The sequence below is a fragment of the Pinus tabuliformis genome, chromosome 4_2, assembly GCF_031772625.1.
Source record: "Pinus tabuliformis cultivar Carrire ecotype Pingquan chromosome 4_2, CPIR1, whole genome shotgun sequence".
Taxonomy (NCBI): Eukaryota; Viridiplantae; Streptophyta; class Pinopsida; order Pinales; family Pinaceae; genus Pinus; species Pinus tabuliformis.
Window position 1 is genome coordinate 979,402,833 of NC_142304.1, and position 72,089 is coordinate 979,474,921.

Consider the following 72,089-nt stretch of genomic DNA (forward strand, 5'->3'; position numbering starts at 1 on the left):
CTCACCGTCATTTGGAATAGCAGTCTGTTCTTCAGTGTCAATTGGAACAGCAGTTTGTTCCTCAACGTCATTTGGAACAACAGTCTGTTCTTCAGTGCCAATTGGAACAACAGTTTGTTCCTCAACGTCATTTGGAACAACAGTCTGTTCTTCAGTGACAATTGGAGCAACAGCAGGTCTTCCAGCCGGGTTTTGACCAATAGGGCGACTATAAGTCCTTCGTCTTCTTGTTCTATGGGATTTTGCTACAATGGTCCTCTTTCTTTTCCTTGTGGTCCTTCGTATCCTCAAACTGGCTTTCAGAATCCGAATTTGCTGTCAGAGCCGGGCTATAGTGTTCAACAGCCTCTGTTGTTTCCTCCTTAATTTCTTGATTTCCCTTGCCTCAGCAGAGGGTTTACGGCTGGCCCTTAAATATGCTCCTACTCTGTCTAGAATTTCTTCCGGTGCCTCGGAACAGATTGTTCCGGTTGGTGTACTCTGTCTAGAATTTATTTTGGTGCCTCGGGAACAGATTGTTCCCTGTTGGTGTCCCTTATTTCTTCCTCATGAACGGGCGGGTTTTCTTCTCCTTCCTTTTCTGCATGTGAATTCTCAGGTATGTCTTCCTCTGGAGGTCCATCGGGAGGACCTGCTGGGCTGGAGGGTTGGCCATATTCCCCCATATTGGCCAGGATTGCGGCCAATTCATCTTCCCCCACAGGGTCTCGCAGCGGGCTGCTTTCTGGCTGTACTACTTCTTCCTCCCGATTGTCCTGCTCAGTGACTGCCTTGGAGTGTTCAGCTTCTATTTCTGTTTCGGAGTGCACTTCTCCCTCCTCACCTCCTTCTCCGGCTTGCTCAGCCTCGCCCCCAGATTGTCCAGCATTTTCTTTGGAAGGTCCTCCTTCTGGTTCTGGAGGTTCGTCTATAATCTCAATTGGTTGGCTGGTGCTTTCCCGAATCTTTTCCAGCCTCCCTCGTATTCGAGCTAGCCGGGCTGATTTTCTTGGTTTCTCAGGTTGTTCAGGTGTACAAGCAACAGGTTTTTCTGCTATCACTTCTCTACGTTTTTCTGGTCGCTCCGGTGTACTTGAAGAATGCTTACGTTTTGGAGCAACATGTTTTCCTGCTGCCAATTCTCTGCGTTTCTCTGATCGTTCCGGTGTGCTAGAGGAATGTTTAGGTTTTGGGGATGGTGCAGCCAATCCCCCCTCAATCAATGCAATGAGCTCCTCCCAGCTACTCTGCTGTTGAGTGAGACTATGGCTCACTATCAATCGAATCAATCCATGGTGACTAACAACTGCTTCTACGTGCTGTGCCATTTTCAGGCTTCGGGCCGCATCATGCAATAGTGAATTTAAAAGTGCAGGCAGATTTATAGAAATTTTTTCTTTCAAAACAGCTAAGAGTTTAAGATGACGTGGTCTTACCACGTCTTTCCTTCCTTTGCAAGTTATGTAGCTCTGTACTATCTTTTCTAGTTCGGTCCAGGGTTCTCCTAACGTTGCTGGCAGAACTCCCTTCCCCTTCACTGTCAAGCTTTGGCCTTCATCCTGAAAAATCTCCATAATCTTTTGTAGTCTCTCTTTCCTCAGCGTCCATACAGGTCCGGTGGCTGGTAGTCCTGAGACTTCTGCAATTACATTGTCAGTGACCACTATCCGCCTTTCTCTTACTATGGAGTAGTCCTCCTGCAAGTTTTGCAGAAATTCCAACGCCACTGTCTCGTTTGATTCTTGTAGGCGACTGAAATAATTCAGCCATCCAGCCTTTTCCAGGATCTCCCGGGCAGCAGCAGAGACTGTCAATTCCTGAGGTTCGCTTCGGATTGCCTTTCCTCCCATGGTTCCACTAAGGATTTCCAATGGAACAGCAACTGTCTGTGCTGTTTTGAGACGCAGAGAAGGTGATCGTCGCGAAAAAAACAGAGTATGCAACAAAAATAGATTGTGGATGGAAACTTTGCGTAAAATAGAATTATCATACCGGTAAACCATGCCATACCTTCGTACACTATCTACCTCGAATGGTGTGCTGACACGTAACTCGTGGAGTAATGAGATTACCTTCCCCCCTGCGATGTGATAGGCTGCCCCAACCGTCAAATAGAGGAACAGAATATAAAATTACGCCATGTTTTAGATGGACAACGAAATACCGAAATCGAGGAAAACAGGTGGATCGCGTTTTACATAAGAGCCTGTGTAATATGATGCGAGGCCGGGGGATGGGACGTCTGTCAATCGTATGAAATCCCCAGAGGTCATTGTCAGTTCCTTTGCCATGATTGGTGGTAATGAGTGTTCATGCGGTATGTTCATCGGGAAATAAAATATGAATTATTCATAGGATAGAAGAGACAAAGAGGTATTAATATCATCCCTGTTGGTGTAACCATTATGACTTCGATACCATTAACAGAGCTCTGCTGCCGACAGGTGTTCATAACCTTGGCAGAGTTGTTTATTTCACCCCCGGAACCATGGTCGTTTGTGTGTATAAAAAGTATTTTGTCAAAATGCAGGCCATTATGCTCGCTTGGTAACGAGGTAGCCATAATTCCATTCACAAGGAAGGTGCGAAACGTGGACAGGCCGGATCGTGATGAGACCCCCTGTTCCAAGGTTTGTTTATTTAGTGTACCTTTTGGACCATATCCCTGGTGTGGTGGCCATACTGGGAATGCCACTTCGCTTCCAACTTGATGATCATGGTAGGTTGGCTCTTGATGAGACCCCCTATCCTGCATTTGACAATTAATAATCCATATTCATCATTTTTTTTCTCTTTGCAAAGCACTTTTTCTTATTTATTTACACATAAGGGTGGTTCAGCACTCCTTAAGAGTGGGAATGGTGGAAGAAGTCTTATCATCCCAACAGGAAGATATAAATCCTCTGTTCTTATTCCTGAGTAATAATCAGAGAAATTTTTTAGGGAAATCGCCATGATAAAGATAACCAACCAAAAAAATGGGAATAAGTCAATGACAATGGAGATGAGAAGTAAGTATGTCCCTCCTCTTGTCATCTTATCAATACTAGGCTCTATAAAGATAGCGCTCTTATGATCTGCTGACTTCGGTATGTCGTAATTTATGTTCATTGCATAAGTGCATAGCTGTATCTTAAAGACTGGAGAGAACATGGGCGAAAAGCATCCTCAATATGAATCATCACAGAGAGCAAAAACATGGCTATGGTGTTCCTTTTGAAAAAAAAGGAACAGCAGAGAAGAATCCATGCAAACAAATAGTTGAGATGTCGTTCTTTGAGAAGGAACAGCCGAAGATCATGAGTGCTGTCTCCTTTGAAAAAGGAACAACAAAAATTCTCAACTGCTGTTCCTTTTGAAAAGGAACAACAAAAACTCACAAATGTTGTTCCTTTTGAAAAGGAACAACAAAAACTCAAAAATGTTGTTCCTTTTGAAAAGGAACAGCAAAAACCCAAAAATGATGTTCCTTTTGAAAAGGAACAGCAAGGACTCACAAATGCTGTTCCTTTTGAAAAGGAACAGCAAAAACCCAAAAATGTTGTTTCTTTTAAAAAGGAACAACAAAAATTCACAAATGCTGTTCCTTTTGAAAAGGAATAGAAAAAACCCAGAAATGTTGTTCCTTTTTGAAAAGGAACAACAAAAACTCACAAATGCTGTTCCTTTTGAAAAGGAACAGAAAAAACTCACAAATGTTGTTCCTTTTGAAAAGGAACAACAAAAACCCAGAAATGTTGTTCCTTTTGAAAAGGAACAGCAAAAACTCACAAATGTTGTTCCTTTTGAAAAGGAATAGCAAAAACCAAGAAATGCTAGCAAAAACTCACAAATTCTGTTCCTTTTGAAAAGGAACAGCAAAAACTCAGAAATGTTGTTCCTTTTGAAAAGGAACAACAAAAACACAAAAACAAGAAAAAGATGTTCCTTTTGAAAAAGGAACAGCAAAGACACGCTGAATGTGAAAAGAAAAATTAAAAAAGAAAGATCAAAGAAATGTTAAGAAAACATATATACAAGAACTTATGTACAAGTCATAAAAGAAATGCGTTCCTTATTGAATTATAGGTGAGGAAAATTTTACTTCCTCTCCTAAAATTTCCATGTCAGTGTCTTGACGTAGCTGCTGACAGAAGGATTCCCGAGTGAGTGGCCTGCGATAGAGATGAACTCGGTGGCCATTTACCTTGAATGCATATCCAGAACCATCGATTGTGATCAGAGTAAGGGTCCCATTATCATGTACTTCCTGGATTTCGTATGGCCCCAACCAACGAGTCTGCAGTTTCCCAGGGAAATCCCGAAACCGAGAGTCATATAACAGAGCCCAGTCTCCTTCGTGAAAGACTTTGTTCTTGATAAGTGCATCATGCCATTTAGCTCACTGCTGTTGAATAAGTGTTGTATTCTGTAATGCAGAGAGCCTTATTTCGTCCAATTCATTAATCTGCTGTAGTCGATTGATTTGTGCCTCACTTAAATCTAGGCCAACTTCCTGTGCAGTTCGTAGTGTTTGGATTTCGAATTCTATGGGGAAAATAGGTTGTTTCCCAAACACTAATTGATAGGGTGAATAACCAGTGGTACTTCTCCATGTGGTTCTATAAGCCCAGAGTGCTTCAGGTAGTCGGGCGGCCCAATCACGCCTATGTGAAGCAATGGTTTTTGTTATAATTGATTCTATTACCTTATTACTACTTTCTACTTGCCCATTCGCCTGCGGGTGATATGGGGTAGTAATTTTATGCTGGACGTGATAATTGTTAAGTGTTGCAGCTAATTTGTTTCTGGAAAATTGTGGTCCTCCATCTGTAATTATTTCTCTCGGAAGGCCATAACGTACAAACAAATGGAATAGGAACTATATTACCGAATCTTCTGTAGCTCTAGGCAATGCTTCGGCCTCAACCCATTTGGTGACATATTCTGTGGCTACCAAGATATATGTTCTCTAATTTGATGAGGGGTTGATGGGTCCAACGAAATCAAGATCCCATCGTTCAAATGGTTCAATGACTAATTGTGGCCTCAGAGGCATTTCGTCGGCTTGACCAGGTCGTCCTGCTCGCTGGCAGCTGTCACAGGCTTGAATGAATTTCTTCGAATCCTTAAAAATTGTAGGCCAGTAGTATCCCGTCTGCAATACTTTATGTACTGTTCTTTTTTCAGCAAAGTGTCCCCCACATGGTCCATCATGACAAGATTTTAAGATGTTGAAAATTTCATCTTCTCGAATACATCTCCTAATTTGCATGTCTGCCCCTGTGTGGAACAAATAACCCCCAATCCACGAAAACCGAGTACTCTTCTGAACAATCTGCTTACGTTCATTAGGGGTTAAGTGTTTTGGTAGCCTACCTACTGCAAGGTAATTGGCAACATCAGCATACCAGGGTGTTTGAACAGCAACAACAAACAGGTGCTCATCCGGAAATTGATCTTCCACTGCTGCTGCCTCAATTGATTTTGGTATTCGTGAGAGAAAATCAGCTACAGGGTTTTCCTTGCCGGTTCTATCCTTGATTGTGATATCGAACTCCTGCAATAAGATCAACCATATCGTTATTCTAGCATTTGTAACAGGCTTATTCACTAAATATTTGATAACAGAATGATCTGTATATAAAACAACGGGATAGCCTGTAATATAATGTCTAAACTTATTGACAGCATGTATTACAACGATGAATTCTTTTTCGGTGACAGTGCAATTTAATTCAGAAGGGGATAAATTTTTGCTGATATAATAAATAGCATATGGTTTTTTATCCTCCTCCTACCCAAGGACTGCACCGATTGCTGTGTCTGAGGCATCGGATGAGATTTGGAATGGTAAATTCCATTTTGGTCCTCGAAGGATTGGAGCTATTGATACAAGCTTCTTTAATTCCTGGAAAGCGTGGTCGCATTTCTCTGTCCACATGAAATCAAAATTACCAGTTAGTGCATATAGAGGTGCAACAATGTGTGAATAATGTTCTATAAATCATCTATAATACCCAGAAAATCCAAGAAAGCTGCGTACCTCTGTCTGAGTAGTGGGGGTGGGGATAAGCAAAAGTATTTGAATTTTGGCCGGATCTACCTGAATGCCAGCTGCTATTACAAAATGTCCTAGAATAGGCCCTTCAGTCATCATCATATAACATTTTATTGGCTTAAACAAAGCTTGGTAGCAATGCAACGCTGTAGGACTTTTTCTAGAGTGTCCAAAGCTGGATCAAAATCATCTCCATATGGTGTAAAGTCATCCATGTATACTTCAAGTACATCATTTATTAAATCTGCAAAGATGCTAAGAATAGCCCTTTGGAATGTGGCAGGAGCATTACATAGGCCAAAGGGTAGAACTCTATAGGCGAACGTTCCCCAAGGAAAAGTAAAGGTAGTTTTATCCTGGTCTTCAGGGGCAATCTGAATCTGATTGTATCCACTGAAGCCATCCAAGAAAGAAAAGAATTTCTTTCCTGCTAAAGTGTCCAATACTTGGTCTATGAATGGGAGGGGAAAATGATCTTTTTGTGTGGCTTGTTTAACTCTCTATAATCCACACAAATCCTCCATTTCCCATTCTTCTTGGGTACAACCACAAGCGGAGAGACCCACTTACTATCAGAAATAGGATAGATAAAATTAACATCTAAAAGCTTCTGAAGTTCAGCTTTTACAACATCTTTTAGATGAGGGTTGAGTCTTCTTTGTGGTTGACGGACAGGTCTTGCATCTTTTTCTATATAAATATGGTGGGTGCACAATTGGGGGTCAATCCCTTTCATATCAGGGTAATCCCACGCAAATTCTTCTTGATGCTTCCGTAATAGATGGATGAGTTTTATTTCTTGGTCCGGTGTAAGGTTGGCATTGATGTTTAGAGTTTTTCCCGGTTCAATTTCCACTACTTTACTATTGGCAATAGAATTCACATGTATCGTTTGGTCATGTGCGTCTTTCAAGGGATCTTCTTCTAGTTCGCTATCGAATGCAACTTCTATCATGAAACACTATGTGTGAGGTCTAGATTTAGTTTGACTAATGAAATTATTGATAGCATCGTCTTCTGTTTGGTCTTTAAATTATAGGGCCTTCTGTATAGTCAATGGTGATCTGATATTGTCAGTAAGGTATGGTACAAGGTGTTGGTTAGTTTTTATCATTGTAAGACTTGGCTGTGCTGGAGGGTATAGAACTAGATTTTTAATATCTGGTCCTCTGGTTATGGTCATATTCTCCTGCCGGCAACCAATGTAAGCATCGGTGGTAGCAAGCCAAGGTCTACCTAAAATTAGCAGGTGTCCATTCAGTCGGTTTTTTGGATTAATTACCAGGAAATCAGTTGGGTATTCCCTAGAATCTATAGAGACCATGAAATCGTATAGAGTTTCTTCTGGTCAAACTACAGATCGGTCAACCAATTCTAACAAAGTAGAAGTGGGTTCTACCGATGTAATGCCGAGCTTTTGGCAAGTAGAAGTTGTCAAAATATTAATTGCAGCTCCTAAATCAACTAAAGCATTAGTCAGAGTTTGACCATAGATTTGAACAGTTACGACTGGATTTCCTGGATCTTCATATTTAATGGGTGTTCCTGATAACAGGTCAGATAAAGTACCGACTACTTGGATTCTTGGGTTAGTGGTTACATTCCTCCTTGGTTTTTTTATGCACAATTCTTTTATAGTTTTTGCATATATAGGGATGTCTTGAATGGCTTGGAGAAAAGAAATTCTTATGTACAGGTTTTGTAACTCTCCCAGAATGTCAAAGTCTGGATATTGTACAGGTCGTGGTATGACTAATCGTTCTGGGAAGGGAGGAGAGGGTGTATTCTCTTGATGATGAGTTTGCTCCTTATTTGCACCCTCTTGTTGTAACGACTGTTCTATTGGTAACTGATATTCAATGTGAACTGTTTTATCTCCCTTTGTTTCTATTATACGTCCAGATCTTAACTGAAGATCATTGCACTCCCTCAGTTCAGGTCTGATCTCTGATGATTCTATGATTTGGAGGGATTGGACCGGCCTATTATTAGGATTAGGATTGGGTTGGGCTGGGAGTTGCGGTCTCAGATTAGACTGGGGATTTTGTTGCAAAGCTGGCAGAGTCGGTTGAGGGAGTGGAATCGTTCCTGTTGGCTGATATGTCGATCTTGGCCAATTTTTCTTCCAGGGTGAACCTTGTGAAGTAGGGGGGGTCCATTGTGGAGGATATGAACTATTCTGCCAATATGGTGGGGCATAAGGAAAATTCGGCCAACCAAATTGGCTTGGCTGATTCATCCATGGATTTGGAGAAGGAAACGGTTGTGATGACCAGTTCGGAAATGGGGGTTGAGATTGGTTTTGCCACATACTATATTGCTGAGCATTATACTGTGGAGGCTGAAAAGAAGAAGTTGGGTCTGAAAACATACCCGATTGCCTTGGTTGCCATTGGTGACGCTGGTTAGCGAAGTATGCTGATTCTGGCTCTTCTTCTACTTCCTTATATACTGCCTTCAATCCAGGAAGTGAGGGGCAACTCTTAGTAAGGTGATCTTTTGTACAGATAGCACATGTTTGAACTGCATCCAGTGGACATTCCTTTTGGCTATGTTTTCTTCTACATCGGGGGGCAGAAGATCGCCAAATTCTGTTCTGCCTCTATCTACTTCTGTTTAGCCTGCACAATATCAAGTTGTGTAGTCAATGTCCCCAGGATATCAGTTTTAAAATTGTCTAATAAATTTCCAAGTTCTACACGTGTTACTCCTTCTGTTGATATTTTGTTATCTCTGACAAACCGATCATATTCTGCTGGTTTTATCCTTGTGCTACCTCTCGAGCTCCTGATACATAAATTGATGATGTCAGCAAAATTCTCTTGATAAATATCCCCTTTTCCCATGATATTTAATGTTTCAATCCATTGTTCCTTCATGCCTCTAATCAATGCTGTTTTTAACACATTATCAGGCAGAGGTAGTGATGCATATGGAGATCTTTGTAAATTATATTGAAAACGTTCTACATATTCTTCTAGTGTTTCATTTGGTCTAGCTATCATCTGAAATATTTCATCTTTCAGTTCTCTAGACCTACAATAATCTTGATATTTCTTTAGGAAAGATTCTTTCATTTGCTCCCAGTTATTTATAACTCCACCACCTAAACCCATAAACCATCTTAAAGCTTCCCCTTTCAAAGTGGAGGGGAACAACTTTAATTTCTGGGGGTCAGTGGTGTAATCATATCCCCTGCATAACACATCAAATTCAAATAAGAATGCATCGGTGTCCTCTGATGTAAGTCCGTGAAATGTAGGAATGTGTTGAAGGGGAATTGCTTTCATAGGAGCATTTGCTGCAGAATCCACTATAGGATATTGTAATGTAGAAGTTTGAGTGTTTGGCTGATTCTGTGCCATGGGATCGAATATGTGCCAGTAACCTTCTGGGATTTCTAAGAGGGTATTCCTAGGCGGAGAAGGAACGACCTTAACAGGGATTGTTTTAATAGCACTTCCTTCATCTGGAATAACAAGAGTCCCTGTTGCTTGAGGAGATTGAATCCCTTCAACAATGATTTTTGTAGCGCTTCATTTATCAGGGCTTTTTAATGGCTGAATTATCCTAGGAGGAGATCTTGGCTCCTCAACTTCTCCTGTTTCCCCTTCTCCTTCACAAATATTGCTTAGATTCCCTTCCTGCAGTCGTTCTGGAATAGAATTTTCAATTTCTTGAAAGCCCTGTTCATTAGTCTGACTATGCACCTCAGCGAAGGCTACAGATGGTGATCCTGTGGCCTGAAGGGAGCTAGTAGTTCAAAAAAGTGTTGTCCTCAATGCTTGAGTAGTTCTGGATACTTCTGCATAAAATTCTCATCCTCCCATGTGGAATCTTCAGCGGATAAGTTCTTCCACTTGATAAGGTACTCTGAAATTGATCGATTTCGTAGCTGTCGAGTTCTTGTTTCTATAATTTCTTTCGGTTCCAATATAATTTTTCCTTCCTTGTCAAGTTCTGGCAATATTGTTTGAACTGGGAGCTTGTCGCCTATAACCTTCTTTAAGCATGAAACATGGAAAACTGGGTGCAATCGAGAAGCTGCAGGAAGCTCCAATTTGTATGCCATAGTACCAATCTTTTGCAACACCTTGTACGGACCATAATACTTTGGTGATAATTTATTATCCTTCTTAGCTTGCTTGAGGGACATTTTCTTATATGGTTGTAGCCGTAGAATACCCAATCACCTACATCAAAACTTCTTTCACTGCGATGTTGATCTGCCTGTTGTTTCATTCTATTCTGTGCCAACACGAGGTTATCCTTTAAGAGTTGGAGGACTTGTTGTTGATGTTCGATGTGATGTTCCACTGCCTGAACCTTAGAATTTTCTCTTAAATATGATGTGATGGATGGTGGTTGATACCCATAAAGTGCCATAAATGGGGTCATTTTTGTTGCTGTATGAAAGGAAGTGTTATACCACCATTCAGCCAGAGGCAACCATTTGACCCATTGTGTCTGTTTATCAGATACAAAGCAACGAAGATATCCTTCCAAACATTTGTTTACTATCTCAGTTTGCCCATCAGATTGAGGATGATAAGATGAGCTATGAGCTAACTGAGTACCAAGACAAGAAAATAATTCTGTCCAAAAATTTCCAGTGAAAATGGGATCTCTGTCACTTACAATAATCTTTGGGTTTCCATGTAGCTTTTGAATTGTTTCCATAAATGCAGTAGAAACTGTACTGGCTTTAAATGGATGTGATAATGCACAAAAGTGTGCATACTTGGTAAGTCTGTCAACTACCACCATGATGACACTCTTTCCCTCAGACTTGGGTAAACCTGTGATAAAATCCATTGAAACCTCCTCCCAACGTTGGCTTGGAATGGATAAAGGTTGTAATAGACCCGATGTCTTAATTGTTTCAACTTTATTTTGTTGGCAAACCAAACATTCTGCCACAAACTTTTGAATATCTGATTTAAGGCCATCCCAAAAAAATTCCTTCTTAACCCTGTGGTAAGTTTTTAAAAATCCTGAGTGCCCTCCTAAGGGAGAAGTGTGCAATTCCATAAGAATCTTTTGTTTTAGCTGGGAATTCTTACAGAGGTATAAGCGATCTTTGTACCATAACGAATCATTTTTCCAGCTAAATGTATCAAACGTACTGGAATCTTGTTGTAGCTTTCGAATAAGTGCCCACACTTCTTCGTCATTCTTCCATTCCTCCCTTGCTTCATTTATCCAATCTGGTTGGATAATAGAAATAGCGCACAACAATGCTTCCACATCCTCATCCTTTCTTGAGAGTGCATCTGCCACCACATTTTGCTTCCCTTTTTTGTAGATGATTTCAAAGTCATAACCCAACATCTTTGTGACCCACTTTTGTTGCTCTTCAGAGGATAATCTTTGTTCTAAAAAGTATTTAAGGCTATCATGATCCGTTTTTACCTTGAAGTGTCTTCCCATTAGGTAGGGTCGCCATTTCTTAAGTGCATGGAGTATTGCCAACATTTCCTTCTCATAAATAGCTTTGCTTAAAAACTTTCCCTTGATTGGACGACTTTCAAAAGCAATGGGTCTTTCATCTTGCATTAGAACAGCACCAATTCCATTTCCTGAAGCATCACATTCCACAATAAAGGTTTTTGTGAAGTCCGGTGTAGCTAAGACCGGTGCTTGGCACATTGCCTCTTTAAGATGTTCAAAGGCCTTTGTTGCTTCCGGAGTCCATGAAAATGCATCTTTCTTCAATAATGTTGTTAGAGGTGCTGCTATTCTCCCATAATTCTTAACAAACTTGCGATAATACCCTGTCAACCCAAGAAATCCTCGCAGATGCTTTATGGATGTGGGGATTTTCCATTCCTTAATGGCTTTAATTTTGCTAGGGTCTACCTTAACTCCTTCATGAGATACAATATGACCCAAATATTCCACCTCCTGGACTCCAAAGAAACATTTGGATCTTTTTGCATATAATTGTTTCTCCTCCAATAGTTGTAGCACCCTGTCAACATGTTCAACATGATCCTTCCAAGACTTGCTGTAGATTAGTATATCATCAAAAAATACTAACACAAATTTTCTAAGGAATGGTTTGAAAATTGAATTCATCAAACCTTGAAATGTTGAAGGTGCATTGGTAAGGCCAAAAGGCATGACCAAAAATTCATAATGACCCTCATGAGTTCTAAATGCCGTTTTCGGAATGTCTTCAATCTTCATTCTGATTTGATGATATCCTGAACGAAGATCCAACTTGGTGAAGTAAATTGATCCATGCAATTCATCCAGTAATTCATCAATGACAGGAATGGGGAACTTATCTTTAATAGTGAGCTTGTTGAGCTCCCTATAATCCGGACACATGCGCCATGATCCATCCTTCTTGTGCACCAATACTACTGGAGCAGAGAAAGAACTTTGACTTGGTTGAATTATACCAGCCTCTAGCATTTCTGCAACCATACGTTCAATTTCACTTTTTTGGACATAGGGATATCTGTACGGCCTGATGTTTGGAGGAACACTTTCTGGAATCAGATGAATAGCATGATCATGATCACGCATAGGTGGGAGACCTTTGGGAGTCTCAAATACCTTGGAATGATTGTCCAGGACTTTTTGGAGATCTGGAGAAATAGATGATTCTAATGTGGAAACATCTAGCGAACATAATTGTGCAATTACACTCCTTTGCTCCTTTTTTAGAAGCTTTGTCATACCATTAGAGCTGATTATCTTTCCTGGTTTCCCTGCAATACCCCTTAATTCAACTTCCTTTCCTTCCGTAGAAAATTTGATGAAAAGTTCTTGAAAATTAAAAGCTATTGTACCCAAGGATTGTAGCCATTGGACTCCTAGTACAACATCAACACCTCCCATTGGAATGGAAAGCATTGGGCTAGTCAATACATATTCTCCCATGGATAGCTTGATATTATGGCACTTCCAGAGCAATTTATTGTTCCTCCATTTGCAATCATCACTTGACACTCTGATGCTAGATATAGGAAGAAATTCAATTCTTTTGCTACCCTACAATGAATAAAATTGTGGGTGCTTCCTGAATCAATCAACACTATCACCTTTTTCTTCTTGATTTATTCTTCATCTAGGCTTTGTTCCTGGAGCATATCCTGTTCTTTTGACCTTTCTTGCTCCTTTTCTTCTTCCTCTTCACAATCTATGTAGAATAATTTCTTCTCAGCACACTTATGACCTTTAGTGTATTTGCTATCACAACTATAACAAAGCCCTTTTGCTTTTTTTTCTTCCAATTGTTGTGGTGTCAACCTTATAGGTTGTGGAAGACTAGGGGCAACTATACTTCCGTCTTTATAGTTGTGAGTGGTATGCTTCCTGGTTGCCATAATTTTGCTTTCCACTTCCGTCTTTATAGTTGTGAGTGGTATGCTTCCTGGTTGCCATAATTTTGCTTTCCATTTTTCTTGCTAACCTGAATGCCTTCTCTAATGAATCAGGTTCCCAAAGTCGAACATCATGTTGGATATTATCTTTTAAAGACCCTATGAACACATCAATCCTATGCTGCTCTGGAATATCTTTTACCCTTATGTTCAATTTTTGGAACTCCTCAATGTGCTCCATTATTGAACCCTTTTGTTTGAGACTTATCAATTGGCTAAAAAAAGTGTTGCTTTTTGTATCCTCATAATGTGCTATCAATTCTTTCGTAAAAATTGCCCAAGTGATAAATTGTTTACGAGAGCAAAGCCATTGATACCATACAAACTGATTTGGTTCCAAATATAAAGTTGCCATACGTACCTTTTGTGTGTTTTGCACATTATTGAGATCGAAGAACTGCTCCATCTGTAATATCCATGTGGCGGGATCCTTGCCATCAAACTTCCTCATATCGATTTTTGGAATATGGTGAGTCTTCGATCCAACATTAGAGTCTATGGAATCATGATTAACATTTCTTTTGTTCACATCATGAGTTTCCTTTACAACCTTTTCACCATTAGTAAGTATTTCTTGTAGAAAATTTGTCAAATCTGTCTTCAAATCTGCCATGTTTGTCTTCAAATCTGTCCTCAAATCTATCTTCAGATCATCCATCTTAGTTTCCATGCCCTTTATCTTAGATTCCACGCCATTTATCTTAGCATCTGTTAGCTTTTGTGAGCGTGACATTTGTTGCACTTGTTCTTGTAATTTTGATATATCATGTAGCATTTCTTCCTCTTCTTCATGAGTCATGCTAGAGCTTTCAGGTTCCTTACTAGGTGTTTGCATTTTCTTTCCTCGGGGCATCAGTTACCGATAATAATGCTTTACTATGCCCTTTGAATTCCTTCAAACCAAGCTTATGCAAAAATTAAAAAAAAAACTACACACCTTTTTTACTTTATAGAAGCCTGATATTGAATTTGATGTATCTTTGTAATTTCAAATCATCTAGTTCTGAAATTGTGATATTTAGTAGCCTTCTATGTACTCTTTCCAATGCCACTAGTCTGATCCAAATTGGATTCTCCAAGAAAGAGTTATGCACAAGCTCCCGTAGTGACGTGATTATAGACTAGTTAAGTAGAGCGAACTTGTATGAAGTGCAACGTGTCACTGTTTCAACCTTTGACTCTGAAAAATATATAAAAGAAAACTAAAGTCAATCCTCTTTTTGTACCTTCTTACGAAATTTCAATTCGATGCTCAGAAAGAAAGTTATGACGATTTTCTCCAGGTCACCTATTTTGAGTGTAATTCAGGAGTCTGCAAAAAGACCAACGTCCTCAGATCATATCTCCGAAAACATTGCGCGAAATGCTCTGAAATTTGGACCCAAGGTTCAGCGCGATTGCTTCTCAAATGGTTTTTTTTTTTTGACTTCTGAAACGTCACAGAAAAAAAGTTATAGTGAAAATGCCACGATGACCTGTTTGGAGCAGTGAAACCCTAGAATCCAAAGCTCTGATACCAAATGTTATGAAACCAGCTCAAGAAAAGATAGATCAACGCCTTAGAATTCAGCCTCTTCGAGGGGGAAACCTCCTTTACATTACATAAATGAATAATTCTTGGATGATACAAATGACAAAACCTCCTTTCTATATATAGGAGTCTAAGGAGTCACAATATAATCCAACCGACCTAACAATAATAATATAAAGCCACAAAAATAACAATAGAGGGATTCTATGGGCAAATTAATAACAATATGGGGGCAACGGGGGCACAACAATATAAATAAGGGGTATAACTACAATATTAATGGGGTAATCACTAGTATTATAGGGACCCAACAGAATCCATAAGATGCAGAGGCATGGTTGCTTGGAATGAAGAAATTATTCATATTGCATAGCTAATCAGAGAACATGAAAGCCAAGATAGCCACCTTCAGTCTTAAAGGGAAAGAAAATATCTGGTGGGAAGATGTGAAGAATGTCAAGGGAATTCGGGAATAAGACTTGATTTGGAATGATTTCAAGAAGATATTCAAGAAGAACTACCTATCGAAGAGTTACTATGATGATAGAGCTAAGGTGTTTTATGAGCTACAAATGGGTTCTATGAGAGATGATGAGTACACTGGCAGGTTCTTGGAGCTGTTGAGGTATGTGCCATATCTCAAGGAGGAGAAGGCTAAGATTTAGAGATTCATTAGTGGTGGATTTCTATCATCATATAGAGACCATATTAAGTGTGATGAACCTAAATCATTAGAGGAAGCCATCCATAAATTGAATCATTTTTATGAGTAGTCAAAGTGAAAAGTTGAGCCTAAATGTGACTTGAAGGGAAATGAGAAATTAAAAGGAAAATGGCCACTGAAGCAGGGAAGACATCAAGATTTAGGTGAGAAATAAAATGTTGCTCCTTACAAGAAGTTTAGTGCAGTTGTGAAGGGACATGTGTCGCAGCCTGGATAGAAACATACTAGAGATGATAGTAAAGCAATGTTGGAGTGTTGGATATGTGGAAAATATCATCGTAAGAAGGATTGTCCATTGTACTAGGGAAGTAGGCCTTAGATCTATAGTACTCAGGAATCACAGATAGCTGGGGATGTTGGTCATATTATTCCTGGATTGATGCAGCTATGGAAAATGTTGGAAAATTATATATTACAGAGCAATGGAACACATAAAATATTGCAGAAATATAAACATAGAAAATGCATAAAACAAGAGAGACACAAATATACATGGTTCACCCAATTTGGGCTACGTCCATGGAGAAACAACCAGTCCTTCTTTTTATATTATCCAACAAAATGAAGCTATACAACCTACAACAGATCCACAGTAATTCCCTCTTCGCTCTCACACAATCTCCTCTCTCTTTCTTGCTCAAAATACACACCTACATAGACGCAATACAAATCCCTCATATATAGCGAGGGGTTACCTTCTAGGGAAAAAACCCTAAATTAAACATAACTTCTACCATCAGATTTCTGCCTAATGAATGACCCATATTGACTACGAAATTACAAAATTTTACAAGGAAATTTTACATCTATTTTTAGCTTTGGTGGAGCTTCCCCCAACCCCCCTGTGAACCCCCCTAGTGGCACACATAAACGGGTAGCGCTGCCACCATATTACGAACTGGGGTCCAATGCGGTGATACCTTTGAATAAATAAGATAATCAGGCTCCACACCCAACAATCTCCCACTTGGAGATTTATTATAGCAACTCCACTGCTGCTTCATTTGCAGGACAAAGACTCCACTTTGGACCTGACTGTTTCTCATCTTCATATCATACTTGAAGACCAAGTTAAACTGAGCAGAATCTTAGTTTCTCCTTGGTTATAACTTTTGTTAACATATCTTTAGGATTCTGTCTAGCGTGTATCTTTTCCAGCTTCCACTGTCCATCTTCCAACACTGACCGTATGAAATGGTACTTGAGTTGTATATGTTTAGCCTTAGAATGAAATGCTGAGTTCTTTGCAAGATGTATGGCACTCTGGCTATCACTGTATAACCTACCCAACTCCTGCTTCTTACCCAATTCATCCAGAAACCTTTGTAACTAAACCATTTCTTTACTAGCCTTTGTAGCAACAACATACTTTGCTTCTGTCGTTGAGAGTGCAACAACACTTTGCAGTTTTGAAACCCAACTGGCAGTTGTTCCACCTATAGTAAACACATATCATGAGGTGCTCCTCCTGTTATTTCTATCACCCACCATATCTGCATCAACATATCCCTATAGAGGAATGTTTTAACCACCAAAGCATAATGCTTTATTTTTGGTACCTCTCAAATACCCGAGAATCCACTTCACAGCCATCCAATGTTACTTTCCTAGATTGTTCATTACCTTCTTACAAATCCCACTGCATGTGCAATATTAGGCCTTGTGCAGACCATTGCATACGTGAAGCTTCCAACTGTTGATGCATATGGAAATTTTTACATATAAGCTATTTCTTCTTGAGTCTTAGGAAACACCTCCTTACTTAGTTTGAAATGGCTAGCCAATGGCATACTAACTGGTTTTGCATTCTGCATATTAAATATTTTCAATACTTTTGTATGTAATCACTTTACAATGTTAATTTGCAATTGTTCTTGTCTCTAGTTATTCTCACACAAAGGATTTGTTTTGCAGCACCCAAATCCCTCATTGCAAATGAGTTTTCCAATTTTCTTTTGAGCACATTTATTTCTTGCATGTTAGAACATGCAACAAGCATGTCATCTACATACAATAACAATATAACATAGCTGCCATCATGTTACCTTTTGAGATAAACACAATGATTAGAGTGACATCTGGTATAACTTTGATTTGACTTAAACTTGTCAAATTTTAGATACCACTACCTTGGAGCCCGTTTTAAGCCATACAAGCTCTTCTTCAACCTGCACACTAGTTTCTTCTTCCCTTTTACCTCATATCCTAGTGGTTGTTGGATATATATCTCTTCTTCAAAATCCCCATGGAGAAAGGTTGTCTTTACATCTAACTGTTCAAGATGCAAGTCTTCAGCTGCTACTAGACTTAAAATAGTTCTGATTGAAGTCATTTTAACAACATGAAAGAATATCTCATCAAAGTTATATTTTTATGTGAGAACTCCTTCACCATAAACCTAGCTTTATACCTTTTTCTACCTCCATATTCTTCTTTCAACTTGTAAACCAATTTATTTTGCAATTTCGTTTTACCTGTAGGTAACCTGACTAAGTCCCAATTCTGGTTATGTACTAAGGAGTCTATCACTTCTTTCATGGCTTGCTCCCACTTATTCCTAGTTTCTACCTACACTGTGTCTTCATAACATTCTGGTTCACCATAATCAGTCAACAATACATAATATAATGAAGGAGAGTATCATTCATGGGGTCTACTTATCCTAGTAGATATTCTAACACCACTTTCAGTTTTTTGAGGTGCTTGTTGTTGTTGTCATTTTGACTATTGATCATTATGATTTTCAGGCACCTTCACGTTTGATGTGATCTCATCAAGCACTGTGTATTCCCTATTTTCTTTTTCTTGTTTCTTTTCTTGCATCTGATCCTTATACAAAACCTTTTCATTGAATATGACATCTCTAATCCTAATTATTTTTTGTTTTTCATAATCATAAAAGAAATAACCAAAATCATTAACAATATATCCAATAAAGGTACATTCCTTTGATTTGCCTCAAGATTTGTTCTATTTTCTTTATTAATGTGGATGTAGGCTTCACAACTAAAAGTCTTTAAAAATGAGTAGTTTACCTTTTTACTTGTCCATGCTTCCTCTGGAAGACCACCATCCAAGGAAATTGAAGGCCCTTTGTTTATTAGATACACAACAGTACCTACAACATCTGCCAAACATTGTAAAGGAAATCTTTCATGCAATCTCATGCACCTTGCATGCTCCATGATTGTCCTGTTCATCCTTTCTGACACACCATTTTCTTGTGGTGTTCCTGGAACTGTCTTCTCTTTTGGATTCCTTTCTCTGAACAATACCTATCAAAATATTTGCTGCAATATTCACCTCCATTGTCTGATATGAGACACTTAAACCATTTTCTTGTTTCATTTTCAACCAAAGCTTTCCATTTCTTGAAAGTATCAAATATGTCAGATTCATTTCGAATACAATAAATGCCGTTTTTCTCGTTACATCATCAATAAAAGTAAAATAATAATGAGATCCACTGAGAGATGATACCTGAGCAGGTCCCCATACATCTGTATGCACAAGTTCTAATTTTTCGCTCTTATTTTCTTTCCCAACCCTGAGGAATCTGACTCTCTTCTGTTTTTCCATAAACACAATTCTCACATAATTCCAAATCAACATGCTTCCGAATTGGCAACACATTTCTTGAGTGAAGAATCTAAATCCCCTTCTCACTCATGTGCCCGAGCATATGATGCCATAATGCCGTATCTTCTCCTGTAGAGGTTAAAGCATTAAAAAAATTAGAAATACCATTGCATAAGTACAATGTGCCAACCTTTTCTCATTTTTCTATTACCAGGGATCCTTTAGTGACCTTCTAGGTTTTATCTGTAAAAGTATTTACACAAAATTCACCTCCCATCTACCCTACTGAAGTTATATTTTTCTTCAGATCTGGAACATGCCTTACCTCCTTCAAAAACCATTGATTTCCATTTTGCTGTTTTATGAAAAATGTACCCATTCCAATGATTTTATAGGGTTTATCATCACCCAATCGAACCTGTCCAAAATCTCCTTGAGCATAATCATGAAAATTTTTCCTATCAGGTGTGTCATGAAATGAGGCCCTTGAATCTACCACCAAGGCATCAATAATCAAAGCATCTTGAAACACAACACCTATCACATTTTCTTCACGATTTTTTTCTTGTTGCTCTTCTCCTTCTTTTCCTTTCCGAGACTTGCAATCTTTCTTCAGGTGTCCTTTCTTCCTGCATTTCCAGCACACTATCCCCGATCTAGACTTGGATCTGCCTTTCCTAGACTTCCTGCGATATCCCAGGCTCTTTCTGCTTTTCATTTTTCTTCCCCTAGTCTTTGCAGTCAAAGCATTACCCAATGTCTCACCGAAGCTTTTCCGTCGCATTTCCTCGCTAAGGATTACAATGAAAACATCATCAAACTTTAAAGTACTAGATCTAGAGACAGAGTTACTAATGTCCATAAATAAACCATTCCAACTTTCTAGAAATAAGCACAAAAATAACAGAGCCCTAACTTCATCATCAAAAGTTACCCCTACAGAACTTAACTGAGTGGTAACTGTATTATATTCATTTAAATGATCAACAACAGATCCATGTTCTAACATCTTCATATTAAATGAATGCTTCATAAGAAATACCTTATTTGAGGCAGAGGGTTTTTCATATAGTTTGGCCAATGCTGACATTAAACCCTCTGTTATTGTTTCCTTTGAAATATTAAAGGCTACCGAAACCACTAGGCACAATTGTATTGTTCCAAGTGCCTCTCTGTCGAGAATATCCCATTCTGTGCCTGTCATACTCATCGGCTTCTTTGTCTTTATGCTCAATGGTAGGTACAAATATTTCTGATACATGTAATCTTCCATCTACATATTCCACAACTGGTAGTTTTGGCCATTAATTTTTTTGATCCTAAACCTACCATCCTCTGCCCTTGCTTCCACTCGAACCAGGAACCCTTCTCTCCTGTGACTTTATCAGCCAAATAGACCTTCGGCTTTGATACTAATTATTAGAAAATTATATATTACAAAGCAATCAAACACACAAAATATTGAAGAAATATAAACACATAAAACAAATAAAACAAGAGAGACAAAGATATACGTGGTTCACCCAATTTGGGGTACGTCCACAGAGAAACAACCAGTCCTTCCTTTTATTTTATCCAGCAAAATGAAGAGATACAACCTACAACATATCTGTTGTAATTCCCTCTTCGATCTCACACAATCTCCTCTCTCTTTCTCACTTAGAATACACACCTACATAGACGCAATACACTTCTGTCATATATAGCGAGGGGTTACCTTCTAGGGCAAAAAATCCTAAATTAAAAATAACTTCTACCGTCACATTTCCGCCTAATGAACAACTCAGATTGAATATGAAATTACAATATTTTACAAGGCAATTTTACATCTATTTTTAGCTTAAGGGACACTGCCCCTAATCCCCCTTGGACCCCCTTGGAGGCATGCATAAATGGCCCATGTTTGTGCTACATTGCAAACTGAGGTCAATGCGGCAATACCTCTGAATAAAGAAGATAATCAAGCTCCACACCTAGTATAAAAAAGGAAACTGGATCACCAGGCATCTATCACTGAGATGGACGGTAAGCTTTGTGATTAAGTTATTTATATTTTGATTAATCCTGGATCTAATTATAGTTATGTTAATCTTGACCTAGTGGATAAGTGTGGCCTGAGAAAAGAAGTGTATGCAAAGTATTGGTTGGTGCAGCTGGCTATAGGTATGAAGAATAGAGTTCATCACTAGGTAAGAGCTTGAGCATTTGAGTTGAATGGTATGCCTACAACGACACATTTGAATATATTGCCATAGGGATCATGTAATATGCTTTTGGGTATAGATTGGTTGTATCTTCATAGGAACAAGGTAGATTTCTATGACAATGCTATTGAGTGCCAAGATGATAATGGAGAGAAGAGAATCTTGTAGGGGAAGAAGAAGCCTACATCAGTGAGGATGGTCACACCTAGGCAGGCTAAGAGAAATTGCATAAAAGGGTGTGTGATGTTTGTAGTTCATATTTCCAATGACAAGGGTAAGGATTTTGAGGATGCAAAAATATTCAAGAGGTACACCGTATCATAGTAGTTTCAAGATGTGTTTCTAGTAGAGATTCCAGAGTTGCCTCTGAATAGGGAAGTGGAATTTTCTATTGATTTGGTACCAGGGACAACATCAATATCAAATGAAATTTATAGGATGAGCACTCTAGAATTAGTAGATTTAAAGTCATAGCTGAAGGAAATGATTGATAAGGGTACATTAGGCCAAGCACATTGCCTTGGGGTGCACCAGTATTATTCGTGAAGAAGAATGATGGTACTCTTATATTGTGCATTGATTACATTCAGTTGAATAAGGTGACGATCAAGAATAGGTACCCATTGTCGATGATTGATGACTTGTTTGATCAGTTGAAGGGAGAAACAATGTTCTCAAAGATTGATTTGCAATCATGATATCATCACGTACACATCAAAGAAGAGGACATCTACAAGACTTCCTTTAGGACCAAGTATAGGCATTATGATTTTGTTGTAGTTCCATTTGGTTTGACTAATGCCCCATATATGTTTATGTGTTTGATGAATAATATGTTACATCCTTACCAGGACAAGTTTTTTATTGTATTCATTGATGATATATTGATATATTCTAAGAATGAGTAAGAGCATGTCGAGCATTTAGCAACAATGTTGAGATTTCTAGGAGAGAATCTGTTGTATGATAATATTAACAAGTACAGTTTCTTTTAGACAAAAGTACACTACTTGGGACATGTTGTATCCAAGAATCCTATAGCAGTATAGAAGGAGAAGATAAAAGACTCATGGAGTGGGAAACTCCTAGAAATGTGGAGGAATTTAGATCATTCATGGGCTTATTAGGTTACTACAGAAGGTTCATTAGGATATTCTCACACATTGCATATCCTATTACATCATTGCATAGGAAAGGTAAGATTTTTGAATGGACAGAGGAGTGTGCAGAAAATTTTGAGCAGTTGAACCAGTTGTTGGCAAATGCTCCAGGGTTAAAGTTTATAGATTCATAAAAAGAGTTCATAGAATGTACATATGCTTGCAAGAGAGGGCTTGGTGGAGTCCTTATGCATGAGGGACAAGTGATATGCTATGAATCCAAGAAACAAAATGAGCACGAGTAGAACTATGTGACACATGATCATGAGTTGGCAGGTATTATTCATGCCTTGAAAATGTGGAGACATTATCTTCTTGGCAGGATGTTTGTGCTGATGAGAGATCAGAATGGACTAAGATATTTGTTTGACCAGCCAAATCTAAATGCCAAACAAGCTATATGGTTGGCTACCCTTAGTGAGTTTGAATTTGAGATTAGGTAGATTCGCAGAAAGGAGAATAGGGTTGCATATTCTCTCAGTAGGAAAGTCAACTTGAACCATTTTGTGATAGTGAGATCATATGGGACAAATCTACAGGATCAGACCTTACATGCATGACAATAGGATGACAGTTATAGGGAGTTTATGCTTAGGTTACAACAAGGTACATGTGATCAGATGTGGATTATCATCTTACAGTAGATGGATTGGAAAGATTTAGGGATAGGATCTATGTGTCAGATGAAAGTGAACTCGAGAATATTATCTTGATGGAGTTTCATGTAAAAAAATATTCAGATTACCTAGGATATCAGAAGAAGTTGACAATAGTAAATAAGTTCTACTATTGGAAAAATCCGAAGAAAGAAGTGGAAAAGTTCATGGCGATATTTTTGGACTGTCAGCAGGTCAAAGAAGAGTGTAAACATTCAGGTGGGTTGCTTCAACCTATTCCGATTATAGAGTGGAAGTGGGAGGTAATTTACATGGATTTCATTACAGGCCTTCTGAGGACATCGAGGCAACATGATTCTATCATGGTCATGGTCGACAGGTTGAGCAAGGTAGCTCACTTCATTCGTGTGACGACTACTTATTCAACTAGTGAGCTAGCACAGGTCTTCATCAGGGAGTTCGTGAGATCATTGCATGGTGTTTCGAAGAAGATTGTATCAAACAAGGATGTTGTTTCTGAGAAAACTAGTGTCTTTTTGATCTGCAAGTCCTCTAGGATTGGCAGCTATCCTAGAAACAAACAGTCAAAGCAATCTGCGATTTCCACTATGTATGATAGATAAGAGAGAGGCAAAGGAACCAACTTGGATCTTTCGCTTGACTCCTTGTTTGATCTCTCTCCTTCTTGACAAAGCTTGCAACTCCTCTCCGTACTTATCCCGCTTGGAGAGTACCTGAAGAAACACAGTAACAAATAACTATCAAAGCATCTCGATCTATTATATCATAAGCATTGCAAAATCAGAAATACAATGAACATACAATGGCATTCACAAATAACAACATGCACAAATACACGATTGTATGGAGGAAAACACATAGAACTTTATTAAAATAGAAGGGAGAATTACAACCTAGCTGTCTAATCTAGCATCATCCTCCCAGCATCAAAGCCCTCTTCACCTCATGAAAAGCAATATCACCCAACAATACAATGTTCTTTCTCAAAGACTAACTATCAACACATCCTTACAAATTACAAAATTCCAGCCTCTAGATCTCAGATGAGGGATCCATTTATAGATGTCTGCAAGGGTGTGAGTCATCTCTGGTTTTTTTATTAATGTCATTCCACTTGTTGTTCTTGGTTCCACTTGGAGATCTCTTGGATCTCTTACTCATCCCTAGGCGAATTCAGAGAGGCAAGTGTCATAGGAGAAGTTTCTAGAAGATTCCTTGAGTATCGACTTAGCAAACTGTCTCAGACATTTGTCCATTCTCACTCATCGCACACCACAGAAGGCCTCTTCAGTATGCATCACACCTGGCTAGTGTAGGAGTTAGTATGCATCGCACCTTGGTAGTGGAGCAGTCAGTATGGTCCATTTTTGGCCAGTTCTGAGTGTTTTTTCAGGTGGAACTTCTGGGGAATGATGTCATCAATTGACCATGATCTGTTAGGGTATGAAACAACAATTTTAGGGGTTAAAGAGCCCTTGGTTTATCAACATATAATATTGGGGTTGTAGTGCCCAAATATCTCCATAATAGTTGCCCCCTAAAGCATGAAGTCGTAAATCTTTTGATGTCGGGTGAAATGCTTTATCATGAGGATCTGAGGTATTCGAAGTGGAAGGTGACCTGTATAAGATACAATACAATACATCATCACAATATAATTTTCCATGATCTAGATGAGGTGGGCATTCCCATGCTCAGCTTTATAAATTCATTTTCATGTACATAAAACAGATAATCGTCTGCAATTGCAGATTGGTGATTCTTTATATGTAGAGTCATCATCCCTTAACTTGGATGATCATCTGTGCATCTTCTGTGTACATTTGATGTCTTTATATTTGTGAATATATCGCAGCCCGGATGGATGAAACTAGATCTAGGGTCTTCAATCTTGTTCAATCTTCGCTTGATGTACAAGTCGATCCATGTGAAAAGATGTCCTAAAGTCGAACATGGATAGACATTGCTTGATTACCAGTTGATAACGTAAGTTGTTAATACACATGAGAGGAATCACCGATCATGATAATGACCATCAAGGTAATACAGTACAATTCACGTGGTGTGAATACATGATCTGATGTCGAACACCACACAAAATCTTTCGGTCGAAGGCCATTGATGTAAACATGTCACCGGAAGTGAGAAAATTGCCATTGAGGTATGCAAGCTTTAAAGTACTAAAAGGGTTGTTTCTAAGTCAACTTCTTGGATAATGAGCTGATGTCGACAAGAGGTGACCCATCATAGGAGGGCCTTAATGTATCCCACATCAACAACATGAAACAAAGAAAATGATTTTCTGGAGGTGAAAAACAATCTGACGATACAAGGTTCAAGAATGGTGGCCATGAAAAACGTAGGGTGAAGGTATTGTAGTGGATGAGATATTAACTGGATGGTGAATTCTCTGAATGACTTCTCTTGAACATATCGATGACACTGAGATGGATTGGTAGCATTAACCCCAAAAGATGGATGGTATGGAGGACCAATGGAGATATGACTGGTGAATGGAATAACCCAACCCGACTCAATCAAGGTGATGGAGTGAAAATGTCATGTTCAAAAGCGACTTGCTACCAATAAAATTCTTTAAGTTGTCTTCCCTTTTTCTGCAGCCATTTCTGACTAGTACCTCTTTATTTTTGTCAATATTGAAGAGGATAACATATGCTTGTTCTATAATTTTCCCTTCGGGCAAACCTGTCGCTATGTTTTAGCGAGCCTAGCGACAGTGAAACTCGTTCTTGTCTGGGTGGACAAGTTTGTCACTATTGTTTTAACGAGTTTAACGACAAGGATAACTCAGTCTTTTTCATGTTGAGAGAGTTTGAAAAGGGACGAAAAGTAAACTATAGTAGTTATTTTTCTTAGCATAATCCCTTTAGTTCTAAAAAGGATAAAATAATACGAAATGGATGATTTTTCGATAACTTTAGCTAGCCGAAAAGACAAGCGCTCAAACTTTTTGATGAGATAATCCATTAGGTCTGAAAAAGATTAAAATATACAGGAGGGATGGCACTTCCAATCACTTTAACGAGCTGGAAAGGCCAATTGCTCGACAATATTTTCATATTTAATGAGTCTAAAAAGAGTTTAATGGGGACTTGATATTTCCAAGCACTTTAACAACCTGGAATGCTCGAAAATCTTTTCATACTTAACGAGTTTGAAAAGAGTTTAACGGGGACTTGATTTTTGAGGAATGAGTGGTGTATAAGGTAGAAACTGGTTTTGGGTAAGCTTGGAACTTCTCAAAACATGGTTGTTTTTGGGGAAAGGTTGGCTAATAAGACCACTCGTTGCATCTGTTCCTCAAAAAAGGTAAACAATCAAGTGGAAGTGTATGACCGACCAAAAGAATGGAGGTGATGGTAGGAACACAAGGCTCAAAAGGCTAATATAATGGCAATCACAAAGGTTATTTACCGACGGTGGGTTCATTTTTTAATGAGCTTGAACTCTGGGGGAACATATGCTTAGTGGCGGGTTTATTTTTTAATGAGCTTGAACCTTGCGTTAACATTGCTCATGGTGGTAGGTTTATTTTTTAATGAGCTTGAACCATACGAAAACATTTCTCATAGCCCGACTCATATTTTGATGAGCTTGAAGGTGGGTTCAATTTTTTACGAGCTTGAACTCTAGGAGAACATATGCTCAGTAGGTGGGTTCATTTTTTAATGAGCTTGAACTATGGGGGAACATATGCTCAATAGGTGGGTTCATTTTTTAACGAGCATGAACTCTAGGGGAACATATGCTCAATAGGTCAATTCATTTTTTAACGAGCTTGAACTCTGGGGGAACATATGCTCAATAGGTGGGTTAATTTTTTAACGAGCTTGAACTATCGGGGAACATATGCTCAAGGGTTGGTTCATTTTATAGTGAGCTTGAACTCTGGGGGAACATATGCTTAGTTTCTTTTTATGTGAGCTAGAAGCGACAAAACTAAAAATCTAGAAAAACTAGACAGCTAAGGAACTACTGAGGTTAGGTAGGATGGTTTTGTCCACATAGCAGACAACATACTTCGTTTGCTTCATCCGTAGTGCAGACAAAGATGAATGGTGTGTTAGACCAATCACCTAACCTAAGAAGTTAAAAACTACAAAACTAAAAAGCTAAAAGCTAAAAAATGAAATATGTCGTTTTTTGCTTGCATCAAAAAGGTTTGCATGCCCCCAGACAAAGAAAAGGAGAGTCTCCAGGTAACCATATGGAAATCACTGTAGTTAAGCTGGGTTGTTTTTGTCAGCGGAGTCGACAAAAACTTCCTTGGATTTGTCTATCAAATAGACAAAGGTGAATGGTGTGAGATAACACTTCCAATAACATAACCTATAGGGAAACCTATATTTTCAGCTGGGTTCATTTGCCTAAGCAGACCAGGGTGCATGGCCCCTAATCTTCGTTACATTCACCAGACTACTCGCGGTAATTTGGTGGATGGAATGAAGGTTGAAGAGATACTCTTGATGCAAAAGGGCCATTTAGGGATGACGTTTGACTTGGAGCTGTGTTTGAACAGGGAAATGATAGCTGGTCAACAACCTGGACAATTTTCCTTCATGTGGGAAACACATCACTGGAAAGAGTGTAGAAACAATAACCTCCATGTTATAAACAGAGTCACACCCAAGGAGTAGATTGTAATCTAACGGTCCTTGGAATACCATCACGTTCAAGCGAATGGTTTTCCTTCTCAAAGTAATTGGTAACTTAGGAAGGATCCCTAATGGTCGACTGGTTCCTTTCTTAAAGCTTGAAAAATTCTGCGTAACAGGCATAAGTGATGGTGAACCAAGCGCTTTCCAAGCAGTTGAGGAAAGGATACTCAATGAATCCCCTTCATCTATGATAGTGCCAGACACCATCATTTTCTGAACATGTACTATGATCTGGAATGGTACATTAGAAGGAAGGCGGGATCTTGCTAGTCGATTCCAATAAAAGGAAGTGACTAGACTGCTTAGAGGGGGTACCAAATAAACAATTGAATTAACCCCTTGAGTAGTGGGAACTGGGGGATTCTCTTCCTATTGTGAAGGAACGGGAAGATTACCCTCGAGTTCATTGGACTCTGAAGTAATAAAAAGAATTTGAATGGTATTGTTCTCATTCTCTTTGGGAATGATATCATCTGAAGGTGGACCTTCTAAAGGTAAAAATGGGTCAACTGCCATCTCGACCTGCTGATTTTGGTCCGATATGGACTCAGGAGATTCACCCTCAACAATAGGTGTTTCGACTGACAATTGAGTTATGTCAGTTGGATTTTCAGCTGGTAAAGGACTTGGTGAGAGTTTCTTGTATCCAGGTGGAATTCGTTGCGGTGAAGCAAGATGGTTATGCAAGATTCTCTTGGCCTCATCCAAAAAGGGACAACGGGGAAGGGTATGGTCCCCTTCACATAGTCTACATGGAGTTTTGACCTTTCCTTTCTGTCCATGAACTACACTATTTCTAGTTGATGGTGTGTTGTCAACATGATCACTAGAGGTTGATGACACTGGATGGTGTGAACGGGGGGACCGTTCTCTCAAGATCTGAGGAATGCACGGACATTCTCAATGAAATGGTCTCATTTGAAAATTATTCATGGATGTATGGGTTTGGAAAGCTCAGTGTGCAAATTTTCACTAGATGCTGCATGGTTTTCCCCTTGCTTAACTGACTTCTTCTTCTTCTCTTTCCCTTTCTTCTTCTTCTCAGTCACCCGGTTACTAGCATCACTATTTTCACCAAGCGAAGAGGAAGAAGGGGAAGGAGAAACAAATGAAGAAGAAGGCGAAGGGTCAAATTCAGTATTAACTGGTTGCTGATTCGATTGCTGAGAAATCACGGTATTTTGAATGACATAGGTTGAGAAAAGCCAGACCGACAGACCAATTGTGTTTCCTGGAAGGGACAATGTGGCCATATACGGACCACCAACATTTCCCTAAGAAGAAAATGGACTAGGATTCCTGAGGGATTCCATGATTGGTGGACTCCATTATCTCAACCTAAGATCAATGAAGGAACAGGGATGTTATTTCGAATTAAATAAATTTTAATGACGCTTTGACACAACTTTGATTTTTCAATTTTTAAGAGTCGAGAAAAAGCTAAAGATGACTCTAGTCCCTTTCGATTTTTAATGAGCTTGAGGTGACAAGTTCTCAAATGGACCTTTTCTTTTAAGGAGTCGAAAAGGAATGAAAGTGACTATTCTGGAAATCTAGACAGAGGGATTACCAAACCAATCGCAAAACTGCAATATACACCTTGGTGATAAATTAAAGAGAAATTACCAAGGACTTATGTACGGCAGTCAATCTTCCCGAATGTTGTGTTCAGTGCATTGCGATCGATAGGGCGACAGACACGGCTTCCTATGGATAAAGGATATAAGCCTATTGTGGTCTCCCAATATATACTCGATGGTACGGGGAGCACAAGTCTATGCTAGCACTTGTTGTATCAAAGAGGAGGAATCACCCAACCTTCGATGAAAACGATAGTTACTAGATTTTACAACGCCGGAACACGTCTCTAGCCTAGACCTCTAAATGTGTTGTGTTTGGTTCCAAAGCATTGTTAAGTTCATTGAAATTTATTTTAGAGTTGATCTTGCTTAGAATTTTGCCTTCCAATGTTTCACCACGTGATGTAGATGTAAAATTCCTAAATGCAATCTACAACAATAAACAATCATTGTTTATTTTTAGCAATAAAAATCCTAGCTACTAAGGAAAGACAATTACGATTATTTCAAACAAAGAGCAAAGAGCGCACACTAAATGAACTTTTCCTAAATCATCTTTTGCACACAGTGTAAATGCAAGTGCAAATGCATTTATTTGTTTTTTCGTTCCCTTAATGTGAGGAATGCCAAAAAAGAGAACTATGTATAGATCTGAAACATTTCACTCAAAGTGACATTTTGACAATTTATTTTCAAAATGGAAAGGAAGACTAAACGACTAACAACAAATCAAATCAAATACAAATAAAAAAGTTCAATCGACTACCTAGAGAAGGAAGACTCAACAACACTTCTCTTTTTGACAGTCATAACACTTTTTGCACCAAAATGATAGAACGATTTAAGTAACTTTTCGACAAAGGATTGTAAATGATGGACAAATACATAAAAAAAATTACTAATCCTTATCAATGGAGGCTTAACAATGTAATGCAAGCAGGCTTCAACAATGAAATACTATTCATAAGCAGTAAAAAACAACTAAACAAAGCTGAAAACAAAGACAAGAAAACCCCAAATTTCAAGGAGAGAAATAGGATTACTTAGTCATCGCACCTGTGCTTCACAAAAACAGGGATGCATTGCACCTGCTACACTCAGGAAGTGCGATTCATACTGGTTCATAGTGATAGACAGTGCGATGGGCCAGGGAGTGCAACTGAGATGGGTTTTGGCTTAAATTTACATCTGATTTCAGTTAGTTAAGCTGAGCTATGATGGAGAGTAAAGAGAAAAGTACAAGGGTATGATCATGAGAGGTGACTGAGCTACCAAAAGGCATCTAGAATGCTCGTAAGTCAAATGTTCAATTCATAAACTAAACTGGAGATTGACTGAAGCAACATTCATCTACTTTGCAATTGTAGAGAAAGAGCATTTGAAGGCTATCCGGCTAACTTCAAGCTCTGTCTATAGTTTATAAAGCAAAAAACAACAACAAACAAACAAACTATTCACTCCCCAACGGAGTTTCCATTTTGTTTCCAGGAAAACTAGTGTCTTTTCGATCTGCTAGCCCTCTAGGATTGGCAGCTATCCTAGAAACAAACAATCAAAGAAATTTGCGATTTCCTCTATGTATGATAGATAAGAGAGAGGCAAAGGAACCAACCTAGATATTTCGCTTGACTCCTTGCTTGATCTCTCTCCCCCTTGACAGAGCTTGCAACTCCTCTCCGTACTTATCCCACTTGGAGAGTACCTATAGAAGCATAGTAACAAAGAAATATCAAAGCATCTCGATCTATTATATCATAAGCATTGCAGAATCAGAAATACAATGAACATACAATGGCATTCACAAATAACAACATTCACAAATACACGATTGTACGGAGGAAAACTCAAAGAAATTTATTAAAATAGAAGGGAGAATTGCAACCTAGCTGTTTGATCCAGCATCATCCTCCCAGCATCAAAGCCCTCTTCACCTCATGAAAAGAAAGATCACCCAACAATACAATGTTCTTTCTCAAAGACTAACTATCAACACTTCCTTAGAAATTACAAAATTCTAGCCTCTAGATCTCTCAGATGAGGGATCCATTTATAGATGTTTGAAAGGGTGTGAGTCATCTCTGGTTTTTTGATTAGTGTCATTCCACTTGTTGTTCTTGGTTCCACTTGGAGATTTCTTGGATCTCTTACTCATCCCTAGGCGAATTCAAAGAGGCAAGTTTCATAGGAGAAGTTTCTAGAAGATTCCTTGAGTATCCACTTAGCAAACTGTCTCAGAAATTTGTCCATTCTCGCTCATCACACCCCATAGAAGGCCTCTTCAGTATGCATCGCACCTGGCTAGTGTAGGAGTTAGTATGCATCACACCCTGGCAGTGGAGCAGTAAGTATGGTCCAGTTTTGGCCATTTCTAAGTGGTTTCTTAGGTGGAACTTCTGGGGAATTATGTAATCAGTTGACCATGATCCTTTAGGGTATGAAACAACACTTTTAGGGGTTAAAGAGCCCTTTGTTTATTGACATATAATATTGGGGTTGCAGTGCCCAAATATGTCCATAACAGTTGCCCCCTAAAGCATGAAGTCGTAAATCTTTTGATTTCGGGTGAAATGCTTTATCATGAGGATTCGAGGTATTCGACCTGGAAGGTGACCTGTGTAAGATACAATACAATACATCATCACAATATAATTTTCCATCATCTAGCTGAGGCGAGCATTCCCATGCTCAGATTTATAAATTCACTTTCATGTACATAGAACAAATAATTGTCTGTAGTTGCAAACTGGTGATTCTTTATATGTAGAGTCATCATCCCTTAACTTGGATGATCATCTGTGCATCTTCTATGTAAATTTGATGTCTTTATATTCCTAAATATATCGCAGCCTGAATTGATGAAACTAGATTCGGAATCTTTAAGCTCGTTCAATCTTCGCCCAATGTACAAGTTGATCCATGTGAAAATATGTCCTAAAGTCGAACATGGATAAACATTGCCTGATTACCAGCCGATAATATAAGTCGTTAAAGGACGTGAGAGGAATCACCGATAATGATAATGACCCTCAAGGTACTACAATACAATTCACGTGGTGTGAATACATGATCCGATGTCGAACACCAAGAAAAATCTTTTGGTCGAAGGCCATTGATGTAAACCTGTCGCGGGAAGTGAGAAACTTGCCATTGAGGCATGCAAGCTTAAAAGTCTTGAAAGGGTTGTTTCTAAGTCAACTTCTTGGATAATGAGCTAATGTCGACAAGAGGTGACCCATCATAGGAGGGCCTTAATGTATCCCACATCAACGACACGAAATGAAGCAAATGATTTTCTGGAGGTGAAAAATGATCTGACGATACAAGGTTCATGAATGGCAACCATGAAAAATGGAGGGTGAAGGTATTGCAGTGGATGAAATATTAACTGGATGGTGAATTCTTTGAATGAATTCTCTTTAACATATCAGCAACACTAATATGGATTGGTAACATTAACCCCAAAAGATGGATGGTATGGAGGACCAATGGAGATATTACCGGTGAAAAGAATAACCCAAATCGACTCAATCATGGTGATGGAGTGAAAGTGTCATGTTCGAGAGAGACCTACTACCAATAAAATTCTTTAAGTTTTATTCCCTTTTTCCCCAGTCATTTCTGACTAGTACCTCTTTATTTTTGTCAAGCTTGAGGAGGATAACATATGCTTGTTCTATAATTTTCCCTTTGGGAAAGCTTGTTGCTATGTTTTAGTGAGCCTAGAGACTGTGAAACTCATTCTTGTCTAGGTTGACAAGTTTGTTGCTATTGTTTTAACGAGATTAATGACAAGGATAACTCAGTCCTTTTCATGTTTATAGAGTTTGAAAAGGGACGAAAAGGAAACTCCAGTAGTTCTTTTTTGTAGAATAATCCCTGAAGTCCAAAAAAGGATAAAATAATATGAAAGGGATGATTTTTCGATAACTTTAGTGAGCCGAAAAGACAAGCGCTCAAACTTTTTCATGAAATAATCCCTCAGGTCCGAAAAAGATTAAAATATACAGGAGGGATGGCACTTCCAATCACTTTAATGATCTGGAAAGGCCAATTGCTCAACAATATTTTCATATTTAACGAGTCTAAAAAGAGTTTAATGGGGACTCGATATTTCCAAGCACTTTAACGAGCTGGAATGCTCGACAATCTTTTCATATTTAATAAGTCTGAAAAGAGTTTAACAGGGACTCGATTTTTGAGGAACGAGTGGTGTATAAGGTAGCAACTGGTTCTGGGTAAGCTTGGAACTTCTCAAAACATGGTCATTTTTGGGAAAAGGTTGGCTAACAAGACCACTCGTCGCAGTTATTCCTCAAAAAAGGTAAACAATTAAGTGGAAGTGTATGACCGGCCAAAAGAATGGAGGTGATGGTAGGAACACAAGGCTCAAAAGGCTAATATAATGGCAATCACAAAGGTTATTTACCGAAGGTGGGTTCATTTTTTAAAGAGCTTGAACTCTGGGGGAACGTATGCTTAGTGGCGGGTTTATTTTTTAATGAGCTTGAACCTTGCGTTAACATTGCTCATGGTGGTAGGTTTATTTTTTGAAGAGCTTGAACCATACGAAAACATTGCTCATAGCCCGGCTCATTTTTTGATGAGCTTGAAGGTGGGTTCATTTTTTAACAAGCTTGAACTTTGGGGGAACATATGCTCAGTAGGTGGGTTCATTTTTTAACGAACTTGAATTCCAGGGGAACATATGCTCAATAGGTGGGTTCATTTTTTAATGAGCTTGAACTCTGGGGGAACATATGCTCAATAGGTGAGTTCATTTTCTAACGAGCTTGAGCTCTAGGGGAACATATGCTCAATAGGTGGGTTCATTTTTTAACGAGCTTGAACTCTGGGGGAACATATGCTCAAGGGTAGGTTCATTTTTTAACGAGCTTGAACTCTAGGGGAACATATGCTCAGTTTCTTTTTATGTGAGCTAGAAGTGACAAAACTAAAAAGCTAGAAAAAATAGACAGCTAAGGAACTACGGAGATTAGGTAGGATGGTTTTGTCCATGTAGTAGACAAAACACTTCCTTTGCTTCATCCGCAATGCAAAAAATGATGAATGGTGTGTTAGAACAATCACCTAACCTAAGAAGTTAAAAACTAAAAAACTAAAAAGCTAAAAGCTAAAAAGATAAAAAGCTAAAAAATGAAATATGTTGTTTTTTGCTTGCGTAAAAAGGGTTTGCATGCCCCCAAACATTGAGAAAAGGAGAGTCTCTAGGTAACCATATGGAAATCCTAGACCCACTTGAAAGGGACTGTGACTAGTCAAGCTATGAAGAGCTATATTATAACTTTGTTGCACATAGGGAAGACTCTCATCCTGGACTCATGGGTGTAACCGCCCTAGTACAAATTCCATGTAATAAAAGTTAGAAACAATAACCACGGTTGATGGGAGACATATTCCAAGCTGAGTGTTGGGAAGGACACCCTAGGGGAATTTATTTGGTTGTTTATGGCTAAGGAAATAGGCAAAGGAAATGGCTAAGGCATTGGAAAGGAAAAATGTAATTTTGGCACATTTATTTATGAAAATAATGGAAATTTGGAGAAAAAGGAGGTGAAAGGTCACATGTTGCATGTGAGGAGGAAAATGAAGGAAAATAATGGAAAATGAAGAAAATAAAGGCCTCATCCATAAAAAGGCTTCTAAGGATCAGTCGATGACCTTTTTTCAGTTCATCTTTGGAGCTATCTCATACTCTTGGACACTTAGAGTTTTCTTGGTGAATTTTGGAATTAGATCAAGAAACGTAAAGAAGGCGAGATGAAGCAAAGATCAAGGAGGGAAAGGAAGGATCAAGTAGCCACAATAGGCTTCATTGAAAGTATCAATTTGCATGTGTATTTTCCTTGGTATATTTGGCATGATTGGTATTGCATGTGGTCCTTTTGTTGTTGTAGCATGGGTTTCTCTAGGTGTAACCATGTTTTCATCCTAGCCTTACCATTTCTAGATAGCCATGGTGTGATGGGGTTCTCATGTTTTTGTTGAGCTGGATTGCTGGATGGATTCGAAGCTGAGTGGGGTGGACCTCCAAATGATAGAGCAAATGGTATAGTGGTATCTGAGCCAAACTTTGGAGCATGGTAAAGTGCATGGCCTAGTGACCCCTGGGCCAGAATCTGGCTTGCAGTAAAGCCAATATTGTGTTGCCTCAGTGGGTCTAGGAATGCTTGCTGGTGAATGGAAATATATATGGTAAAGCCTAGAGGTGGTTTTCTCTTCGTTAGGCCTAATAGTACTAGGTTTGGGATATGCGGTAAAGCTTGGAGAGTGGGTCTCATTTTAGGGCCTAGTGATCTTGGTTTGGATTGCAGTAAATCTTAAGAGACTAGGAGATAGGAAAATTCCTCACGGTGTATATGGAGAAATTCAGTGGCATCCATTCTTCTTTGGCCTAGTGATCGGGTGAAGATCATGGTAAATTTTGTTATGATGTGTTGATTGTGTTGGCCTAGTGATCTAGAATGGACTACGATAAAGCTTCGTTTCTATTGATGAGGGTAAGGTGGTTTAACCTCGATATGCCCTGGTTGAGTTCTTTTGGTTTGAGTCCCACATTCATGCTTGGAATATAGAACAGGGGTGATTGGCGGAAGAGAGACTTGGAGCAACTAATCTATGGTCAGGTGGAAAGTGGTAGTCTCCCATGATTGGTAGGTCTAATGCATCCATTTAATGAGAAATTCATTCCCTTGATTTTCATGTGTATATGTATTGATGTATATATGGATTTTGATGGTTGATATGTTTATGGTATTTCTGTTCCTATTATGTTGGTTATATGTATATTTTATGACAACAACTATGTGTGGATATCAACATGTTTTTACTTGTACATGAATGGATAATGTGTCTATGACCTAATAGATGAATATGCAATGAATGACATGAGGGAACAATGGTTTATAATTATTCTCAGATAATATTTATGATATCCCTACACTTAATTATGTTGTTTTCACCTGTAGGTTACATGTCGATGATATGTTTGATGAAATGCATGTCATGGCTAATAGGGGTCTTTTTAAGGTCTTGTTGAGCTTATTTCTTTTTATTCATTGTTTCCCTATATTTTTCCTAATTCTAAACTATCATTCCATTCTGGGTAGTGGCCTGGGCTCTCGGTTTGAAATAGTGGCTAATATCACGGGGTTGCTGGCAAAAATCTAGTAATTTTGGTCCATGGTCAATAGCAGAAAGGCCTATGAGAGTGACTTTAGGTTGCTGGTCACTCCCTTTCCCATAGCATGAGAGTGACTATGGCCTAAGAGGTCCAGAACAATAGTGGGACCCAGGGTTAAGCTGTCTGAGTAGTTGAATTATCTCTTGAGGGTTCTATTGATGATGTTGGATGAATGTGTGTGATATTTCGTCAATTCCAATTCCTTAAGGTCACATAGGAGGTAAAACTTGATCATAGTAGCCTCTCGTCTCATGTTTACCTAGTTGGCATGGTTACTTGGGTGGATGTGGGAGGAGGGTGTTATAGAGTGGTATCAGGGTTCAACTCTTAGACTGGATGGGTTGAATTTGTTAGTCATGCATGCATGTTAGTTGCATGTGTGTTTCATACACTTATATATTTGTTGCATTTTCTTGATGAATGGTTATGGTTATATTGTCGTTATCATAGAGAAGTTGATATTGATTCCATGAGGTGCATTCGTCATGAGAATGTGACTGGTTGCATATGGAGTATATGGTGCTTACATGTTGATTTTATGTTGCCTACTTACATTCTTGTATATTAGGTTTCATTCTTGAATATTTTGATTACATGTATTAGTATTCTAGGTTGATTACAAGATTTGATTGATTATTCTCAACTACATTCGTCTATGCATATGTGTGGGTGATATGGCATTTCTTATTTATACTATTGGTTGCATGTGACAATGTGTACAATGGAGTAATGGTTGTTGTCATGCATGAGGTCATAACATGCATTGTTCATAAGGCCTTGCATTGATGAATATGCTCTAGCTAGAGTGATGTTTATGTGTTGATACACTTATTGCATATGTATTTATGTTTTATGATTATGTTATACATGTATCACATTGATTTGGTGATCTTGCAGATGAGGTATCCTCCCTGAGAAATACTAAGGTACGTCGATTTATTGTGATTTGGTTTATCTGACATATTATGCATTATCAAATTCCTATCAAGATGGTTGAATCCGAAGAGTATGGTGTTGGAAACCCTTCTGGTTTGGACAATACATTAAGAATCTTAAAGTAAGAAATAAGGAGTTGTAAGGAAGATAACGATCGAATCATACATGTACAAGAGAAACAAGCAAAGGTTAATGCTATACTTCTTCAAAGTTTGTCAGACTTGTAGTGACATGGGCCACTTTGGATCAACCATGGACATGAGGATAGAACTAATGGATCATATGGTAGTAGGTCTCCTGGTGTTGGGTGTGGAGCATGATTATTTAGAGGTCTTTGTTTCAGCCGGATGTATACCCCAGGAAGATTGTACACCCCTCCACGTGAGGGGGTACAGGGGGGATTGGTCCCCCCTATGGGGGTTTGAGGGGGGGAGATAATCCCCCCTAGATGGGGGCTCCGGGGGCCAGCGGTCCCCCAGTAGGAATTTCGGGGGCAGCACCCCCGAAGCTAAAATCAGATGTAATGATTACCCATTTTCTTTTCCCATGCGACCACAAATCCACGAATCCTCCACGTCTACCAGCTCATAATACCCATGATTTTTGAAATCACATATGGTTGTTTCTGTCATTAAGGTCTCGTACCCTAATGACGTAACCTACCGTATTACGTCTCTCAGTCCTCATCCCGCAGCCATGTGTCAATCCACAGCCGAAATCGGAGAACATAGCCGTTCCATTCATCATTTCGAAACCCTCTGCGCTCATAACACTCCATTCCTCGCTATCATCTCCCTTATTCCATTTCACTCACTACGATTACCTCCATAAACCATACTCTATTTTTCCCTCTGCTGTATAGCCAGTAAACGTGTGATACAGTTGTATTACGACTGCTAGTCACCGTTTCACTGTGTTCACACTGTTATCCACCACTTAACTCTGATTCAAGCCGTGAATTCTCGGTGTCTGAGGTTGTTGATGCACCCATATATCCTCTGTTCCACAAAGTCTGAACAGGAACCGAGGACTTACTGTGAAAAGTCACGGAATTACTGTGTAAAGTCACCATCAAAGTCGTGTTTTAAACAGAGCTGAGGAGTCGATGGGAAAACTTTTAAGGGCTGAACCAGAAGGTTCGAAATTCTTGGAGGCATACCCTCAGGTTGAGGAGGCATTGCAAAAAGCCAATTGGCTACAGTGCATCAAGAAGTTTAAGGGCTACCACAAAGAAGTAACAAAATCCTTTGCAAGGTCATTCAAGGATAAAGACAGTCAAGTAGAGGTGGGTGATTTAACATTTGCAGTCAGTGAGGGAAGCATAGCAAGGGCTACATCTCTTCCACAAACCGGTGAACGTTGGTTCAAAAACCGGGCAGTCCAGGATCAACAATGGAAGCGGATTTTTAAAAACCCAGGTATGGATACAAGTGTTTTCACCAAAGGAATTCCTATCTCTCATGTTAAAGAAGAATGGAAAATTCTAATGTTGTTAGTGCAAAAATTGTTCACGTGTGAAGGGAGATTTGGAGTATTGTACGTTTATCATGGTAAAATTATGCTGCAATTTCAAGGAGAACATGATATAAATCTTCCCTACTTTCTATTCCAAAGCCTTAGGAAAATGTGTTCCATGGCCCAACGGAATCCATGAAACATAGAAGCTTACCTCTGTCACGATATTCTTGTTAAGTTATTGATAGAAGAACAATTAAAAGAAAAACAAGACACATGGGAGAAATTCCTTGTAAGGAATCATTTTGAAGAACCTGGAGAATCTTCTATACCTAGGAAAAGCAGAAGGAAGAGAAAAGAAAGTATCTCTGAGACTGATATCTTAGAGGAAACTGTTCAAGGACAAACTGTAGAGGAAATAGAAGTACATCATCCTGAACCTGAGATTGAACCTACTGAAGACAGTGCTCAAGAGATTATCTCAGAAACCCTCGCTGAACTTGCCAAAGAAGCTGCCAAAAAGAGAAGAGAAGATAAAAAGAAACAAAAACAAGACAAGGGAAAATCCATAATTCAAGAAACTGATCAGACTCCAGAGCATTCTAGTGATGAAGAAAGAGATAGCCAGCCCTTAGCACAAAGGTTAGCTAAACTCCATGAGAAAATTGCCCTCTCCAAGAAAGTAAAAGTACAAAAACCAAGGAAAAAGGCACAAAAAGAAACACAGAGTGCTGCCACTGTAAGAAGGAGTAGTAGATTGCAGAATAAAGGGAAAGCCACAAGGACACTCTTCATTGATCTAAGCACACCTGAGAAGGGTGCTATAAAAGCAGACCTTGAGGATAGTCCACAACGTGAGGCAGCTACTCCTCCAAGGGAGGACAGTCCATTTCAGCCGGAGTTTGAAACTGAAATTGAGCATGAATATAGTCCAAGGAAGTCACCAATTGTTGACCCAATTCAACAAGAGGTGTACAACTATTTTGAAACATTGGAGCAGAAAACTGCTGGCCCAGGTAATGTCATACCTCATGAGCAGCAAATAGACTTACTCAAACAAGAGATCTATGAACTTGAGGTGCTAAACCGTCACATTAAACAGAGAAATGAAGAAATGAAGCAGCAAGCTGATATTGCCAAAGCAATCCAAGATAACACCTTTCTTCACATGAGCATGTGGCAGAAGAAACACAGCAGACTCAAGAAGAGATGTAGAAGGCTGAACAGAGCCTTAATCAATTTGAAATTCAGATGCATGTTCAAGAGACCAAAGGTTAATGTTTCCACACAAAGGAAGAGGAGGAGATTGGATGTCTTAGCTGAGGCATCCCAGCAGGTGGATTGAATTGTGTTTTCATTGCATGAGGACATGCAATACCCTCGGAGTGGGGGTATGTAGAGCCTCTATTCTACACCTACTTGTCTACCATTTTCCTCAGTGTTTCCTTATCTTTCCTTCACTTTTGCCTCATTTTCACTATAAAACCACCCAGATCATTACATTAGGTGTCATTAAGCATGATCAAGCAAGTTTTGCTAATGAATGACTATTTGTTTAGATTTTGACTTACTTGCAGGAATCTCGCAGCTATCTGATGATCCTGCAGCTATCTGAAGATCCTGCAGCCTTTTTGTTAAACGCAATGTTCCACGTGTCGGTTTGCCAGATGAGCCACATGGGCACTTAGGTATCAACGTGCTCGAGGTTCCTGTCCCATTTTTCCAGCCATCCACGTCATCTTTACCCATGGTCAAAGCTGGTCAAGTTACGGTCAACTCAAGGCTGTTTAACGGTGATTGTGAGCATGCTTGGTCACGTCATCTTAAACGGTGACTTGTCCACATTCTACAGGTGGCAGGGGACATGATCCAACATGGGATTCATTACCCATGACGACATAACCATTAAACTCATCCACGCAGCCGTATGATGTGTCAAGGGACCATAAATACGCATGACTGTTTGTTGTTTTTCAGTTAATTAGCTGTACGAGTAGGCTATCTTAGAAACCTCTATAAATAGCTGCGTCTGCGTACGCTCATCAGACTTTTTTTAGTTGTAATTTCTGAACTTGTGTTAAATTTAAGAGCGTTGTGAACTCTGTTTTTTTAGTGCTATCCTAGCACTCTGTTTTGTACACTTTTTGCAAATGGAGGAATAGACATAGCACCGTTTTGAAGTTTCCAGATCTTTGAGTTTTCTTGTGGCTGAATGAATAGAGGGCCCCTGCTCATCTCAGCCTCTGTAAAGTATTTTATGTGCAGTATTTCTTTATTTTCTTATTCATTTCCTTAAGCATGTATAGTTTCATTTACTTGTTTTCCTTTCTTTCAAGCTGATCAGTGTTACTTCTTTGCAGGTTTCTTTTAGCCCGGGATTTATTTTTATGTGTGTGTGTTTGCTTTACAAACTAATGGTATTTGAAGTCGACAAATTCAAGTGCTGCCTTTGTTTTTATAGCTGATTTTTAATCTTATTTCTCAAAGAGCTGCTAACACATGGATGATCTTCATCATAAACTGTTATCCTTTAAGATCAGAATATCACTAACTTGCAGTTAGCTTTGAGTGTTTTTTAGACTATTCTTTCACTACTTTCTAACCATACTTTGCATAGTACATATGGCTGAAGTAGAGAGTTAGAAAGAGAAAAATATTACCACTAGTCTTTAAAGTAGAGTTTTGATTTTAAGTGCTTCTTAGACTATTCTTTCACTACTTTCTAATCATACTTTGCATAGTACATATGGCTGAAGTAGAGAATTAGAAAGAGCAAACCATTATCATTAGTCTTTCAAGCAGATTTTTCTCACTTTTCTAATTCAACTTAAGCTACTTTCTATCCGTGCTTTACACAGTACATGTGCTTTGAAGCATCGAGTTAGAGAGAGATAATCTTTATTTTTGGGTTTTAAAAGTGACTTTCTTTTCTTTTATTAGCAGCAGCTTGAACGATGTCTAGTGCCATTGGAAGTGGTCATTTGCTTTCAAATTTATTTCAAGTCATTTCAGTTCACTTATTCCTTTCAAGCAAGTAGTTAGAGATCACTAAACACACACTTTCACTCATTTAGGATTCACTCTACACACACACCATCACTCACTTGTTTATAAATTATCACTCCATCTTAGGAACATAATCAACCACAACAACACCCCCAACGATAAGAAAAACTCTAAGAGGTTACTTAAGTACATATAGTACACCTTCGCTTCATCAGCTTACGAGCCCCGGGTTGACAATAAATACTAGCAATTTAGATAACACTAAATTGACCAAACATTTTGGCGCCGTTGCCGGGGAAGTGAAATTAAGTAGCCATATTCTTAGAAGAAAAAAAATATAAAGTTTCAAGGAAAGAAGTTAATAGCCTATCTAAGTATGCTCTCCTCTTGCACTTTGAAGTGATCTGGAGGATCAGAAAGGAGAAAGTTATTGATTTAATAGTTTCTTGAGTATGCTCTCTTCTTGCACCTAGAGTGAACTGGAAGATCAGAAAAAGAACTATTTAACTTGACTTGAAGATAAAATAAAAAATGACATGCATAGAGCTAGAGATTCTAGGGGAAGGTTTTTAGCTAGAGCTCGAAGTTCAATTTTTACAAGTCCATCTGCTTCAAGAGATAGACAAGAGACACCTCCCTTATCTCCAACCGAAACTCCTAGTCCTAAAATTCAAGAGCCAAGAGTTGACTCTCCTATACCTTCTATTGAGTTTGAACTAGGAAGAGACTCTTCTCTTTCTCCTACAAGAAAACCAATTGTAATTGAGGAAATAGACTCACCTGAGGAGGAAGGATAAATCTCTTCTCATTCACCCTTTGTAGAAGAACCAGAAGATTTTGAATCCCTAGGAGAATCATCATGGCAGAGGGAGAAGGAGGTGGTAGAGGTAGAGGTAGAGGAGGAGGAGGAAATAACAATAACAATGGAGGAGGTAGAGGTCCCATTGGAGGAAATAGAGACGGGGATAATTCATTTGGGTTTCCCATTGTTAGTGAGGACTCCCGAGCCACCATGAAAAACATATCACCATCCGTCCTCCCAAATTTTCATGGATTAAGAACTGAGGACCCTGAAACATTCTTGTTTGAATTTGAAGTTGTGTGTCGAACCTATGACTATCTGGATGATACTCAGAAACTCAAACTGTTCCCATCAACATTAAAAGATCAAGCTTTGAAATGGTTCATGGGGTTACTTACTCAATCCATTAGGACCTGGGATGAAATGAAACAAACCTTTTTGGATAGGTATTTGGACTATTGTATGCCTACTAATCATAAGGATGAGGTTTTTAAAATGATGCAAAAAGAAGATGAGAGCTTAGAAGATTTACTTGAGAGATTTCAATATAATTTAAAAAGAGCAAAAATGAGTACCTTGGATGAAGAGACCTTAAAAGCCCTCTTATTAAAAGCCATTAGGGATGAATGGATAGATATCTTAAACATGATGGGGAAGGGGGATATTTCTCAACTTTCTCTCAATGATATAGCAGAACTTTGTATCCATCTCTCAAGGGGCAAATCAAAAACTCAAAAAGGGCCTAGAGGTCCTTCTCTCCTTAGGGCAAATAAATCTGCAACATGATCAGTGAGTAGGGCTGAAATCGGTAATATGCTAGATGAATTTAAAACTAACATCTTAGGGAGTCTTAGTGAACAAATTGATACCCTTAAGATTCAAAATAAACAAAAAGCAGAAGCCGAGGCTATGACTATCTTTTGCCCGAAGTGTAGAAAGAAGCATGCTTTAAGGGAATGTCCCTTGGAGGCACAAGTTGTGGAAACCTGTGTAATTTGCTCAGAAACCCATGAGACCAAGGAATGTCCTTCAATCCCTGGCCTCAAAGCAGTCTTTCAAGAAGATCCAAGTACGCTTGAATCCCTTTGTTTTGTTGCAAGAAGACCTTGGCAGGGGCAGCAAAATCAAGGGTTTAATAACTCTATGAATTTCCAACCCACACCAAATTGGAATCCTTGGCAACAACCTTGGTCACAACCACAAAATCCTTTCCAAGCATGGTTGCAAAGCATGCAAATGCAAAATCCTTATGGGAGATTTGCCCAATTCTATCAATATCCTCAATCCTTTCAAAATCAGCAAGCTCCCCAACTTCCAAATCAAGGTCAACAATTGTCATTACCATTCCCTCAACAACAACAACCTCCTCCACAAAATCAAAATTCTCAACTCTTGTTACAATCTCAACAGAGGCCAAATCAACTTCCCTCTCAACCTCAACCAAACCCCAATAATAGGAATCCTCAAAGTGCTTACGTGATGGAAGGTCAACCACTCATGGAAGGTTAACCATTCCCTACCTATATGGTTGTTCCTCTCAATGAAGTCCAACTCAGATCAGGTAGAATCCTAGACCAACCTTCTACAAGTGCTCAACAACCAAGCATTTTTGAGGAAGAATCTCTCAAAGCCAATAAGGGTTCTGAAGTATCCCTTCAAAACCCAAGCATTAAAGAAAAAGAAAAAGAATCAACTCCCTTAGTAGAGCAACCCACATCTTCAGCTATTCCTCCTTTTCCTGAAAGATTGCAAATTGATAAAGGAGTGGAGAAGCAGATTTGGTTGCCTGACTATAGCTTTCTAGATGAATTGAAAAATGTCTGTATCAAGATTCCCTTGTTAACAGCGATTAAGGAGATTCCCATTCTAGCAAAGACAATAAAGGAGATGAGTTTGAAAAAAACAATAAAAAGAACCAGAGATACCAAAAGGATACATCTAGTTGGAAAAATTGCAGACATTATGATGGGTAAAATTACCATGTAAAAATATGTAGATCCGGTAGCCCTATTGTTAAAACTCATATTAATGGGGTTGAAATCCCAAATACCTTGATTGACTTAGGAGCCGCTATCAACATTATGAGTAGACAGACCATGGATCAGTTAAAACTTCCTAACCTTCTCTTTACACCTACTTTGTTGCAACTTGCAGATAGATCAATCATTAAACCTGATGGTGTATTGGAAGACATTCCAGTCTCACTAGACTCTTGGGAATATCCAGTTGATTTTATGATTTTAACTCCCAAGAACAATCTAGGAGGACATCCTCTTATTCTAGGAAGATCTTGGCTGGCCATAGCTGATGCTTTCATAAGTTGTAGGTCGGGAGACATGTATATATCAGATGGTAATTCTACCAAGAAATTCAACTTGTATCCTCCCGCAAAGGCAATAACAGAAATAGGAGAAGATGAGTGGATTGATGATGAGGATACTCTTCAACCTGTTCTAACCATCTCTGAGATCAGTGAGGACAGTCAAATTCTAAATACATTAGAAAATTTTGAGATACCTTTAGAATATGACTCTTCACAGTTTCAGTTAGATGCAGATATTGAATATCTCTCCTCTAGACAGATGTCTCTCTTCTCAATGGAAGAGTTTGGTAGTTCTACAGTTGAAATCTTTCCAGGAAAAACATTAAACATTAACAAGAACTTGGAAAGACTACAACAAGAAGAATTAACTAAACTGTTGCAAAAACATTCCACTGCCTTTGCATGGGAATATACTGACATGAAAGGAATCGACCCTAAGACTTGTATTCATCACATTTATATTGAAGAAAACAGCAGACCCATTAGGCAGCCACAAAGACGGATGAATCCAAATCTTAGGGAAATTGTGAAAGAAGAACTTCAGAAATTGCTCAAGGTAAACTTCATTTACCCCATTTCAGATAGCCAATGGGTTTCTCCCTTGGTTATAGTGCCCAAAAAGAATGGTAAATGGAGAGTTTGCATTGACTATCGAGAATTGAACAAGGCAACCTTAAAGGATCATTTTCCTCTACCTTTTATTGATCAGGTACTAGACACTTTAGCAGGTAAAAAGTATTTCTCATTCTTGGATGGTTTTAGTGGTTACAATCAGATTCAGGTAGCACCTGAAGATCAAGACAAAACCACCTTTACTTGTCCTTGGGGAACTTTTGCCTATCGAGTACTCCCTTTTGGATTGTGCAATGCACCCGCTACATTTCAAAGGGTTGTACTTGGAATCTTCTCAGATCTGATTCATGATTGTGTAGAGGTATACATGGACGATTTCACAGTCTATGGTAATACATTTGAAGAAGCTTTGGCAAATTTGGAAAAAGTACTGGTAAGATGTAAGGAAACAAATCTTTCCTTAAGTCATGAAAAGTGTTTTATGATGTTTACTGAAGGGATTGTTTTAGGACATCATATTTCAGGAGATGGAATCAAAGTTGATAGATCTAAAGTAGAAGTCATCTCTAAGTTACCTGTTCCAAATTTCCAAAGAGATGTTAGAAATTTTCTTGGGTTTACTGGTTATTACAGAAGATTTATTGAAAACTTCACTAAGATAGCATCCCCTCTTTTCAAACTACTTACTAAAGATTGTGAATTTAAGTGGGATCCTGAATGTCAATCTACCTTTGAAGCTTTAAAGATTAGAATATCTGAAGCACCCATTTTAAGGGGTCCAAATTGGAAACTCCCTTTCCACATTTCTACTGATGCTTCAGATACAACTTTAGGAGCTGTTTTGGGACAAAAGGATTTGATCCCTTATGCCATTTATTACACAAGTAAGAATTTGACTCCTACTGAGTTAAATTATACTGTTACTGAAAAGGAATTTCTAGCCGTTGTTCATGCTATAAACAAGTTTAGACACTATATAACCGGCTATGAAACCTTTGTCCACACTGATCACTCTGCCATTAGATACCTCATGAACAAACCAGTCACTAATGGTAGAGTTACAAGATGGCTTTTGCTTTTACAATAATTCAACATAACTGTGTTAGATCGACCAGGTAAACAGAACACAGTAGCTGACTTCTTGTCTAGAATCCAAAACACTAATGAGGACTCTCCTGTAGAGGATAAATTTCCAGATGAGTATTTGTTTGCAGTAACTACCAAAACCCCTTGGTATGCTGATATTGCTAATTATTTAGTTACTGGAAAGTTACCTTTACATTTATTTCCTAATGAGAAAAGGAAAATCATTCAGGATAGTTCACATTATTCTTGGATTTCTAATGAATTGTTCAGAACAGGGCCAGATTTGATGATCAGAAGATGTGTACGGGAGGATGAAATGCCTGACATCCTTAAGGCATGTCATGACGAACCTTGTGGCGGACATTTTTCTGATAAGAGGACTGCCTATAAAATCCTTTCATCAGGATATTATTGGCCTTTTCTCTTTAAGGATGCGAAGCAATATGTTAAAAGGTGTGACAGTTGTCAGAGAATTGGGAGACCAACTCTTTCAAATGAAATGCCACTACAGCCACAGGTATGCATCCAACCTTTCGAGAAATGGGCTCTAGATTTTGTTGGACCAATTAATCCGCCATCCAAGCAAAATAGATATATATTGGTTTGTACTGATTATGTTACCAAGTGGGTAGAAGCTATAACATTAACTTCTGCTACTGAAAATTCAGTTGTTCAATTTCTTTTCAAGGATATTTTCACTTGTTTTGGTGTCCCAAGAGAAATTGTAACAGATCAGGGAAGCCAATTTACATCAAGGATGATAGAGAAGCTGATGGAGGAATATAAGATCAAGCATAGAACATCTACTCCATACCATCCGCAAGCGAATGGTCAAGTAGAATCTACAAATAAATTTCTTGAAAGCATCATCACAAAGACTGTTCATCTTCATAGAAGAGATTGGGCAGAAAGGCTTCCTGAAGCCTTATGGGCCTATAGAACTACATGGAGGAACACCACAGGACATTCTCCCTATGAACTTGTTTATGGGAAGGAAGTCCTGTTCCCCATTGAGTTCCAAATCAAGACCTTCAAGACAGCAGTTCAATTGGGGATGAGCTTATCAGAAGCCCAGAAGCACAGAATGGACCAGTTAAACGAACTAGATGAAATGAGACAAGATGCAATTCTAAGAACCGATCTAGTTCAGCACCAAAGAAGCAAATGGCATGATCGACATATCAAAGAAAAGAAGTTTCAAAAGGGTGATTGGACACTCTTGTTTGATTCAAAATTTAAGGACTTCAAAGGAAAATTTCAAACTCATTGGCTTGGGCCATATGAGATTGATGAAGTCTTTAATAATGGAGCAGTTAGAGTGAAGACTATTGATGAACTTCAAACTCCCTTTATTGTGAATGGCCACCGGTTGAAAGTTTACCACAAGCCACTCTCAAAAGAGGAGTTTGTTAAGTTATTCCAAGGCAATTCTGAAATGAGGCTGGTTGAGAAGAATTCTTCTCCTCCATCAGCCTAATCTCTGTTTCTTTCAATTTCAATGAAAGAAAAAAAAAAAAAAAAAAGAGAAAAAGGAAAAAAAATAAAAATAAAAAAATAAAATAAATGTATGAGCCTGAAAACCAATCTCTGATTGGCAGTCTCATGCAGAAAACATGAGGTGAAAATCAAGGTCCCCTGACACCTCATGTTTTCCAAAAAAAATCTCTCTCTCTCTTTCATCTCATTTCATTTATTCCATCTCACCATTTCCTTCCATCTCACCATCCTCACTTCACCTCACTGCTTTCCACCCATTCATTCATTCATTCATTCCATTTAATTTCATTAATAAAGTTTTTTTCAGGCAACTAAAGTATTTTATGCAGTTGGAAGACACCATTACAGTTCCTGCAGCTATTTGGCAATTCTGCAGCCGTTTAGCCTTTCTGCAGCCTTCTGCACCTGCACAAGAAACACAGTCTGTCTGAAGAAAATATGTACAGTTCAAAATCATCAAAGATAAAGAGGAAAGAATCATGTGCTAGCAATAAAGTTAACAAAAGGTTAGTAGCAAATTATCAGAAGCCAAATCAAATGCGGATCTGACGTATGTTTAAAATTTTAAACCTATAGTTATTTCATTACGCGGAATTTTCTGGGCTATGTCTTGTTGGCCACTAATTGTAATGATTACCCATTTTATTTTCCCATGCGACCACAAATCCACGAATCCTCCACGTCTACCAGCTCATAATACCCATGATTTTTGAAATCACATATGGCTGTTTCTGTCATTAAGGTCTCGTACCCTAATGACGTAACCTACCGTATTACGTCTCTCAGTCCTCATCCCGCAGCCATGTGTCAATCCACAGCCGAAATCGGAGAATATAGCCGTTCCATTCATCATTTCGAAACCCTCTGCGCTCATAACACTCCATTCCTCGCTATCATCTCCCTTATTCCGTTTCACTCACTACGATTACCTCCATAAACCATACTCTGTTTTTCCCTCTGCTGTATAGCCAGTAAACATGTGATACAGTTGTATTACGACTGCTAGTCACCGTTTCACTGTGTTCACGCTGTTATCCACCACTTAACTCTGATTCAAGCCGTGAATTCTCGGTGTCTGAGGCTGTTGATGCACCCATATATCCTCTGTTCCACAAAGTCTGAACAGGAACCGAGGAATTACTGTGAAAAGTCACGGAATTACTGTGTAAAGTCACCATCAAAGTCGTGTTTTAAACAGAGCTGAGGAGTCGATGGGAAAGCTTTTAAGGGCTGAACCAGAAGGTTCGAAATTCTTGGAGGCATACCCTCAGGTTGAGGAGGCATTGCAAAAAGTCAATTGGCTACAGTGCATCAAGAAGTTTAAGGGCTACCACAAAGAAGTAACAAAAGCCTTTGCAAGGTCATTCAAGGATAAAGACAGTCAAGTAGAGGTGGGTGATTTAACATTTGCAGTCAGTGAGGGAAGCATAGCAAGGACTACATCTCTTCCACAAACCGGTGAACGTTGGTTCAAAAACCGGGCAGTCCAGGATCAACAATGGAAGCGGATTTTTAAAAACCCAGGTATGGATACAAGTGTTTTCACCAAAGGAATTCCTATCTCTCATGTTAAAGAAGAATGGAAAATTCTACTGTTGTTAGTGCAAAAATTTTTCACGTGTGAAGGGAGATTTGGAGTATTGTACGTTTATCATGGTAAAATTATGCTGCAATTTCAAGGAGAACATGATATAAATCTTCCCTACTTTCTATTCCAAAGCCTCAGGAAAATGTGTTCCATGGCCCAACGGAATCCACGAAACATAGAAGCTTACCTCTATCACCATAGTCTTGTTAAGTTATTGATAGAAGAACAATTAAAAGAAAAACAAGACACATGGGAGAAATTCCTTGTAAGGAATCATTTTGAAGAACCTGGAGAATCTTCTATACCTAGGAAAAGCAGAAGGAAGAGAAAAGAAAGTATCTCTGAGACTGATATCTTAGAGGACACTGTTCAAGGACAAACTGTAGAGGAAATAGAAGTACATCATCCTGAACCTGAGATTGAACCTACTGAAGACAGTGCTCAAGAGATTATCTCAGAAACCCTCGCTGAACTTGCCAAAGAAGCTGCCAAAAAGAGAAGAGAAGATAAAAAGAAACAAAAACAAGACAAGGGAAAATCCATAATTCAAGAAACTGATCAGACTCCAGAGCATTCTAGTGATGAAGAAAGAGATAGCCAGCCCTTATCACAAAGGTTAGCTAAACTCCATGAGAAAATTGCCCTCTCCAAGAAAGTAAAAGTACAAAAACCAAGGAAAAAGGCACAAAAAGAAACACAGAGTGCTGCCACTGTAAGAAGGAGTAGTAGATTGCAGAATAAAGGGAAAGCCACAAGGACACTCTTCATTGATCTAAGCACACCTGAGAAGGGTGCTATAAAAGCAGACCTTGAGGATAGTCCACAACGTGAGGCAGCTACTCCTCCAAGGGAGGACAGTCCATTTCAGCCGGAGTTTGAAACTGAAATTGAGCATGAATATAGTCCAAGGAAGTCACCAATTGTTGACCCAATTCAACAAGAGGTTTACAACTATTTTGAAACATTGGAGCAGAACACTGCTGGCCCAAGTAATGTCATACCTCATGAGCAGCAAATAGACTTACTCAAACAAGAGATCTATGAACTTGAGGTGCTAAACCGTCACATTAAACAGAGAAATGAAGAAATGAAGCAGCAAGCTGATATTGCCAAAGCAATCCAAGATAACACCTTTCTTCATATGAGCATGTGGCAGAAGAAACACAACAGACTCAAGAAGAGATGTAGAAGGCTGAACAGAGCCTTAATCAATTTCAAATTCAGATGCATGTTCAAGAGACCAAAGGTTAATGTTTCCACACAAAGGAAGAGGAGGAGATTGGATGTCTTAGCTGAGGCATCCCAGCAGGTGGATTGAATTGTGTTTTCATTGCATGAGGACATGCAATACCCTCAGAGTGGAGGTATGTAGAGCCTCTATTCTACACCTACTTGTCTACCATTTTCCTCAGTTTTTCCTTATCTTTCCTTCACTTTTGCCTCATTTTCACTATAAAACCACCCAGATCATTACATTAGGTTTCATTAAGCATGATCAAGCAAGTTTTGCTAATGAATGACTATTTGTTTAGATTTTGACTTACTTGCAGGAATCCTGTAGCTATCTGATGATCCTGCAGCTATCTGAAGATCCTGCAGCCTTTTTGTTAAACGCAATGTTCCACGTGTCGGTTTGCCAGATGAGCCACATGGGCACTTAGGTATCAACGTGCTCGAGGTTCCTGTCCCATTTTTCCAGCCATCCACGTCATCTTTACCCATGGTCAAAGCTGGTCAAGTTACGGTCAACTCAAGGCTGTTTAACGGTGATTGTGAGCTGCTTGGTCACGTCATCTTAAACGGTGACTTGTCCACATTCTACAGGTGGCAGGGGACATGATCCAACATGGGATTCATTACCCATGACGACAGAACCATTAAACTCATCCACGCAGCCGTATGATGTGTCAAGGGACCATAAATACGCATGACTGTTTGTTGTTTTTCAGTTAATTAGCTGTACGAGTAGGCTATCTTAGAAACCTCTATAAATAGCTGCGTCTGCGTACGCTCATCAGACTTTTTTTAGTTGTAATTTCTGAACTTGTGTTAAATTTAAGAGCGTTGTGAACTCTGTTTTTTTAGTGCTATCCTAGCACTCTGTTTTGTACACTTTTTGCAAATGGAGGAATAGACATAGCACCGTTTTGAAGTTTCCAGATCTTTGAGTTTTCTTGTGGCTGAATGAATAGAGGGCCCCTGCTCATCTCAGCCTCTGTAAAGTATTTTATGTGCAGTATTTCTTTATTTTCTTATTCATTTCCTTAAGCATGTATAGTTTCATTTACTTGTTTTCCTTTCTTTCAAGATGATAAGTGTTACTTCTTTGCAGGTTTCTTTTAGCCCGAGATTTATTTTTATGTGTGTGTGTTTGCTTTACAAACTAATGGTATTTGAAGTTGACAAATTCAAGTGCTGCCTTTGTTTTTATAGCTGATTTTTAATCTTATTTCTCAAAGAGCTGCTAACACATGGATGATCTTCATAATAAACTGTTATCCTTTAAGATCAGAATATCACTAACTTGCAGTTAGCTTTGAGTGCTTTTTAGACTATTCTTTCACTACTTTCTAACCATACTTTGCATAGTACATATGGCTGAAGTAGAGAGTTAGAAAGAGAAAAATATTACCACTAGTCTTTAAAGTAGAGTTTTGATTTTAAGTGCTTCTTAGACTATTCTTTCACTACTTTCTAATCATACTTTGCATAGTACATATGGCTGAAGTAGAGAATTAGAAAGAGCAAACCATTATCATTAATCTTTCAAGCAGATTTTTCTCACTTTTCTAATTCAACTTAAGCTACTTTCTATCCGTGCTTTACACAGTACATGTGCTTTGAAGCATCGAGTTAGAGAGAGATAATCTTTATTTTTGGGTTTTAAAAGTGACTTTCTTTTCTTTTATTAGCAGCAGCTTGAACGGTGTCTAGTGCCATTGGAAGTGGTCATTTTCTTTCAAGTTTATTTCAAGTCATTTCAGTTCACTTATTCCTTTCAAGCATTTCCTTTCAAGCAAGTAGTTAGAGATCACTAAACACACACTTTCACTCATTTAGGATTCACTCTACACACACACCATCACTCACTTGTTTATAAATTATCACTCCATCTTAGGAACATAATCAACCACAACAACACCCCCAACGATAAGAAAAACTCTAAGAGGTTACTTAAGTACATATAGTACACCTTCGCTTCATCAGCTTACGAGCCCCGGGTTGACAATAAATACTAGCAATTTGGATAACACTAAATTGACCAAACAAGATCTTATGTTTAGTTTAGGGTTTTTTTTCCCTAGAAGGCAACCCCTCTCTTTGTATGAGGGCATTGTATTGAGGCTGTGTAATAGATGTGTATTCTCCAAGCGAGAAACAGAGAGGTGAGACTGTGAGAGAAAACTGAGGATATTACAGTGGATCTACTGTATGTTGTGTCTCTTCATTTTGCTGGATAATAGAAAGGAAGGACTGGTTGTTCGGGGTGGACGTAGCCCAAATTGGGTGAACCACATATATTTATGTCTCTCTAGTTTTATGCGTTTTCTTTGTTTATATTTATGCAATATTCTATGTGTTTCATTGCTCTGTAATATATAATTTTCTAACAACTAGTATCAGAGTCGAAGGTCTATTTGGCTAATAAACTCACAGGAAAGAAGGGTTCCTCATTTGAGTGGGAGCAATGGCAGAAGATGGTAAGTTTAGGGTTGAGAAATTTAATGGCCAAAACTTCTCATTGTGGAAGATGTAGATGGAAGATTATCTATATCAGAAAGATTTGTACCTACCATTGGGCAAAAAAACAAAGATTCCGATGGGTATGACAGATGAAGAATGGAAACTTCTAGATATAAAGGCACTCGGAACAGTACGGTTGTGCCTTGTAGTGTCGATCGCCTTCAACATTTTGAAGGAAACAATGACAGAGGGTTTGATTAAGGCGTTGGCGAAACTATATGAAAAACCCTCGGCCTCAAACAAGGTATTTCTTATGAAATGGTTATTTAATATGAAGATGTGAGAAGGTGGATTTGTTATAGACCATTTAAATGATTTTAATACTGTTACAAGTCAATTAAGTTCTGTAGGGGTAAACTTTGATGATGAAGTTAGAGCTCTGTTATTCTTGTGCTCATTGCCAGAAAGTTGGAATGGTTTAGTAATGTCCATTAGTAACTCTAATTCTGGATCTAGTACTTCAAAGTTTGATGATGTTGTCAGTGCTATCCTTAGTGAGGAAATGCGACGGAAAAGCTCCAGTGAGACATCAGGTAATGCTTTGAGTGCAGAGTCTAGGGGAAGAAAAATGGAAAGAGGAAAGAGCTCAGGATATCAGAGTAAATCAAGGAAAGGTAGATCCAAGTCCAGATCGAGGATAGTGTGCTGGAAATGCTGAAAGAGAGGACACCTAAATAAATACTGTAGATCTCAGAAGGGAAAAGAAGGAGATGCACAACAAGAAAACAATCATGTAGCAAATTTGACAGGTGAGGTGTTACAAGATGCTTTGATTATTTCTTTAGAAAATATTACTAATTCCTGGGTGGTAGATTCAGGGGCCTCATTCCATGCCACACCTGATAAGAAATATTTTCATGACTATGTTCAAGGAGATTTTGGACAAGTCTGTTTGGGTGATGATAAACCCTGTAAAATTGTTGGAATGGGTAAGGTTCTTGTAAAACAGCAGAATGGAAACCAATGGCTACTAAAGGAGGTAAGGCATGTTCCAGATCTGAAGAAAAATCTAATTTCAATAGGGTAGTTAGGCGGTGAAGGTTGTGTGACAACTTTCACAGATAAAGCTTGGAAGGTCACCAAAGGAGCCCTGGTATTATAAAAATGTGAAAAGGTTGGTACATTGTATTTATGCAATGGTATTTCTAACTCTATTAATGCTTTAACTTCCAAATGAGAAGATGCGGCATTATGGCATCATAGGCTCGGACACAGGAGTGAGAAGGGGATGAAGATTCTTCACTCAAGGAATTTGTTGCCCGGTTTGAAGAATGTTGATTTTGACTTTTGTGAGAATTTCATTTATGAAAAACAGAAGAGAGTCAGATTTCTCAGAGTTGGGAAATAAAAGAAGAGCGAAAAAATAGAACTTGTGCATACAGATGAATGGGGACCTGCTTAGGTATCATCTCTCGGTGGCTCTTGTTATTATGTTACTTTTATTGATGATGCAACTAGAAAAACTTGGATTTACTGCATTAAGAATAAATCTGATGTATTTGATACTTTCAAGAAATGGAAAGCTTTGGTTGAGATTGAGACAGGAAAAAAATTGAAGTGTCTCAGATCATACAATGGAGGTGAATATTGCAGAAAAGAGTTTGATAGGTACTGTTCAGAGCATGGAATTCATAGAGAGAAGACAGTTCCAATAACACCACAAGAAAATGATGTGTCAGAAAGGATGAACAAAACAATCATGGAGCGTGCAAGGTGCATGAGATTGCATGTAGGATTGCCTTTACAATTTTGGGCAGATGCTGTAGATACTGCTGTTTATCTAATAAACAGAGGGCCTTCAAGTTCCTTGGATGGTGGTGTTCTAGAGGAAGCATGGATAGGTAAAAAGGTAAACTACTCTTTTTTAAAGCCTTTTGGTTGTGAGGCCTTTGTCCATATTAATAAAGAAAATAGAACAAAGCTTGAGGCAAAGTCAAAGAAATGTACCTTTATTGGATATGGTGTTAATGATTTTGGTTATCGCTTATATGATTAAAAAAATCACAAAATCATTAGGAGCAAAGATGCAATATTCAATGAAAAGGTCTTGTATAAGAATCAGTTGCCGGAAAAGAAACAGGAAAAAGAAAACAAGGAATACGCAGTTCTTGATGAAATCACTGAAAAAGTAAAGGTGCCTGAAAATAATAATAATCAACAACCACAACAACAACAGGCACCCCAAACACCTGAAAGTGATGTTATAAGATCTACCAGGATAAGTATACCCCCTGAACGATACTCTCATTCATTATATTATTTATTGTTAACTGATTCTGGTGAACTTGAATGTTATGAAGAAGCAATGCAGGTTGAAAGCAGGAAGAAGTGGGAGCTAGCCATGGAAGAAGAGATGGACTCCTTGATGCATAACCAGACTTGGGACTTAGTCAGGTTGCTTGCAGGAAAAAGTACATTGAGGAATAATTGGGTTTACAGGCTGAAGGAAGAAGATGGAGTGAAGGGGTTTGCATAGAAGAAAGGTATTGATTTTGATGAAATATTTTCTCCTGTTGTTAAAATGACTTCAATCAGAACTATTTTAAGTCTAATAGCAGTTGAAGATTTGCAACTTGAGTAGTTATATGTAAAGACAACCTTTCTCCATATGGATTTGGAGGAAGAGATATATATATATGCAACAACCACAAGGATATGAGGTAAAAGGGAAGGAGAAACTAGTGTGCAGGTTGAAGAAGATCTTGTATGGCTTAAAATAGGCTCCAAGGCAGTGGTGTCTAAAATTTGACAAGTTTATGTTTGAACAAGATTATACTAGATGTCACTCTGATCATTGTGTTTATCTGAAAAAGCAAAATGATGGTAGCTATATTATATTGTTATTGTATGCAGATGACATGCTTGTTGTAGGTTCTAACACGTAGGAAATAAATGTGCTCAAAAGAAAATTGGCAAATTCATTTACAATGAAGGATTTGGGAGTTGCAAAACAAATCCTTGGTATGAGAATAACTAGAGACAGGAAAAATCACAAATTAACATTGTCTCAGAATGAGTACATACAAAAGGTGTTGAAAAGATTTAATATGCACAATACAAAACCAGTTAGTACACCTTTTTCTAGCCATTTCAAACTTAGTAAGGAAATGTGCCCAAAGGCCCAAGAAGACATGGATTATATGTCTAAAGTTCCATATGCATCAACAGTTGGAAGCTTAATGTATGCAATGGTCTGCACAAGGCCTGATATTGCACATGCAGCGGGAGTTGTAAGCAGGTGCATGAACAATCCAGGAAAGGAAAATTGGATGGCCATGAAATGGATTCTTAGATATTTGAAAGGTACCACAAATCAAGCATTATTCTTTGGTGGTTCAAACATTTCTCTACAGGGATATGTTGATGCAGATATGGCAGGTGATAGAGATAACAGGAGGAGCACTACAGGATATGTATTTACTGTAGGTGGAACAACTGTCAGTTGGGTTTCAAAAATCCAAAGCGTTGTTGCACTTTCAACAACAGAAGCAGAGTATGTTGCTGCTACAGAGGCTAATAAAGAAATGATTTGGTTACAAAGGTTTATGGGTGAATTGGGTAAGAAGCATGATATGGGCATGCTATACAGTAATAGTCAAAGTGCCATTCATCTTGCAAAGAACTCAGCATTTCATTCCAAGAATAAACACATACAACTCAAGTACCATTTCATATGATCAATGTTGGAAGATGGAGATTTGACGCTGGAAAAGATACACACTTGCCAGAATCTTGCAGAGATGCTAACAAAAGTTGTAACCAGGGAGAAACTGAGAATATGCTCAGTTTCAATTGGTATTCAAGAATGATGATGAAGATGTGAAATAGTCAGGTCCAAAGAGGAGTCATTGTCCAACAAATGAAGCAGCAGTGTAGTTGCTACAACCATTCTCCAAGTGGGAGATTGTTGGGTGTGGAGCATGATTATTTAGAGGTGTTTGTTTCAGCTGGATGTATACCCCAAGAAGATTGGACACCCCTCCATGTGGGGGGGGGGGGTGTGGGGGGGACTTGTCCCCCCCCGTGGGGGTTTTGGGGGGGGGGGCTAATCACCCCCGGCTGGGGGGTCTGGGGGCCACCGGGGGTTTCGGGGGCAACACCCCTAAATCTAAAACTAGATGTAAAATTGCCTTGTGAAAGTATAGTAGTTTCTGGTCAATCTGGGCTGTTCATTAGGCGGATGATTTGACGGTAAAACTTATGTTTAGTTTAGAGTATTTTGCCCTAGAAGGCAACCCGTCTCTTTGTATGAGGGCATTGTATTGAGGATGTGTAATAGATGTGTATTCTCCAAGCAAGAAACAGAGAAGTGAGACTGTGAGAGAAAACAGAGGATATTACAGCGGATCTGCAGTAGGTTTTGTCTCTTCATTTTGCTGGATAATAGAAAGGAAGGACTGGCTATTCGGGGTGGATGTAGCCCAAACTGGGTGAACCACATATATTTATGTCTCTATGGTTTTATGCGTTTTCTATGTTTATATTTATGCAATATTCTATGTGTTCCATTGCTCTGTAATATATAATTTTCTAACACCTGGTACACGTAGGTAATATATCTAACACAGTGAGAGATGGAAGGTTGATGGAAACTTCATATAGGAGGGGTGATGAGTAAAGGTACTATTCTAGTTCTGGTTCTAATAGACATCATGATCACGATCGTTATCATCCTTACAGGAGGAATGACAAGGGATGCTTGCCTAATGAGTTTAAGAAAGAAAAACCACCTACTTTTGATGGTGATGTGAAGAATTCGAAAGATGTAGAGGCTTGGATACTTGGAATGAACAATTTTTTTGATTTGCATGAGTACACAGATAAAATGAAGGCTAGATTAGAGATATTCAGCTTGAAAGGTAAAGGAGACATCTGATGGGAAGATGTTAAGAGGGTTAGAGACATCAGGACATATGACTTGAGTTGGTGGGAGTTCAAGAGGATTTTCAGGAAGAAATACTTTTCAGATAGGTACTACGATAGTAAGGCTAAAGAATTATATGAACTTAGTAAGGGATCAATGATAGATGAAGAGTATACAACCAAGTTTCTAGAGATATTGAGGTATGTACCATATCTTACCTATGAGAAGGTGAAAGTTTAGAGATTTTTCAGTGGTTTTCCTTTAGCATTTAGAGATCAGATTGAGTATGATGAGCCTCAGTCAATTGAGGAAGTTATTGGCAAACTAAAGCATTGCTATGAACAATAAATGTCTAAAAATGAATCTCAGCATGGATGGAAAGGAAAGGAAAAAGGTAAATTTAAATGGTAGCTGAAGAGGACAAGGCATTCACATGTAGATGAGAAAGAGAATGTGGCACCGCAAAAGATGTTTAATGTTTGTAGATAGGGGCATCAGTCGCAACAGTAGCATAGAGGTGTTAGTACTAGTTGGTTGTAGTGTTGGACATGTAGTAAGGAGCACCTTAAGAGAGATTTTGCACGGAATTAGGGTGGTAGGCCTTAGATATATAGCGTAAAGGAGGCACACATTGTTGGGGACATTAGTCAGAATATTCCACATATCTATGCGACATTGGACAACAATCAGGAAAAACACTAGGAATCTATCATTAAGATGGACAGTAATATTTTTGATTAGGTTATTTCTATTTTGATTGACCCTAGACTATGCTAGTCCTGACTTGGTGGATAAGTGTGGTTTGAATAAGGAATCACATGCAGAGTCTTGGTTAGTGCAGTTGTCTACAGGTACGAAGAAGCGAGTTCATCATTGGGTAAGAGCTTGCACATTTTATTTGAATGATATGCCTACAACAACAAATTTGAATGTATTACTATTGGGATCATGCAGTATGTTGTTGGGCATGGATTGGTTGTGTCTACATAGAACTAAGGTAGAGTGCTACGACAAAGCTATTGAGTACGTTGATGAAAATGGAGAACTAAGAACCTTACAGGGTAAGAAGAAAGCCACATGAGTTAGGATGGTAACTGCAATGCAAGCAAAGTGTAGACATAAGAAGGGGTTAAGTTATTTGCAATAAAAATTTCTAGTGATAAGGGTAAGGAGGTTGAGAATGAAGATGTGTTGAACAAGTACCCAGTTTTGTAGTAGTTTTAGGGTGTATTTCCTGAGGAAATTACAGAGTGTCCACCTCACAGGGAGTTAGACGTTTCTATTGAGTTCATGCCAGGGGAGCTCCAACATTGAGAGAAACTTACAAGATGAGCACACCTAATTTGATTGAGTTAAATATATAGTTGAAGGAAATGTTGGAAAAAGGATACATTAGGCCAAGTGTATCACCATGGGGCGCACTGATATTGTTATTAAGGAATAAAGATAGTACTCTCAGATTATGCATTAATTAGAGGCAGTTGAATGAGGTGACTATCAAGAATAGGTACCCTTTACCGAGGATTGATGACTTGTTTGGTCGGCTGAAGGGAGAAATAGTGTTCTTGAAGATTGACTTGAGGTCCAGATACCATCAGGTATGCATCAAAGAGGAGGACATTTACAAGACTGTGTTGAGGACCAAGTATGGGCATTATGAGTTTGTTGTTGTTCCGTTTGGCTTAACTAATGTTCTAGATACATTCATGTGTTTGATGAATAGTGTGTTGCATCCATATACTGGTATATTCTAAAAATGAAGAAGAGCATGCCGAGAATTTAACAATAATGTTGAGGTTGTTGAGAGAGCATCAGTTGTATGTTAAGTTTAGTAAGTATAGTTTCTTTCAAAGTGTGGTACTACTAGGAGGGAATTTTAGTAGATTCTGAGAAGATAAGGTCCAACATGGAGTGGGTAGCTGCTAAGAGTGTAGATGAGGTAAGATATTTCACGGGTTTAGCAGACTACTATTGGAGGTTCATTAGGAACTTCTCATAGATTTCTTATCCTATTACTGTTGGGTGTGGAGCCTGATTATCTTCTGTATTCAAAGGTTTCAGTTGGATGTATACCACATGAAGATTGTACACCCCTCCACGCGGGGGGTGCGGGGGGGACTTGTCCCCCCCGCGGGGGTCCTGGGTGGCTAATCCCCCCGGCTAGTGAGTTCGGGGGCCAACGGTACCCTGGCAGGGGTTTGGGGGCAGTGCCCTCGAAGCTAAAAATAGATGTAAAATTACCTTGTAAAAGTATATTAATTTCTAGTTGATCTGGGCCGTTCATTAGGCGAATGGTCTAAAGGTAGAAGTTATGTTTAATTTAGGGATTTTTTCCCTAGAAGACAAAGCATCACTATATATGAGGAAATTGTATTGCATCTATGCAGATTTGTATTCTGAGTAAGGAAGAGAGAGGAGATTGAGAGTGAAGAGGAAGTTACAGAAGATCTGTTGTAGATTGTATCTCTTCAGTTTGTTGGATAATATAAAAAGAAGGAATGATTGTTTCTCCATGGACGTAGCCCAAACTGGGTGAACCATGTATATCTGTCTCTCTCTTGTTTTATGCGTTTTCTGTGTTTATATTTTCTGCAATATTTTATGTGTTCCATTTCTTTGTAATATATAATTTTCTAACAACTAGTATTAGAGCCGAAGGTATATTTGGCTGATAAACTTGCAGGAGGGAAGGATTCTTGGTTCGAGTGGGAGCAATGGTGGAAGATGGTAGGTTTAGCGTCAAAAAATTCAACAGCCAAAACTACCAGCTGTGGAAGATGCAGATGGAATATTATCTGTATCAGAGAGATCTGTACCTACCATTGAGCGGAAAGACAAAGAAGCCAACGAGTATGGGAGACACATAATGGAATATTCTCGATAGAAAGTCAGTTGGAACAATACAATTGTGCCTAGTGGCGTCGACAACATTTAATATTTCAAAGGAAACAAAAATAGAGGGTTTAATGTCGACATTGGCTAAACGAAAAACCCTCGGCCTCAAATAAGGTATTTCTTATGAAGCGTTTATTTAATATGAAGATGTCAGAAGGTGGATCTGTTGCTGATCATTTAAATGATTTTAATACAGTTACAAGTTAGTTAAGTTTTGTAGGGGTAACTTTTAATGATGAAGTTAGGGCTCTGTTATTTCTGTGCTCATTGCGAGAAAGTTGAAATGGTTTAGTTGTGGCCATTAGTAACTCTGTCTCTGGATCTAGTACTTTAAAGTTTGATGATGTTGTCGGTGAAATCCTTAGCGAGGAAATGCGACGAAAAAGCTCTGGTGAGACATCAGGTAATGCTTTGACTACAGAGATTAGGGGAAGAAAAATGGAAGAGGAAAGAGCCCAGGATATCGCACTAAGTCAAGAAAAGGCAGATCCAAGTCCATATCAGGGATAGTGTGTTAGAAATGTGGGAAGAAAGGACACCTGAAGAAAGATTGCAAGTCTCGGAAGGGAAAAGAAGGAGGCGCGTAGGAAGAAACTAATCATGAAGTGAATGTAACAAGTGATGTGTTGCAAGATGCTTTGATTATTTCATTAGAAAATATTATTGATGCCTGGGTGGTAGATTTAGAGGCCTCATTCCATTCCACACTTGATAAGAAACATTTTCATGATTATGTTCAAGGAGATTTTGGACAGGTTCGATTGGGTGATGATAAACCCTGTAAAATCGTTGGAATGGGTACAGTTTTCATAAAACAACAGAATGAAAATCAATGGCTATTGAAGGAGGTAAGGGATGTTCCAGATCTGAAGAAAAATTTGATTTCAACAGGGAAGTTGGGAGGTTAAGGTTGCGTAACTACTTTCAAAAATAAAACTTGGAAGGTCACTAAAGGATCCCTGGTAATAGCAAAAGGAGAAAAGGTTGGTACATTGTATTTATGCAATAATATTTCTAATTCTGTTAATGCTTTAACCTCTACAGGAGAAGATACGACATTGTGACATCATAGGCTTGGGAACATGAGTGAGAAGGGGATGCAGATTCTTCACTCAAGAAATTTGTTGCCAGGTTTGAAGCATGTTGATTTAAAATTCTGTGAGAATTGTGTTTATGGAAAACAGAAGAGAGTTAAATTCCTTAGAGTTGGGAAAGAAAATAAGAGCGAAAAATTAGAGCTTGTGCATACATATGTATGGGGACTTGCTCAGGTATCATCTCTTGGTGACTCTCGTTATTATGTTAGTTTTATTGATGATTGAACTAGAAAAACTTGGATTTATTGTATTCGAAATAAATCTGATGTATTTGATATTTTCATGAAATGGAAAGCTTTGGTCAAAAATGAGACAGGAAAAAGGTTGAAGTGTCTCAGATTAGACAATGGAGGTGAATATTACAGCAAAGAGTTTGATAGGTATTGTTCTGAGAATGGAATTCACAGAGAAAAGACAGTTCTAAGAACACCACAAGAAAATGGTGTGTCAGAAAGGATGAACAGGACAATCATGGAGCGTGCAAGGTGCATGAGATTGCATGCAGGATTGCCTTTACAATTTTGGGCAGATGCTGTAGATATTGTTGTTTATCTAATAAACAAAGGGCCTTCAAGTTCTTTGGATGGTTGTATTCCAGAGGAGGCATGGACAAGTAAAAAGGTAAACTACTATTTTTTAAAGACTTTTGGTTGTGAAGCCTTTGTCCACATTAAAAATAGAACAAATCTTGAGGCAAAATCAAAGAAATGTACCATTATTGGATATGGTGTTAATGATTTTGGTTATCGCTTTTATGATTATGAAAAACACACAATAATTAGGAGCAGAGATGTCATATTCAATGAAAAGGTTTTGTATAAGGATCAAATGCAGAAAAATAAACAGGAAAAAGAAAATAGAGAATACATAGTGCTTGACGAGATCACAAAAAAAGTGATGGTGCGTGAAAATCATAATGATCAACAGCTAGAACAACAACCACAACAACAACAAGCACTTCAAACACTTGAAAGTGGTGTTAAAAGATCTACCAGGATAAGTAGACCCCCTGAACAATACTCTCCTTCATTATATTATGTATTGTTGACTGATTCTGGTGAACCAGAATGTTATGAAGAAGCAGTGCAGGTAGAAACCAGGAAGAAGTGGGAGCAAGCCATGAAAAAAGAGATGGGCTCCTTAGAACATAACTAGACTTAGGACTTAGTCTGGTTCCTTGCAGGTAAAACAACACTGTAGAATAAATGGGTTTACAAGTTGAAGGAAGAAGATGGAGGTAGAAAAAGGTATAAAGCTAGACTTTTGGTGAAAGGGTTTGCACAGAAAAAGGGTATAAAATTTGTTGAGATATTTTCTCCTGTTGTGAAAATGACTTCAATCAGAACTATTCTAAGTCTAGTAGTAGCTGAAGATTTGCATCTTGAGCAGTTACATGTAAAGACAACCTTTCTCCATGGGGATTTGGGGGAAGAGATATATATGCAACAACCACAAGGATATGAGGTAAAAGGGAAGGAGAAACTAGTGTGCAGGTTGAAGAAGAGCTTGTATGGCTTAAAACAGACTCCAAGGCAGTGGTATCTAAAATTTGACAGGTTTATGTCTAAACAAGGTTATACTAGGTGTCACTTTGATCATTGTGTTTATCTCAAAAGGCAAAATGATGGCAGCTATACTATATTGTTATTATATGTAGATGACATGCTTGTTGCAGGTTCTAACATGCAGGAAATAAATGTGCTAAAAAGGAAATTTGTAAACTCATTTGCAATGAAGGATTTGGGTGCTGCAAAACAAATCCTTGGTATGAGAATAAATAGAGACAGGAAGAATCACAAATTAACATTGTCTCAAAGTGAGTACATAGAAAACGTGTTGAAAAGGTTTAATATGTAGAATGAAAAACCAGTTAGTATACCTTTGGCTAGCCATTTACAATTAAGTAAGGAGGCATGTCCCAGGACTCAGGAAGAAATGGCTCATATGTCTAAAGTTCCATATGCATCAGCAGTTGGAAGCTTAATGTATGCAATGGTCTGCACAAAAACGGATATTGTACATGCGGTGGGAGTTGTAAGCATGTACATGAACATTCCAGGAAGAGAACATTGGATGGTGGTGAAGTGGATTCTCAGGTATTTGAGAGGTACCACAAATCAAGCATTATGCTTTGGTAGTTCAAACATTGCTCTACAGGGATATGTTGATGAAGATATGGCAGGTGATAGAGATAAAAGGAGGAGCACTACAAGATATGTATTTACTATAGGTGGAACAACTGTTAGTTGGGTTTCAAAAATCCAAAGTGTTGTTGCACTTTCAACAACAGAAGCAGAGTATGTTGCTGCTACAGAGGCTAGTAAAGAAATGATTTGGTTACAAAGGTTTCTGGATGAATAACTAAGAATATGCTTTTTCTTGGAGCTATAAGGAGATGAAGGGAGTGCACCCTTTAGTCTGTACTCATCACATTTACATTAAGGAAGATTGCAAACCATTTAGGCAGCCTCAAAGGAGGATGAATCTAGCCCTTAAGGACATTGTCAAAGAAGAACTGCAAAATTTACTGGATGCAGGATTCATCTACCCTATTTCTGACAACGAATGGGTCTCTCCTCTGGTGCTAGTGCCAAAGAAAAATGGGAAGTGGAGAATCTGTGTCGATTATCGGGAACTAAACAAGGCTGTTATAGACATTTTTGTGCCTTGCATCATTGAGCATGAAATGTCAATAATCAAGGGATCCAAAGTCCCTAAACATGTTGTTCCTACCCCTATAGGAACAAGGCCAACAAACCACAGCACTTAACAAAAGTTCTCCACCTGAAAACAATAAAAAACAAGGCAATTCTGGATCATGTCAACTGCTCCACTGAGCATCTGCGCTGAATTTCAACTGCTCCACTGTCTACCTGCATTGAATGTCAACTGCAAAGAAGGCTACCTGCACTGAGCGAGTTTGGACAAGTGGCAGAGTCATTTCTCAAGGTGTCAATGCCCAGGAAGCTTCCAAAATGACACTTGGATCAGGGAATTCGACTAGTGATGAGTAAGAGGTTCCAAATCTCCAAGTGGAAGCAAGAACCTCCAAGTGGACTCAAGAACTGAAGTGGGAGAGGACACTAGTCAGTCTCAGACCAGTCTCAAGTTGACTCATCCTCTCTCCAATAACCCTATATATAGATCCCTTCTACATGAGATCAGGGAGGCTGGAATTTGGTATTTGCAAAGAATTGTTGTTGGTTTGTGGCTAGAAATATTGGGTGTGTTATGCTTTGAAAGGAGCTGAAGAAGGAATTTCATTCTTCTGGGAAGGAGATGCTGGGTTGGAGCCCTATGGGTTGTATCTCTTCCTGAACCCTGTTACTTTCAATAAAGATATCTTGATTCTTTCCTATATGCTGGTGTATTTTGTGTAATTGCATTAGTATATTTGATTTACTTCTAATCCTGAATCATTTATGAATATGTATATTTGCCTTTGTATTGTGTTCTTCTCTTGTTGCAAGTAGCTGTTCTCTTGTCACAGGTAGCTGTTCTCTTGTGATCTCGTGGGATTCAAGTAGCTGTTCTCTTGATCGAGCGAGGAGGCAAGTAGCTGTGGACACACAAAGAGAAGAGGATCTAGTTCGAGGGACAACCGGAAGATAACGGTAAGTCTGCCGATCTCCTCTATTTCATATTTCATAAAGGAAGAAATCATGATAGCTGTATTCGTTTGTTGCTAAGGTGCTGTCACACCTTAGGTGGATAGGATCGTCCTAAATAGGAATTTTTCCCCACAACAAATTGGTGACTCCGCTGGGGAAGAACTTGTTTATTCATTTCATTTGTGTTTCCGTCATTTGTTTACTTCATAGACTTGACAGCAACTCTTGAACTGCATCTTTCCCGGATGCAAAGTAAAAGTTGCTGCTTTGATCCAGTATGTTGGACTTGTCTATGATTTAAACTAGATCCACAAATGATTTGATTGATCCTTGTGATAGTCTTTAGTACCCTATCAAAGCATCCCTCTGTTTATACCTTGCTTGTGTTTCTGATTTGGCCTGAAACAGTTGATTTTTGAGCATTTTGTGACCCAGAAACCAAGGGAAACGAGAGTTTCTCTCTTCAGCGCAGGCACTGTGAAGGCAGTCTGCATTTCAACACAGGTCCCGAAGGGGCTACCTGCGCTGAATGTCAAACTGAAAGTGTTGGACCTGCGCTGAACCAGTGTGGCCTTGTGCAGCTGGGGTTCTTTGTCCTTTTTTTCCCTGTTTTGATCTCTGTTTTTGCAGCCTTTAACCAAGTATAGGTGCTAGTCTGATAAATCTTTTCTTTGCCTGAATTCCGCCCCAATTTTTGTACAAAAAGATTGTGAATGTTTTTATGTGTTTGTGGTGTCATTTATAGTCTTCCTTTGCATGAGTAAAGTAGTCTTTCTGTAGACTTTGATTCAGATCTGATTGAAAGTGATCTTAGAAGAGAGCTCATTGGCTGTTTGTTCAGATTGATTATAGTTTTACTTTTGCTTATTGGTTTGAATTTGTTCTTTTCAAAGTATCAAAACGGGTCTTTATTTCGAAAATCGCAAAGTGATTGTAATCTCTTCTACCCTTGTTTATTTCGAAGAAAGTGAACTTGTTTATTTTGATCATTGTAAAATCAAATTCAAAGTTGTGCAAAAAGCTTTCTTTGTAGGCATTTATACTAAGAAAGTGAAAACAAACACCTGCATTATGCATTTTGCATTTGATAAGTTTGCATGCTGGATTTAGGGAAAGTGCATTAGAGTGTGCTGATTGCTCTTTGAGAAAAGATAGTCGCTCTCTTTTCCCTTAGTAGCTAGGATTTTCAAAGTTGAAAGATTGTAAAGCTTGCTTATCCTCTTAGACTGCATTTAGGAATTTGTATCATACATCTCGTGGTGAACCTTGAAAGGCAAACTTTAAAAATATCAACCTAAAATAAACTGAATGAACCTAACAATGCTTTGTAACATAACGCACAACATAGAGGTCTAGGCTAGAGACGTGTTCCGGTGTCATTAAACATAGTGACTGTCGATCTTGAAGAAGGTGGGTGATTCCTCCTGAGAGTCGGTGGCGCTAATACGGATTGTGCTCCCACGTACCGTCGTGTATATATTGGGAGACCCCTATAGGCATATATCTTTTATCCTTAGGAAGCCGTGTCGGCCGCCCTACTAATCGCAATGCAGTGAACACAACATTCACGAAGATCGACCACCCGTACCGTAAAAAGTATTCTGTGGTTTTGCGAAAGGTTTGCCACACCCTCTGCCTAGATCTCCAGAGCAGTTCCTTTTGGCCTTTTTCAGACTCTATAACAGAAAAAATCCATCCGAGCATTTGTCACTTCGGGCTCGTTAAAACATCGAAGGAGACTAGAGTCATCTTTAGCTTTTTCTCGACTCTTTAAAACTGAAAAAGCAAGTTGTGTCTAAAGCGTCTAATGAAATTCGTTCAGTTCGGAAACACAAATTTCCCCTTTTAATATTTTGGTTGATCGAGTAATCCACAATCGTGGAAGAAAGTCAATTGAAACCCTGTCGTTTGCGGAGGCTTACGAGTCAACCGTCTTTGTCTCCGAAATCGAAAATAGTACGGACAAAGTGAACTCGTTTAACCGGTTCAAAATCTCCTATAAAAGTTAGAACTAGTGTTCCAAATACATCTGAGATTCCGGTTACTCCAAACATTTCTGGAAACCCTGCCTCTATAGAAGAAGTTCAACAGCCACAGAGGGACAGTAATACTGATCCTAGTCTGGGGGCAAATACTTATGTAACTGAACCAGTTCCATCTGTAACCGGTCCAGAGAGTTTTGTTCCTCAAACAACTGTCGCTGACGAAACGACCCCTTCTTCAACACCAGAAATATTTTATGGACCTGACGGTCTTCCTCTTCCACCTGGTTTGATTGCGATAGAGGAAATTGCAGAGGATCTGCAAGCAAGTACTCCAACCCATTTTGGAGTTGGAGTCACTCTATTTCCATCGTTAGAAGTTAATCCACCACAAGTGGAGGTTCCTGTAGAATCGCTAGGAAATCTATTGGATAGAATTAAAATGTTTGAACAACCGTCAACATCTAGGACTGTGTCAAACGACACAGCGACAACAGAAGCCCCTGCCGTCACTCCAACAATGTTTGCCGGAATACCATCTGTCCCAACTAGCTCACAACTGCTAGAAGGAGTCCACCAAGGGACTATTTCAACAATGTGGTTTGTTCCAGTTTGTTCATCCGGAGTAATATCCACCAACTCTTATGTTGAGACTTGCCAAATTGATCCATTTGGAGGTCAATTTGGGCAATCTAGTCCCCAAGGACAATCAATCCCCTTGAGTTCCGGATTTCTACCGTATGGGGGGAAGTATGCCCTTTCATTACCCCCTCCGGGAGGGTACCCATACGGGAGTTCGCAACAGTATTCAGGTTATACTGGAATTACATCAAGTGGTTGGGTACCTATGCTACCTCAACAACCAAGGGTTGTATATTCTATGCAATAGTGTGTACCTATGACAAACATCCCAACCACACCGGCTATTGTAACAGTGTCACAAGTTCAAGCGATGCATGTTGCATGTCAACCTCAGATTTCTCAGGTTGTAATGCAACAGCCACTTGACCATGGGTCACAACCACAATCGCCAACTGGTGGGGCGACACAGGTCCAAACGGGTACAATTACCCCGCACCTTGGTCCAACGGTTAGCATAGCACAATAGAACATGGCTTCACAACCGTGGCTAGTGCAATACCAACAACCACAATTCCAGCAGGTGTGCCAAGGTTCTGAGCAGCAGATCTTTGCGAACAGTGGACAACCGTATATCCAAAACGGTCAAAACCAACCACTTTACAGTGGTCAAGTCCACCAACTGTATCAGTCATACCAACATCAATTACATTATGCTGGTATGCAAAGGCCCACTGCTCAAGCGATTCCATCATACCCTGGTTATGCTTCGCCTAACCTGAATCAACAGTTACCATTCGTGGCGACTTTAGAGTTACCCGATTTACACCGGTTAACCAACGATCCGATTGCTTATGCCCCTTGGTGGCCAGCAATTCCTCACAAACTTCCATCTGACATTCCTAAATTCAATGGAAATCCAGGTGAAGACCCATCGAATCACGTGATGACTTTTCATCTGTGGTGTTCATCCAACACCCTGAACGACGATTCGATAAGGCTTCACCTTTTTCAGAGGACATTGACAGGTCCAGTGGCTAAATGGTATATTGAATTACCTAGAGCCTCATTCGACAATTTTAGCTCCCTAGCCACGACTTTCTTAACCCATTTTCAATTACCGATAAGGTATGAAACGGGAACATAAATATTAACCAACTTTAAACAGACAACTGCCACTCATATATCTGATCATATACACGAGTGGCGTCGTCGTCGTAGGATGGTGAAAACATATGTTCCCGATCAGCTATTAGCTGAATGGTTTATAAAATCGTTACTTCCTACTATAACGGAAGATGTGGCAAAGGGGGGAGTCGTAACTGAGGAGCAAGTTATTGCTCGTGCACAATATCTAGACTTAGTATATACTCAGTCTGGCACGCTCTACGATAAAATACCTGACGCCCCTAGACCGGAATTTTCAATTCCTCCTCCTCCAAAATCCAATAGTGCCTCTCATGCAGGTGATGGTGTGATTGGCACGGCAAACGCGAAATCGATAAAGGCTTCGTCTAAGAAAGCCCGTAAGAATTCGGATCAAAATGCAAAAGAAGAAATTCTTGCTTCAGAAGTAAATGTCGTATCAACAGATAAAGGCAAAGAAACCAATCAACCAGGAAGCAAGAAGAAGCAAAACAAAGGGAAGAAGAAGAAACAGGGTGAGTCATCTCCTGGGAAAAATTCTTCAAACCCTCCTGGGAAAGGGAAACCAAATTATCCATGTCAAATATGTGATGAAGAGGATCATTACACAAAGAATTGTCCATTCAAAGCTGAATTAAAGAGGTTCTTTAAAAGTTCCCAAACCTCAGCTGTGTTAACTGATCCATTTCCCAACCCAGGTCAAAATATGGTTGATAGTGGAAATGCTTCCCCGTCGCAAGTACTTATGTTGTCGGTTTCAAAACAGCAGAATGATGCTTTGATTTCGACAAGGAACAAAGATTACGGGAATCCTCAGTTGTCGAATGAAAAAGGTAAAGATCAACCAAGTAGTTCGACAACAACTTCGACAGAAGTTGTACCGCCCATCATTCCTTAATTAACAATAAAACCGTCAAAGGGAGTAGTACACAAGTCGACGTTTAATCCTCGCGCCAGGGCGGCGCAGCATTATAACATAGTAGAAGATTTGGCCCAATCGCCATCTGCTATGTCGACTCTTGAAGTACTACAGAATTGCCCATCCCAAAGGCAGGCTTTGTTATCGGCTATTGGTGGGGTTGATCCTAAGGATTCCAATCTTGTATCCTTTGATCACAAAGGATAAGATCCTCAGTTACTAGCTCAACTAGCTTTCCTTATTCAAGTGAAAGCCCTCAACAAAACTGTTCACAGAACAATTATTGATGAGGGAGCATCTACATGTATTATGTTGATGAGTTGCTGGAAAACATTAGGATCTCCAACCTTGTTGCGATCTTCAACAACATTAAAAGCTTTCGACGGAAGGACTTATACCCCGTACGGTATCCTTAATAACCTGAAGGTTGAACTGGGAGGAAAAACAGTAGAAATTGATGTTGAGGTCATTGATGGAAATCTTGACTACAACATCCTACTGGGTAGACCATGGATCTATGCCATGGCAGCTGTTGTGTTGACTTATTTTAGGAAGATCGCATTCCCGTTTGAAGGAGGGATTACGGTCGTCGACCAACAGAACTTCCTCCCTAATGGTTCACAAGTTACAGGAAGCATTCCCATGATCCATGAGAGCAACCATTCGCTTCAAGATATCGGATTAAGATTATTGAAAGACCCCACAATGATGGGAACTTTCGTGCTACCACCTCCTATTTACATAGGAAATATACCGTTTGTAGCAACCTGCAACATGATATCTTCCACGAAGGTCGAAAATGACAATGTCGACATGGATCATGCAATTTTTTTGCCCCCGAGCCCTTTAGAAATATTCTAGCAATCAATGTTTCAAGCATGGGAGGCAAACCCAAATCAACGCTCGTCAAGTGTTTGGGTAGATAGGTCTAAAGAATATGGTAACTCATTAGATCCCTGGTCGAAAGTACATGGGACTGACGAAGGAATCTTACAATCAATGTTGATTGAGGGGGCACCATGGAATGATCACCACCATCGTTCCCTTCTTCCGGAATATGAAGAAGATACTCAAAGTGACCTTTATCACCCTTCAGTTTTTGAATTCCTAACAAATACTGTAAATAAGGTGGATTCCGAGCAAAACTTATCCAATATTGAAGAGACTATAGCAATAAATATCTCGACTAAAACAAATGTTGTAGAGAATATTTATGTCGGCAAAGGTTGTTCCCCTTCAGAACTGGAAATATATAACGCTCCTTTTCGCGAATTCAG